Source organism: Panthera leo, chromosome C2 (assembly GCF_018350215.1).
Source record: "Panthera leo isolate Ple1 chromosome C2, P.leo_Ple1_pat1.1, whole genome shotgun sequence".
Taxonomy (NCBI): domain Eukaryota; kingdom Metazoa; phylum Chordata; class Mammalia; order Carnivora; family Felidae; genus Panthera; species Panthera leo.
In genome coordinates this window covers 116,051,540-116,123,628 of record NC_056687.1, presented here as the reverse complement: position 1 = coordinate 116,123,628, position 72,089 = coordinate 116,051,540, and positions in this window count along the sequence as shown.

The following is a 72,089-nucleotide window of genomic DNA, read 5'->3' as shown; positions in this document are numbered from 1 at the left end:
TCATTCTTTTTAACATGCATACAGCACAATAATTGAATTAGTTTATCATCACATACTTATTGAAAAACAAAATTTCAATATTATAAAAACGCCATAAATAAACATTTTTGTCCCTACGTGAGGATTTCTATAGGATAAACTAGCAGGAGCTGGAATGCAAATGCAGTTTTCAAAAGTATAGCTAACATAGTTTTATAATGATTCTCACATTTCTAGCAGGCACAGAAGCTGTCAGTAGAGTTTTAATATATTTTGTTTGGTCACTGAATTTTATGAGAGATATAAAGGGATTTAAGAAAGTGGTTTAAGGAAGATGACAACAGTAATTAAATAAGTACAGAATGAGCTCTCTGGAGATAAGTTGTGAGCAGGGCAGTCTAGCACAGAAGAGAAGGCTGTTTCAGAATGCTGTCCAGTTGTTTTCCACTTCTGCAGAAATTCCTGGTGCGGATTTAGTTTCCAGTAATTGAAATCAGCCAGACATTGTGAGGACTTTGTTGTTATACATTTGCCTATGTTAGGACTAAGTATAAATGAAAATTACAAAACCTCTGATCTTGGAAGTCCAAAAACTGAATAGGCATCTGTATTTCTTAGGAGATCCTTGAGTTTATTATTTTTTTTCCATTTATGTTCCCATCAGTTAATGGGTTAGATGATAGTGCTAATTTTGAACATAAATTGCGTCCTTATAGCGACTTACAGAGACAAATGTAAGACTCAATATTCCTTTCCAGAAACAATGACAGTTTCCTTCTGAACTCTTGTGCCTCTGGTTTATTCCATTCATGGGACGTCTATCACAAATCACTTTGGAATTTATCTGGGTGCTATCTCATCTCCCTTAAAAGATTTTAGGCTTCTTGACGGCAGGGAGAATGTTTATCTTTGTTTCTCTTTGTGTCCTGCTCAACATTTGTCATAGTTTCTTATGCACAAATGATGCTCAGAAAGTATTCCTGTGAATAATAAGTGGATAAAAGACATGTTTGTCACTGGGCACAAGGTCGCTCCAAAAACCTAACGCTGTTATGAGAAATATAATTTAAGGAACTGTCCAAACGATAGGAAATCATAATCATCTTTCCCACATAGGTAGGTAGTGTCACTTTATGAAAATCATTTTTAGTGTAAAAAGGAAAGTGGCATAAAAATCACAAAAAAAGTAAAACAGTCTTCTTTAGAAATACTATTGCTTTTATACCCACAATCTACCCAAGTTATGGGATGTTATGGTAAAAATTCTGTAATTCTGTTATTCTACACTTTTTAATGTAAATTTATGACATTTACCAAAATATGTTTTGAAAAGTGGTTATTTAGAAAAAATTTTCAGCTATTATTCTCTAGAGAAGGAACATGTACTTTTAGGCCAAGTGAAGGCCATGAGCACAGGGAATAATATAGAGTAGGTCTCTTATATCACCTAACATTGCTACCAAAAATAAACTGGGTACCTTAGTATTTGTAGAATACACTGGGAACACAGAGACTGAAATAGCATTCAATGGGCATTTATGACAACACCTTTTTTTCACAACAAAGTTGTCTTTTATCCTACCAATTATCGGGCTAATTCAAGAGTACTTTTCTTTGGGGGCACTTGGGTGGCTCAGTCAGTTAAGTGTCAGACTCTTAGTTTCGGTTCAGGTCATGATCTCACTGTTGGTGAGTTTCAGCCCTACCTAGCGCTCTGTGCTAGTGACATGGAGCCTACTTGGGATTCTCTCTCTCCCTCTTTCTGCCCCACCTCCACTCATGCTGTCTCTGTTTCTCTCAAAAATAAATAAAAATAAGCTCAAAAAAAGAGAGTACTTTTCTTTGAAAGGCTTTTGAGGGTATTGCAGCATTTTTTAAACAATATTATTCAAAGGTCCGAAGGGAAAGTGTTCTGCTCTACTGCCTGCCTCCAATATCGGGTGGATATTATTTTGAAAAACTGTTTTTCACCTCTGTATCTTCCTTTACTGTTTGTTTCCCTTACTTTTATGCTACTACCACATGCACATAGAACCCTTCTAACACTTCCGGTCACCAAATGTGTGTGGGTTTTCCGACAACAACAAGCAAGTCTCAGACACCAGCTGGCTATCCTACAATTAAACTCAGTTCTGACATTATGTACCCAGAAATAGAGTCAGATCCCACAGGGAAGGGCTCAGTCCCCACAAGACTGCCCCCACCTTCAGACATCAGTAGCAAGGCCAGGTCATCACCTATGCTTCTGGACAACCAGCTACAGATCAGAGGTTCCAATGAGCCTTCCTCGGGTTCAATGTATTTGCTAGAGCAGCTCACATAGCACAGGAAAACACTTACTGTGGAGTTGGGGTACTTCATCCTCTTGGTATGGATGTGTTCAACCACGTGGAAGCTCTCCAAACCCCTTACTTTTGGGATTTTATGGAGGTTTCATCACTTAGGCATGATTGATCATTAACTCTATTTCAGCCTTCTCAATAGAAGGGGGAGGGCAGAAAATACCAACCTCCTAATCATGGGTTGGTCTTTTTGGTGACCAGCCCCTATCCAAGAGCCATCCAGAGCTCACCAAGACTTGCAAGACAGAAGAAAAGACACTCCCGTCATCTATAAAATTAGAAAGGCTTCAGGAGCTCTGTGTCAAGAACCAGGGTCAAAGACCAAATATTAGAACAAAAGATCCATCTAATTCTCTTATCACTTAAGAAATTACAAGGCTTCTGGAACTCTGTGGCGGAAACCAGGACAGAGACTAATATGTATATTTTCCATTAGCTCACACCAAGGGAAAGATTTATTAAGAAAAATTGTCTTGTGATGTTGAAAAATATAATAATGCAATGTAAAAGCATTCCAAATAATAAAGACTTCTTTCCCTTCAATAGTAGGCAGTTTTATCATGATCTGCTTGTTTGACATAAACTAGTCATAGTCTAGGTCAATCTTTGATTTCACTCTTCATGCTCTTTGGTAAACTAGACAGTGATGGTTCTTTGTTTATTTAATAGTGAAAATTCGTGTCTCTACCTCAGGAAGGAGGGGAGGGCCTAGGTATTGATTATCACATACATCTATGTAATCAGCTGTAGGGAGAAGGTTAAGGGGAACTGTGCCTTGAGCCCCAGTCGTGGCACATCTGTAAACCTTCTCTACAAGTGAATGATACAGGGATGGTGGGACTTCCAGGAGTCTTATTGGTCTCTCTACCTTATGACTTTTATAAAATTATGGACCTAGGAGAGGCTGGGGCTTGAGGTTTACCAGATTAGTGCTCACTGAGTTTACCAGATTATTCATACAAATAACAAAGGGAATGGATTAATTATCAGGCATTAAATTTTGACAGAAACCATATTTTTCTGTTTCTCCCTATATGCATATGTTAATATGTTTCTTTCGGTGTATCCTTACAGAGACAGGGTATACTAGCAAAACAGAGATGAAATTCTCTCTAAACCACAGTTTTAGTGGTACAATTTCTAATGAAACACCAACTGACACTAGGTAAGGGCAGAACCATTTTTGCAAATGGTGATTGAGTCTTCAACACAACATATTTAATGAACTAGATTTCTTAGAGAGGTAAGCCAGATACCATGCTTTAAACTGGTTAAGAGTAAAGTAATTCCCCAACAAGTATAGTCTTTCTTTTGCTTAGTCTTGATAAGCACAACAACACACCATCCTACATACAAACAGGAGAGTTTTGAGATTTTGAAATTAGCAATAAAGAATATAAATAACATAAAACTGAGTTTTTGATTCATCTGGTTTTCAGTCAGGAGAAAGGAGACATAAGGCATTCCATATTGAGGTAGAAGTGTTTTCCAGTGGGTTTTCTTCTTTAATATAAGCTATTTTGACCTATATTTTTGGATGTGGGAGAAGTGGAGTATATAACAACTGCAGTCTTTGTAATCTTCTTTTCTTTCTAATGGAAAGGCCCAGTCTGCATCCAATAAAAGCTTTCTTTCTAGCCAGAATTTGGTCAGATTTTGGTGAACAGGATTTTCCCAAAGTGGGACTAGTAGCACTCAAATTACAGTAATTTATTAGAATTTGATCCTATAAGACACATAAAATGATTTTCCAGAGCGACATTTATTTCCATCATCTCTTTCTTTGCCAACTATGAATCATTTAAGTTTTCAAAGCATAAATAGTATTCTCTCAAGAAATAATTGGATGACCACATAGATGGGCCCTGTATTTTTGGAACCATTATGACATGGTTCTGGAAGAAATCAATTTTCTGGAGCCTTTTTCTGGGTAACTGTACTGGTGCTCACTGAAAGAACAAAGCATCTTATTTACATAATACAGAAATGCATTCACTCTGTAAATGGAACTAGTAGAAATGTAGATGGTAAAATTATCTTCTACTTTTCAGTGACATTTAACATTGTAAACTTTCTTTTTCTTCAAATAAAAACTTTTAACTCTGAATTAGGGGAATTGCAAGCTGTTTAAACTACTTATTTTTCCAAATCCAAGGATAAATAAATAAGTAACATACATCAGATTTAAGATTTCGTGGAACTTTCAGTGATCTCATTAAAAAGTCCAGGTTCTGTTTGTTTTCTTGTTTGTTCGTTTGCTTGTTGATGGGCATTTGACTTGTTCTCACTTTCTTGGCTATTATAAATAATGTTGCTATGAGATTTGGATTGTGGGTAATGGTTGTATAACTCTGTACATTAAAAGTCACTGGATTTTAGACTTAAAATGGGTGAATTTAATAATAATACCTCAATAAAGCTGAGTTTGTTTAAGGATAGTTTTAAATATAGCTAGATTATATGGCTCTAGCTGATTATTTGTAAGATGGCAAGAAGGCTTTCTTGCACCAGTACATCTTTTTTTTTTTTTTTTTTTTTTTTTTTTTACAGAGGGAGAGAAACAGAGAGACAGAGAATGAGCAGGGCAGAGAGGCAGAGGAAGAGAGAGACAGAATCTGAAAAAGTCTCCATGCTCAGCAGGTAGCCTGACATGGGCTTGATCCCACAACCTTGGGATCATGACTTGAACCAAAAACGAGAGTTGGACACTCAACCAACTGAGCCACCCAGGCTCTCCACCCCAGTTATATCTTGCTCTCAAGATCTGACATTTCACCATTAGAAACTTACTTTTTGGGTTATGAACTTGACTATCCTTAAATGCTATTGTTGGGGATAACTCATGAAAGTTACTCAGTTTGTTGTGGGAAACATGAAATCAATGATTTGTGAATTAATTAAAAATATCCAAATGGTTATGGTTCAAGGGCTAACTTTGGAGGATGTCAATCAGAACAGAACATGAAAGGGATGTAATAAAGTTCCAGAGAAGGAGTGTCTCTGGAAGAGAAGATGTAGATTGGGTACTCCAGAGGAGGTCTTGGGGAAGCAGAAAGATCCTAGAAACCCTGAGGAAGACACACTAAGCTTGTGAAGACATAAAAAATGGTGGTGAGAGGTTGCTCTTCTTCCAGAACTTCTCCCTGCTATAAAATTTAACTTAAAAGTTTTTCTTGGGTATTACAATCAGAGTGCTTACTTATTGAGTATTTACAAAAGAATAATGGAGTCTCACAGCAAAACAGTGAGCTCTGCTGGTCTGCTGGTGATGGTCAGATTCACAGAGCCTAAAAGATGCAAACCGATTAGAGAATATTGTGGAAAAAAGTTAGTTCTTGTATAATCTTAAACAAAAGGGTACAGAAAGTCTCAATGGAAAAGGATACCTTTGTACATTTTTAAGTTTTATGCTGCATGTTTGAATTCCTAAGGGATTCTGTTGATTAGAAATAGGACAAATATTTCAGTAGTGTAATTCTATTGACTGTTTGTTGAATTATATCCCAAACAATAGTGTTTCTGATGACATCTGCCAAGGATGCAGATTGTGGGTTTTTTTTCAAGGCCAAAATTTCTGGGCAGGCCAATTTTTCCCTGGTGAAGTTGCCCTCTCATGGCCACGTGTCTTGTAATAGAGTATTTTCCCATAGCACAAAGAAAGTCATCTCTAAATGCTTAGCTACAAGCCAAACCACTGGATAACTCTTTCTAGTTTTCTAAACTTACCATATCTGGGTTTTGATTAACAATTCTAAAATAAACACGAGAGATTGTAGCAAAGAATTACTTTTATACAAGTCTTTCTGTTATTATTTTGTTGGAATAAATGAGGATGGGGCCAGTACATGAGTTATTCATGCAATGCAGGGAAGAAATGTCACTTTACTTCCTAGACCCCTGCCGAGTTCTACAGATTTCACCAAAATATTTTGTAGATTTATATTTTTTTAACTTAAAAATATGGAAGACCTGAATGAAATGGATAGGTCTCCTTCAAGAGTCAAAAAAAAATTCAATTTCATTGCTCAGCATGTGACATTTTTTTCTCTGTGTTTCAAATTATGTTGTGAAAGTAGATCTCCATGTCTTTTTAATACAAAACTTAGTTCTGTACATTGAAAAAAATCATACAATAGAAGAGATCAGGCTTATATGATTATGCTTTCATATTTAAAATATAAATTTTTCTAAGGTTCTATTTGTGACACATCTTACATTTATTTTATAAGGAAGGCAACATTTAAGATAATATTTATCCCTTGACTAAGAAGAATAAGAAATATATGCAAATACAGAGAAATTATACTGTAGCCTTTCGGCCTCATGAACCTAAATACCTTTTTGCAAAGAATTCTTTCAAGACAATTCTAAAGGCGTGTGACTTACTGAAATATTTATCCAAGGCCTGATAAAAACCCTATTGGAAAACAGCAGCACATCAGCAAGAAAGCCTCCCAAAACATTTTCTTTACAGATTTCTGGTGATGCATTGATTACTGCACTGTATGTATGAACTAAGTGAAGAAGTTCTTGCGTTTGATGATAGATAATATCTGGTAAATATGTCTAAGCCAATTTGTGGGGTCTGGAACACTTAACTAATCAGTTGTTGTGTTTATACACATTTGGAATGTGCTTTCAAGTTCACGTTACCATAATCTACTAATAGAAAGGCTGTTACAAAAAAAAATACAATTCCTGTAGTTATAATTTTTAAATGGAAGTGACTTTCAATAGTTGCTATAGGCTAAGGGAGTTCCGGTGGCAGTTCAAGAAAGTGAAAGGCAAATGCAGTAGGTTTTATATGAATAGTAGCACCAGTAGCTAACATTATTGAGCCTTTGCTATGTGGTAGGACTGTTGTAAATATTTCTTATATGTTTTCGCAGTCAATACTAACAAGGACTTCTAGATAGATACAACTTTGTCAGAGTACCTTTTTTTTTTTTTTTTTTTTTTAGATGGGGCAGTTAAGCAAGAATGTTACTTGAGAAAACACAGTGTGACAAACATTGGTATCGTTTGCCCAAAACATATTTATGCCACCAGGACTGCTAATGCAGTGATGTTCCCAGACGCATATAATGGATCATTATTGGTGTAAACCCAGGGAGAGGAAACTTTCTATAAAGGACCAGACAGTAAATATTTTAGACTTTGTGGGCCAGGAGATTTATTTTGCAAGTCCTCAACTTTGTTGTTGTAGTGTGAAAACACCTATAGATAAAAAAGGATGTGTGTTGCTGCTTTTTATTTGCAAAAACAGACGGAAGGTAGCATTTGGCCCATGGGAATGGGATGTGGTTTGCTGACTCCTGGTCTAAACCAATCACGACCATCTTGTTTTCAGTTTTTCAGCTTCTGGTGGTATGATTTTGTGACAAAGTTCAAATAAATGAAACCTAAGTAGATATCTGCTGGGAGGGTATTGGAACCTATACAACTGGCAATGCCTTTCTCCTTTTCTTCTTTTCCTGCCTTTAATGTTTTGCTGGAGCAAAAGCTGCCATTTTGTGAAAATGAGGCAACGATTTTATATGTTAAAAATGGAGAAACAGAAGGACAGAGATCTAGAATTTCCTCAGGGCAAAGTAGAGCAGTTGGACCATTGCCTGCAGCTGCCTGTCTCTGGATTTACTGTTATCTGAGAAAAAGAAACTATTATTTGTCTAAAACACTTTGGGTTTTTTGGTTTATTTTTAAATTTTTGAAAATTTATTTTCATTTTTATTTATTTTTATTATTTTACTTTAATCCCAGGATAGTTAACATACAGTGTAATACTGGTTTCAGGTGTACAATATAGTGATTCAACACTGCCACAAAATAGCCAGTGCTCATGACAACAAGTGCCTTCCTAATCCCCATCATCTGTTTACCAATTCCCCCTACCTACCTCCCCTTTAGTAACCATCTGTTTGTTCTCTGTAGTTAACCATCTGTTTCTTAGTTTCTCTCTCTCTTTCTTTCTTTGCTCGTTTGTTGTTTCTTAAATGCCACATATGAGTGAAATCACATGGTATCTGTCTTTCTCTGACTGACTTATTTCACTTAACAAAATACTCTCTAGCTCCATCGATGTCATTGCAAATGGCAAGATTTCATTCTTTTTTTGTGGCTGGATAATATTCCATTGTATATATATGCCTCCTCTTTTTTATCCATTAATCTATTGATGGACACTTGGGCTACTTCCATAGTTTGACTATAATAAATAATGTTGCTAGGAACATAGGGTGCATGTAATCTTTTGAATTAGTGTTTTTGTATCTTTTGGGTAAATATCCAGTAGTGCAATTACTGAATCATAAGGTAGTTCTATTTTGAACTTTTTTAGAAACCTACATACTGTTTTCTATGCTGGCTGCACCAGTGTGTGTTCCCACCAGCAGTACAAAAGGGTTCCTTTTTCTCCACATCCTCACCAACAGTTGTTCCTTGTTTTTTTTTTTTTTTTTTTCACTTCAGCTAATGTGTGACAAGTGTGAGGTGATATCTCATTGTAGTGTTTATTTGCATATCCCTAATGATGAGTGATGATGAGCATCCTTTCATGTATTTGTTTGTTGGCCATCTGGATGTCTTCTTTAGAGAAGTGTCTGTTCATGTCTTCTGCCCATCTTTAAACTGAACTATTTGTTTTTTGGGTGTTGAACACTTTGGTTTTGTTGTTGTTCATTGCATAAAGGAATTCTGATGTATTTCTCTAGAGATTTAAATATAAATGCATAATCCTAGAGGGTTAAATTATTCAAATGTAACTTTCAAAGTACAATGACATTTTTGTGTTTTAAAATATGGTCATTTATCATCTGAACACATATGAACCTACGATATCTAATTTTAGAAACCATAAATTTATCCTTTAGTACAAATAACTTTTTATAGACCTCAACATTTCTGAAAGTCATTTAGGTATCCTTTCTCATCCTTTGTCTCACTGGTGGTTCTTAAACTTTGGGGAGTATGCAAAATACTGAGAACATCTTGACCATTTAGATCTCTGAGTCCCATTGCAAAAGTTTCTGATACAGCAGGACTGCACATTAGTCTCCATTTTAAATAATTGCTCCAGATGAGTATGAAACAAGTGGCTTTCAGGAATACTGCTCTAGAGTCTAGACTGATTGCATGAAGTAACCAGGGTCAAGATGGTGATAATTTTTATAAATAAGTATATTGACCAAAATTACGATTCTGAGACCCCTCTCTCATTTCCCACCAACATTCAAACATCTAATTTACACTAACAGCTTTTAAATGGAATTTCTGTTTTGTTGACAGGTAATTGTATCCAGACAGATGCTTGATTGGTTTTTGCTTTTGGCTGAATAATGTGAGGAATAGCCAGTAGATTTAGTCCGGAGTCATGATGGTTAAATTGCAAGCACATGGATGTGTTTTTCTGACTTTGGTCAGGGAGGCTGCCTGGATGGTACCCATAGTAGGTGTGCAACAAATAGGTTGAACAGATTACAGCTTTTTATAGTAGAGTTGGCTGAGATCTAGGTTTCACCAATATGTGGTTCTAAATTTTTATGGTCATGAGCAGTAAATCATTCATCATGAGCAGTGTCTTCCAAGGTCCAGGAATATACTATGGTGCTTCAGACCATACACACTGGTTCAAATGTTGGTCTAGGTTCAAATGTTGGCTCTACCTCTGAATGATCTGAGTAAACAATTTAACTCTGTACCTCAGTTTTCTCATCTGTAAAATAAAAATGCTTCTCATTTCCCCAATTCATAGGGTTGCTGTGAGGTTTAAATGAATTAATAGATGTAAAGCCGTTAGAATAATGCATAATATATCCTTGGTAATGTTAGAGAATATTACATTTATATAAACACCGATATTGCGTGCAGGCAGCTTGTAAGCCAAACTGGTAAATGCCATGTTTGTCAAAAGTCTGAGTTTGAATGCCTTAGATGGGAAGTGTATTATCCAGGTAGCCAAAGTCCCCACCAGTGTCTTTTAGTTGTCTCTGTATCTTACACATGTATGTTAACTGCCTGGCCACTGCACATTGAGGATTGTGACCTTGCTCACAACCCATTGTTATAATGTAAGGGAGTTAATGAGAACCAAGAGTAAGTGAAAATATCCAAGATTCAGAAGACAAGTAGCCCAGAAATGTGGTATTGTAATGGCAAATTTTAGTGGCAAGTCTTTAGTAGAGTGTTGCTACATAGATTAATTAGCTAAGTCCTATCTGAATTTAAGAAGAGAAAGCATAGAGCACCAGTGATAACTCTGGTTCAATTTTCTGGAGTCAATTATAATACATTTCAGCTTCAGTATAAATTTTCAACACCTCTCCCTGCACATAGTTATTAGTTCAGTTAAGCTGTGCAATTTGCTGTTTTTGCAACTGGCATCTTTCCTCAAGAGCATTCTTCCTACAGAGCCCCATGCTGCCTTCCCCAAAGACCCTATCATAGGAACACTTCCTCGTCCCCTAAAATCTGCAGCCTGGATCTGTAGATTTTAGATGTTCATTACTGCTTCCCACTATGAGACCACACAGTAAAGTGGAAAGGACATGGGTTTTCAAGACAAAGAGAACAAAGTTAGAATTAACTCTAATGTTTGTTGGATAACCTGTGAGTCAGTTTCCTTACCTATAATGGACATGATATCACCCCCTTTCAGAGTTATAGTAATCATTGGAGACAATCTGTGGGGCTAGAAAAAGGCTCTTCTCCCCAGTGACTCTAGTGTTGCTGCTGCTTCTCTGTCACAAGTTAAGTTGATGATCAGGGTACTTACTGCAAAGGCACAGCTCAGCCATTGGTTTCACGAAATGAGATGCAGGGGCCCTTTAAAATTAATTAGTCCAATGCTTGCTTTATTTCTACGCCACAGTGTCAGTTCAAGGTAGGAGACTAACAGACTGTATAACAATCTTTAGTCCTCAAAAAACACAATTCAAAGAACCGCATTAAACAAATGCCTTTAAAGAGGCTTTCTGATTGGTTCTCCTGTGATCTCCCTCCAAGCAGATATTCTGGCAGGGCAGGAAGTCTGGCCTGAACCACAAATGGCTTTTAACACATTCCTGTTTTATTCCCTCTTTTTCTGTATCAGGTAACCCCCAAATGAAGCTATTAGTAGGCAATGGGGAAGTGAGAAGATTAAGTTCCCGCTGCTGCTGGTTTGGCCCTTAACTGCTTGCTGACTCATGGGTAAGTGCTATACTTCACATCTTGTCTCAGCTGTATGTAGATATCGTAAATAACGATGACTGACATGTGTTAAGTGTGCAATAGTTGTCATCAACAATTACGTCATTCTTAATACCATCATGAGTGCTAACATTATACATTTCTTTCTTCCTTATATCTACCACAGTGTTTTGAGTGTAGCGGGGTCTTACCATATTTGTTAATTAACTAAGCAAAAAAAATTCGTTTTTAAAATAAACTGTACCCCCAATGTGGGGCTCAAACTTATGACCCTGAGATCAAGAGTTGCATGCTCTACCGACTGAGCCAGCCAGGCTCTCCTAAGTGAAAATCTTATAAGGAGTTGGGAATAAAAAAAGACACTGGACATATGGAGGGATACAACTGGGGAGAAGAAAGGGCCAGCAAAGGAACCAAGTGGTTGGAAAGGCAAATTTCAATGACTTACAGTTTTGAAGTAGAAAAGTATCTTGATCTTATGCGTCTGGACCCAAAGAGGCTGAGGACAAAGGTGTTTCATGTTCTGCCATGGTCGTTAGGGTCACCATCCGTGCCACTGTTATTCAGTTTATTTAACCACTGACAAGAAGTATTTATTGAACGTCTGTCATATGTCAGGCCCAGTGCTAGGTTCTGGATATATACCATGAGCAAAAATAGATAAGATACATACCTTATTGGGGCCTACAATTTCCTAGGGGAGTTAGATATTAATTAAATAATCATAACAATGTATTCGTTTAGTGCTAGAAAGAATTGCATATTAGACTACATAAGTGGAAAATAAGAAGACCTGTCATTATGTAAGATCAGAAATGGCTTTCCTGTAGAAAGGATAATTGGAATGAGATGTAAAGAATGAGTAGGTGTTAACGGGAAAGGCTGGAGTAAGGTAGAGAAGGGCGCATTTGGTTGAGGAAACATTATCTGCCAGGACTTTCAGAGGAAGCACACCACAATTGAGAAATGGGAAGTAACCTGGCCTGCTAAGAGGAAGTGAGATGGGGCAGGCATCGAGGATTCTTCGGGGCCTTGTAGACCTGGATTTTATTCTGAGATCAATGGGAAACCATTAAGGTATTTTAAGCATGTGCTGACATGATAAGCTTACTATTCAAAAATTTACTCTGGCTGCAACAAAAGACAGATTGGAAGAGGTCAAGAATGCATGGACTAAGGTCAGCTAGGTTATTTGTTGCAGTTCAGGTAAGAAATGAAGACACCTTGGTGGAGAAACAAATGGATGCACTTAGGGGATCTCAAGATATAAAATTGAGAGGAACTGATGATGGATAGGATATGGTTTGGAGACAGGGAAGTGTCACAGATGACTTGTGCGACTGAATAGATGGTGATATTCTACACTGGGGAAGGCAACACTGGACAAGAATCAAGTTTGGAAAAGATCATGAGTGAATCTGATGCAGTTGGTTTTACTGAAAAAGCTAAATGTGACGGCTGCCAAAATTCATTTTCTATCACACATAGATTTTTTTTTTCTAGAGATGATTTAAGAATCAATTTTCTAATGCACTCAAAAAGTCAGTCCCTAATCTATTGTGTGCTATCCTTTAGTAACCTCTACACCTCATGCAAGAATAACACATACTTAAAAAGTGGAGAAGCATAGGTATGAATATACCCTGTATCCAATTATGGACACCAAGTATATTCGTTAAGAAATTTTTTAAGTTTATTTATTTATTTTGAGAGAGAGAGAGAGAGAGCACAAGTGAGAAAGAGAGAATCCCAAGCAGGCGCCACACTGTCATCATAGAGTTCAATGAAGGGCTTGAACTCACAAACTGTCAGCTCATGACCTGAGCCAAAATCAAGAGTTGGATGCTTTACCAACTGAGCCACCCAGCCACCCCATGCACCTAGGATATTCTTGACCATTAAAAAAAATTCCAAAAAAAGAAAATTAACCCTATTATCTCAGCATATTTTTATTTTTTCATGTTTGTAAGTTCATGTCCTTATTGAAAATCATATTTTTCTATAGTTCAGTCAAAGTGTACACTCCACTTTAAGAAACAGTATGGAATAATAGAAAAGAATGTACTTAGGCAAGATGTGGACCTCGATGAAAATTCCTAACCATTCCTTTCTAGTTGCATGATCGCAACCGCAAAAGCAGTCTCTGAACTTAAGCTCCCTTATTTGGAAAATGAGGTGGGGGAAAGAGTAATCATCCTCTCCATTTATTATCAGGGTAATGATGAAATAAACTAGCATTTTATATCAAATATTTAGTGCCTGGCACATAGTAAGTGCTTACTAAATGCTAGACAGTTTTTTCCTTTTCCTTTGTAGCCTGCCTTTTCCACTTAGCATTCTGTTATACATGTTTAAACAGCAGCATCATGTTTATAGTTATGTTTTTGTTTGTTTCCAAAACACTTCATTGAGTTTGTGTTGCTTAATTTTCTTTAACCACTTTCCTGCTGTTGGATACTACTTTTTCTGTTCTTTTCAATTTTAGATAATGTTGCATTAGTTCATATATTTTGAACTATTTTTTAGGATTAAACATTCAATATTATGGTTACATTACGTTGAAGTTATGATGATTTGTTTGTTATTTGGGTGCAAGTTTCTTGTATTGATTTATGGAGCTACAGGTGTATGAAAGTATCCTGTTTGCACTAGCATAACATGCTTCAGCAAGCTGTGTGTTGGTTGAGAACAGTAATATCCCATGAAGAAAAGCAAGAGTTCTGGAGTCAGTTTGTGTGGGTGGAAAATTTCAATTCCTCCATTCTGTGTATGATTTGGGCAGTTACTTAATCTCCACAAGTGTGCATTTTCTTAACTCTAAAAACTGGGGATAATAATAATACCTTCTTTTAGGGTTTCTGTGATTTGAAAAATCACATTACATACAGTGTCTAAAAATAATAAATATTGTAAATGTTAGCATCAAATTGCTACTTACTGTAATAGCTAGTGTGTAGGTTAAGTTGCTGTAGCAAATAGACTGTCTTAGTATGATAGAAATACATGACTTAATGTGATAGAATTTTGTTTCCTTTTTATATAGAAAAATGCCTAGATTGGTGGCATTGCTTTATGGAATATTCTGGGGCCCCAGATTTCTTCTATATTATTAGTCTGCTGTCCCATGAGGTGTTACTCTCATCTCCATAGTCAGAGCTGGCCAGCACTACACACAAGTACCACGAAAAAGGAATAGGAAAGTGGAATAAGAGTGAAGATTATCAGTTTATTTTTTAACAATGGGACTCAGAAATTGGATACAATACTTATGTTCACATCCCAGAATTTACCTTCTTTACTAAACCTAATATGCCACCAATTATAAGATGACCCATTGTATATGCTTGGGTTAATTAAAGAAAGATTCAATGATTTTTTTATTGCTTATATTTTTACTTTTGAACCACGTACAGAACTTTTAGATCTGTTTACTCATTGTTTAAAAAATATCATAGATCGTTTTCATGCACTTACAAGCAGAAAACTAAAAGTGCAATACATTGATTAAAGTATCCTTAATACTACCAAATCACTTTTGGTCAGAACTGTTGATGTTCAATTTAGTTTGCACATATTGTTCTTTGTGCCCTCACCATCATTTATGATATGACATTTGTGAAGAGTGCCCCATTATTGTCTTTGGGATTATACTTCAAACCACTGACATCCATTCTTCAATATGGACATATTCTTATTTGATGAAACTCATAAATTAATTTTTCCTCAATGGAATACTTGAATTGAATAAGATTTTTTTTCTATTGAGGCCTTTAAACATACTTTTAAGAGTTTTATTTTTCTGGTATTTACCAGTAGCTGAAGTTGAACTTCTAGCTTTCCAGTTACTTTCCAGTTTTCCAAAATTTAAAACCAGTCCAGTCTAGAGTAAAATTTAGATTTAAAATTTATATCAGGCTTTATTCTCTTCCACTTCCTTAATAGCTCTTGGCTTGGGGGAAGTGTGCTGGTGAGGGAGACCTAACCCATCCTTCTATTCTGCTTCCCTTCCTGGGCTCCTTTTCTCCCCACCTTGTGTGCAGTGTTTGGAAGGTGGGATAAAGAAAGAGAAGCAAAAAGCTCTTTACTTAACTATTCTCTCTTGATTTGGATGCCCTCTGGATGGTTGTGGATGAGTTCACTTGGATATCATTCAGGAGGTCCTCCTACTGCCCAGTATCTGAACTTGAATGATTCCTCTGGTGTGACCACTTCCTTCACGGAAGGAAGCCCCCTTCAGCTTATTATCAAGGCAATGTACTGATAGCCTTTAGCTGCTGAGCTGTCCTCTTCTAGAAGGAGACATCTCCAGAAAGAATGGCAAGGTGGTCCAAACCTAGCTGTCTCCTTTGGTCCACTTGACCTACTGGCAACTCACACAGCCTTGCTATGTCAGACAGTGGGAGTACAAACTATTCTGCTATGTCTCTCCAATTCTTTTTTCTCTTTACTTCAGTAAGTACTGAGGATGGCCATGCTAGTTTACCTTATAAACAAAAATTCAAATGGGAAATGAGATGTCCGATTCTTCAGAGAGTCTTAAGATGTCCTTTTAGAATTCATCTCACCTGATTCTAGGTGAGAGGAGAAAAGGTGCCATCATTGTAATGATCCTCTTTGATTCCTCTCATTTTATTACTATCATTATTTTTTTAAATTAATTTATTTATTTGGTGGGGAGTGGGCAGAGAGAGGAGAGAGAGAATCCCAATCCACATTGTCAGTGCAGAGCCCAATGCCAGACTTGAACTCATGAGCCATGAGATTAAGACCTGAGCTGATGTCAAGAGTTGGATACTTAACCAACTGAGCCATCCAGGCACCTCTATTATCATCATTATTTTAATTTTTGCTATGATGTGGTAATGGTAGGAGTAGCCAAGAAATTCTGTCTTTTCTTGGTAAGTTCTGTGGGGATGTACTTAGTGATACTCTTTACTTTGTGAGACCACTTAGCTTCCATTGTTCTCTTAGCATGGGAATGTTAGTGGCAATTCCTTGAAAACAAGAAATATTTCCATCTAATAGCATGTTAACATAGATATTGGATTCCTTCTGGGGTTAGAGAATGTGCATAGAGAAGTTTGTGTGATTCTTTTTATTAAAATAACCAAATTGGTTACTGAAATGCAGAAATAACTGTTCTAGTTCATATTCAACTTAATCTGTAGAAGTGATTTGTTGCTATGAGAGCATCATCTGTATATGTTTCAAATATATAACAACTAATCATTAGCCTTTCAAGTCAGGTTTATTAACATATAATTGATATACAGCAAAATTCTCTCTTTTTAGGTATCTCAATGATTTTTAAAACACATACACATACAGATATATCTATATCTTCTAATCTATTACTTATCTTTTCCTTTTATAAGAACATCTTTCAGGGGTGCCTGGGTGGCTCAGTCAGTTAAGCGTCTGACTCGATTTTGGCTTAGGTCATGATCTCATGGTTCATGAGTTTGCGCCCCGTGTCGGGCTCTGTACTGACAGCTCAGAGCCTGGAGCCTGCTTTGGATTCTGTGTCCACCTCTGTCCCCGCCCCACCCCTGAATTTTCTAGTGGGAGTCAAGGAGTCCTGCAACAAAAAAGAACATAAGATACAGCAAGGTGAAATTTTGTGGGTACATGATGTACATGCAACAGTCTAAAACTTGGCTTATGGTTTCCTTCTTTAGATATATATTACTTAATATTATACTATAAAAGTTCTCTTTCTATGTTCATAAAAGCACAACACCAATAGCAACAACAAACTTTGTATTGGTACTTTCATCAGTAGTTTGACAAAGGAAATAAAACAAGTGAGTACATTTTTCAATTTTTGAACACTCTGTTACCTTTTAACAAAAATGAAGTTTAGCTATTAATTTTAGATTTTTAACCTTATTTCTTTAAACATTGAACAAAGGCCATGAGGATTTAATTGCATCATGAGAGATGTAAGTGGAACACAAAAGAGGCTGAGAGAAAGAGGATATATCTATTATGGATCACTTGCTTTATACCAACATTGTGCTAAATGCCTTTTATATCTTACTTTATATATCAGGGAAGGTTGCCATTAAAATAATACTAAAATGCTAATTAGTTCATTCTCTTATTTAAAAATAATTTATCGAGCATCAAGTTTGTGTACAAAACATATACCAGAAGATAAAGAAGAGGTAAACAGATTTGTAAATATACATGCTTTTTTTTTTTTTTTTTGGTTATAGAAGTAATTAATTAATTACCTCACATCTTATTAGAGAATGATTAGGTTATGTTCCAGGTTACTTCTAATTCTATAAATCCATGTCTTATTCCACTGACAATAGAGGAATCAATAAATAATCACAATACAGTGCTTTCAAATGTGTGGTTTTCAAGTACACCCTTATAAAAGGAACACTTTGGAACACTTTGTCCTCAAGAATGCTATTAGCGAGGCCTTTTGTCCAACACTCATTAGGCATTTGATGACTTATTTTTTCATGTCTAAAATTTGTTAGCTATGTTAGATAGGACTGTAGGATTTAACAAACTGCAATTCCTGCTCTCAAGGAGTCCAGTATCTACAGAAATGAAGAAGGCAAATACTATTTATAATACAGTTTGATAACTCTTAAATTAGAGCCTCATAAACAAGAAGAAAAAGACTCTAACTCCACCTGAGGAGTCAAGGAAGGTCTTGCTTCAAAAACGAGGAGAATAAGCTGAATTGAGGAATTTGCTAGATGAATGGGTGGGGACACAGCCAAGACAGAACAAACAACACATGCAAATACAAGGAAATGCTAGTTTGTTCCAGGAACTCTAAGTGAGCCAGCATGGCTAGGGACATAGGTTGAATGTGAGGGATTAGCTGCAAGAGGAAGATGGGAGACAGACAATGAAAGGCTTGGTCTTTACTAGTCTTGAAGATCAGAACTTCTAAACTTCAGTGTGCACACGTTTCTCTTTGGAGATCTTATTAAAATGCAGATTCTGATTCAGTGGTTCTGGGGTGAGGCTTGAAATTTAGTTTTTCTGATAGGCTCCCATCCATCCTGCAGCCCCATATCTTAATTTGTGCATCAAGGAGATGGGTCCATGGTAAAGATTCTGAAATAGGGTAGAGGCTCTGTTAGATTAGTACTTTAGAAAGACAGCTCTGGACATAGGATGGAATGGAAATAGACTGGAAGGTTGTTTCCATCCTGGAAGATGTCTTATTTCAGTGGAATCTTATTAATTAGTATCTGTATGAACAAATTTAGGAACAATATAGAGGACAGCTGAAAATAAGTTTTACCAAAGACAAGCTATTTCAGAAGAGTTTTCTGATCACTGATATATCATGATTTACACAATTAGAAGATGATTTCTAATATTTTTGCCATGTTAAATGGCACAGTTAACGTAGAGAGACAAAGTTAGTCTTTTTCTTACCCGACTCTTTCTTCTTTCCTCTCACCTTTGTTTTTTGTTTGTTTGTTTAGTTTGAGACACAGGGAGAGAGAAATAGAAGGGAGGGGCAGAGAGGGAGAGAATCCCAAACACAGGCTCTGTGCTGTGAGCATAGACCCCGACGCGGGGCTCAAACTCACAAACTGTGAAATCATGATCTGAGCCAAAATCAAGAGTCAAATGCTTAACCAACTGAGCCATCCAGGTGTCCCTCACTTTTCTTTTTAATTGTTGGCCAAGCAACTTCAGAATAGTACTATGATGAATATTTATTTTAAAAAGTGAACCAGTTCCTGGTCAAAAGCACACAGTCTGAAGGGGAGAGTTTATTTCTATAAGGCCATAATAATAAGACCTATGATATTAGAAATACTACAATAATGGCAACCCCATTGAAATGATCACATTTTAGAAACAAGCATCCCCAAGAACAGCTGATCGACTCTGAAACATACAGTGATTACAAGTATAAGCGCATTACTTAGGAAATGGTCAAACTTAAAACTCCTTTGTAAAATATATATTGCTAGGAGTTTTACAGTTTTGGTTGTCCGTTCATATGTAGTTATCTCAGTGGGAGTCACCCCTAGGGAGAGGAAGAGAAACTTCTCAAGACACCATCTATGTTAGGGGTTCTGAACAGCTGGCTGAATGTTAGAGTCATGTGGAGAACTTAATTTTTTTTTTTTACATTTATTTATTTTTGAGAGACAGAGAGACAGAGTGTGAGCAGGGGAGGGGCAGAGAGAAAGGGAGACACAGAATCCAAAGCAGGCTCCAGGCTATGAGCAAGCTGTCAGCACAGAGCCTGACGCAGGGTGTGAACCCATGAACCATGAGATCATACCTGAGCCAAAGTCGGACGCTCAACCAACTGGGCCACTCAGGTGTTCTTTTTTTTTTTTTTTTAATTTTTGTTACATGTATTTATTTTTGAGAGACAGAGGCAGAGTGTGAGCCATGTGAGGAGAGAGGGATGTGGGGAACTTTAAAAAAAATACCAATGCTCAAACCTCCATCCTCAGAGATTCTGAGTTAATTGGTTTGGGATGGAGTCACAGCACTGATATTTTAAAATGTTTCTTAGTGAAGCATAATGTATGCATCTAGAGGAGTGCACATACGTACGCAGCTTGGTACAATTTCATGAATGGAAAACACCTGTGATTTGACACTCAGATCACAAATAGAATGTTACAAGTCCTTAAGCCAGGGCTGAGAACCAGTGATCTTACTGATGACCACAAGAATCTGCAGGATTCCAAAGAAAGAAGGCATCCTTTCAGGATGGGGTGGAAAGACAAAGGGACAAGTTTTGTTCATTCCATGGAGATTGTGACATCTAAGATTGAACTTCAAAGATGGCAGAATTTGGAGATGTGGACTGTGGGAAAGTTTATAAATAGATAATGTGAATGAAGGAAGATTGGCAAGGAATAAATGTGATGTTTGGGATAAGTAGTGGTTCAGTTTGGTTGCACAGGAGAATATGTGAGGTGAAGTAAAGGAAAAATAATGTGGAAAGTTGACTATTTGTAAATAGAGACCAAGTTAATATGGCGAAGAACATCACACGTGATAATTACATTTAACTGCATTGTAGCATATTTATGATTTTAGGTATTTGTATTTATAGTCTGTATTAAACAATACAAGAAAACATAAAATTAACACAAATATATACATATATATACACATATATAACACAAAATATACATATAATATTACACATTCCACTTGAAAACATTTTACATGGTTTTAAAGTTTTCATTCATTTACTCATTCTGAAGAATTTTCATCAAGGAATTTTCAAAAAAAAAATAAAAAGCTAATTTTAACTGTCTTTTTTTGAAAAAGCTTCTCTAATCCTTATACTATATGCAATATTTTTAGATCTTCTACTACCATAAGAAGGAAGTGAAATCATTATTGTAAGCAAGGATAAGCTTTTATTTCAGGTGTATATGCACTCTGAATATAAAATTCATCCTAATATAAATAATTAGTCCTGTCATTTAAAAATGATAATTATCTCATTTACATGTCTACGACTTTTAAAATGCATCATACTACTTCAATAAATTACATTCTGGATCATATCAGTATCTCTTCAAGAAAATGAAGTTAAATCTTTGTAGTAACCGGCAGCTTAATTTTCATTAGGCCAGCTATTTGATAATTAGTCATGCACCATAAATCAAATCCCCAAGTCTTCTTCTGGTTTCTTAATTGAAAATTATTGTTTCTTGGCTCTCTAGTTGAAAGTGCAGCAAGTGTGAGCTTGATCGATGTGGAATTCGGCACAAACAGTTTGAGACAGTCAGAACATGATAGATCATTGCCCCGGAGGGGCTTGTAATGGTAGGTAGTCAGAAATCCCCAAATTAAAGATTTACTTTTAAAATTGCAAGTGTGAAGATAGCTCTGCTCTACCAAATCCATCTTGACATTTTGGCCATCTTTCAATTCTCTCTTTTCCTTTTCTTTCTTTAAAAAAAAATGTCGGAAACTACCCATTTGCACCAGTACTATGGAGATAACATAACAGGATTGGAAAATCCGACTTTTTGTTTGGGATGAAAACATGAAAATATTCCTCATTAATGTCATGAACAAATATTGAATTTGTTGGTATTTTAAAGTCATTTGAAAACGTTGACTAAAAACACTCTACTCATCTGACAGCTAATCTGAGAGAACAGATGGCTACCTAACTATTGCCCCCAGTCACAAAATCATTTCAAATATGATGCTGTTGAGGCTAAATAAAAGACTTTGCAAGTAATAAGGAAAATATTGCTTCATTGAATGGCTCCAGCTTGTTGCCATTTTTCTTCTGACAATCTAGGAGGATTTGCAGGGAACTTTGGTCATGTTTGCAGTTCTTTAGTTAAGAACAGCCACAGGGTTTTCCAAGCATTCATTTCTTGTTTCCTAGTGGCCTGGCAGCCAGCACCTGATGAGGCCCACAGCAGGGAGCACTGTGAAATGCACCATAAATTTCAATGTGTGAAGTCAAAAGAGCTAAAAAAAAATCTGGGCACAAGAACCAGAGTTGGAGTTTGAAAATTACCTGGGCAAAGGCACCCTGAAATAAATATAGCATGTTACCAGTTCCATGGATAAAGTGAAGTGGGTGGTTAAACATGGGTGCCTTGCCAGTAGTTCATAAAAAGTCATGTTGATATTACTTAATCCAGAATAATAACACTATTGTTACATGTTTTAGTTACATAAAACCTTCTAGATGGTACATGGAAAAAAGTTTGTGTTGGTTTTATGAAAGGAATTTAAATAAAGCTTTTTGATAAATTATAGTTTGGACTAAAGTAAGAATTACCTCAAAACAGGGGCGATACGATACCTAGACATGAATTACATCTTAGAATTTAAGGAATCTTACCACTAAGAAAATCCAAAAATAATTACATACATATAATTTACTGTCTTTAAGACTCCGAATAAGTTGTTAAAGCTAAGTTCTTTAATATTCTTTCCTATTCTAACTTTGTCATTTTGTGGAAAATTGGTATATGAGACTAAATTCCTCATTCTTAATGCATTGTGTTTTGACCTGGGGAAATTGCTAAAATCCATAACCATATTTGTGAGGGGTCTAAATGTGTGTATATATGTTAGGGTATGTGTAGATAGGTTCACAAGTTAGCTGTGTGAAAGGCTGATTCTATCAGTGGATGTGTTTTGTTTGATCCACATAATGTTTACAGTGTTTTTAAAAAATCTTCTTTCTTTTGTTTTGTACATACAAATCTCCTGCATTCGTGAAGCTTACACTTCAGTGGAGCAAAAGGGAGACCAACCAAAGGGGTCAAAGCACTGAAACCAAAACATAGAAGGAAAGATGTAGGCTTGTTGAGATAGCATGCATTCCCCACTATTACCTACACCACCACCTGTATCTTGCTAATCTTCCAGTAGTAAGTATTGACCGTGAAGCCTAACACCTAGAAAGAATCGGGACCAACCTCATGTTGATGCAGCTTTGTTTAGGCTGTGGATTGGAAAACACCTTCAAAACTGAAGTCTGAGGAAATGACGAGCCACAATCTCAGGATCCCAAAGTGTATATTGTTACAATTAAAAAAAAATCTTGATAATTTGCCAACATTTCAAAATCCAGAAATGTCACATAAGAATCTGATTTCTGACTCCTAAAAAAACCCAGAAAATAAAGAAATGCATTTTTCTGCAAAAATAAAGTCCCCTACAACTGAATAGAAGTTTCTTTCTCCAATATATTACAGTGTCCCCAGCCCTAGTTTTCTTGTCCATTTGGAGGCTGGGTGTCAGTTACCATTTATCAGAGTTGCCCTGTTACATGCTTTGTTCTATATATTCCTTTCGCTCATTTATATTATATATTGTGGTGGCCATGTCCAGGCCATGTGAAATGAAACCTCCAGTAGTAGACTTGCTGATAATAGAAAATATGTTAGGTAAAAATGTAAGTTAAATGCATTGAAGTTTTTTCCCTGTGGTAATAAAATAAGTGCCTGAATGCTGACATGTTTCTCTCCTACGCTTGAGAGTTCTAGGGTTTTCTGTCTGGTTCCTCACTCCGTGAGTGCTGCTAAGCCTGTTTAAATTTGGACAAAACTTTGAGGGTCCAGGAAATCTACTGAATTATATCCTTGATCTGATGATTATCTTTTGCACTCTTTGTTTGCTGGATCAGGAGTGAACTGAAATTAAAACAACTTCAATGGAGCTTGAGTCATGGTTCATGCCAATCTTTGAACCTAGACTAGCCATTGTAGACTAATCCAATTTACCTACTTGGCTAGTGTGCTAGATACTATCCAGACTACTTCTGTTCCTGCATTAGAGAAGCTGATAGCTTTCTCCAGATGTCCATGCTTCTTTCTAAAGGAACCTTTCCAACCCTAGTAGTCTGAGAAGAGGCAGTTCTAATGTACCAATTAATTCCTTCTTGGGCATTGACCACAAAAACTCTGTTGAGCAGGCCAATCAAATTTATCCTCCCAGGAAATGGAATTCAGTCATGAAGTCTGAACCTTTTGGTTATGAGGAATCAAACCAAATGATCCCATAGATCCAAGGCTGATAGTGCCATTTTGGAGAAAGTATTAATGTGGCTATGAGAAAACAGAAGTAGAGTTACAGAGAAAGAAATAAGTCACAAGGTGGCTCAGTGAAACAGCTTTTCAGCAGCTGTGTTCTAGGAGATTTCCTGTGGTCAACTTTCATTTGACCTGCAACTGAATGTTTTTTGACTAGGGAGATATACTGAGGTTTTCCTAGATTAATTTCTCTAAAGGTAATTATTATCAGAAGGTACGTTTTTCTAATTCTCTTCTTATACATTTCTAAACTGTCTTTTGGAAATGTTGAACTGATTTATGCACTTACAAGAGAGTATAGGACAGCAACTATTTTCCTATCCTGAAACCTGCTTCTGGGGAAGCAGACATGGAGTTGTTATCACTACTGGTTACAGCACTGCACATTGAACTTTCCCAGTGGAAACACTTCAAGGTCTTCACAGATAGTAAAGATTTCTTTAGTTCAACATTTTTCTGGAGATAAAAGTTATATGGCTACTCCTGTGAATTATGGACTCCCTTGAATAATTGCTAAAAAATGATATATGCACATTCAGTTAAACACAGCACACTAAAAACATATATTAAATACCATCCTCTCCTCAACTGCAAGGACAGGCACATAAGGCAAAGAGTGAGGGAGAAGAAATAACAGTGAAGATGTCAGCAGATTTTTAAAGATGGAAAGCAGGTGGACAGGTAATCATGGACCCAGAAGAATGCAGAGTAGAAACCCCAATGCTATGGAGCGAGATAATGAGAAGTAGAGAAATCTGCTTGCCGTGTAGAACTTTGGGAGGCTCAGACTTCAGAGGTTCCAGATACACAAAGAAGGGACTGATACTTGGGATGCACTGATGTTGTTTCCCACAACAATTAAAAAAAAAAAAAAAAGGCAGTTTCTCTAATCATTAAGCTCTTCCTCCTCAGGCAGGGCTCCCAATCACCTTCTTGGTAGCTCAATGTTAAATATGGGTGAAAAGATAAGTGTGTCCAGGCATTTGAGGAGAGACGTAATTAATGTATTAGTATTTATTTTCAACATATTTTTACTGAATATATATGAATGCAAAGAAAAAATAACAACTTTAAAAAGAATGTATTTAAAATATCTCATTATAGGCATCTAGCAGGGAAAAGCTTCTCTGGAAAAAAATGACTTCTACAATTGTTTTTAACCTTTACTTATTTATTTTTTTTTTTTACAATAATTCCTCCAAAGGTTTTATTTTTTTATTTTTTTATTTTTTAATATATGAAATTTACTGTCAAATTGGTTTCCATACAACACCCAGCGCTCATCCCAAAAGGTGCCCTCCTCAATACCCATCACCCACCCTGTCCTCCTTCCCACCTGCCCTCCCTCCCACCCCCCATCAACCCTCAGTTTGTTCTCAGTTTTTTAACAGTCTCTAATGCTTTGGCTCTCTCCCACTCTAACCTCTAACCTTTACTTATTTTTGAGAGAGAGAGAGAGCAAGGTGGGGGACGAACAGAGAGAGAGGGAATCACAGAATCCAAAGCAGGCTCTGGGCTCTGAGCTGTTAGCACAGAGCCTGATGCAGGGCTTGAACTTAAAAACTGTGAGATCATGACCTGAGCCAAAGTCAAACACTTAATCAACTGAGCCACCCAGACACCCTGAAAAAAATGACTTCTTACGCAGAGGTCAAATGAATAAATAAGTAGTGAACTATGAAGAAATAGAGACAATTCAGAAAACAGGAGAAAGCAAAAGCTAATTGATAACATCAGCAAGACAAAGAAGCTATTGCTTCCATGAAACAAGAACAGGAAGTTATTATTTTTTTTAAGGATCAGGGAATGAAAAAGAGATCGGGGGAATTAAAAACAAAACTAGAAATGTAATTTAAAAGGCTGAAAGATAAAATGGAGTTAATGCTTGAGAAAGTAGTATAAAAAGACAAAAAATGAACATTGGGAAGTCAAAGAAAATTTGTAAGATTTTCCAGGAAGTCCAATATCAAGATGAACAGGAGATCTAAAAAGAAAGAACAGGCAAAATAGAGATATAATACAAGAAAATCCACAGAAGGACATGACATGGGTCAGCTGATTGGAAAGGTTTACCAAGTACTTAGCACATGAAATTTGATAAAAATATTTTCAACTTATAAATCTATATTCAGCAAACCCTCTGTTCATGTAAACATAAAGCCATTTCCAAACATATAAGTTTTCAGTGAATTATCTTCCATATGCTTATTCTCAATAACATACTGTTATTCCACTATAGCAGATTAAGTTAACCAAGAAAGAGAGAGAGAGAGGCAAACGAAAACATCTCGTCATCTCAAGATAACAGTAAAGGGCCTAACATCAACCCCAATTAGGTTTGTAAGAGACCAGAAGACCCAAAAAGGATTTATGGTGGAAAATCATTTTGGTTTGAGTTGATTTATTTTGACAATGTGAAAGAATAGTATTGAGACAAGTACTATAATTCTGTTGAAAATTTTAGGAGGAATTAACTACACACAAATAATACAATAAGCAAAATAATATTCTAACTTTTAAAAAGGCAAATATTGACTCTATGAAACACAATGAGTAATGCAAGAAAAGAAAAATAATGATAGCACATTGGACTATCATTTGACTCAGCAGGGAACAATATTTATATAACCAAAACATATAAACCTTAAAAAGTCTGTGATCACAAAAGAAGGGATATGGGAAGTAAAGAGTAAGATGGTACTTACCATAATAGGAAGTCAATACATAATGTATAAAATTGTTAGATTATGAAATATAACTGTAATGCATTTATTTAGGAATCCAGAGGCAAATAGATTTGTAAAGAAAGTGTTACTCTTGATGAAAAGAGTCTAGTAGGTTAGGGGATTTGAGGCAGAAGACTTTTTGTTGTCGTTTTAAGACTTTCAATACTGAATGCATTGATTTGATGAAAATGAAAACATTTTAAAAATCGGTAAAAATTCAAACAGAACAAAATTTTTCTTCCACCATAATGCAAATATTCTCAAGCATATAAATATGTATACATCTCCGTCTCTCTCTCTTTTTTTTTAATATGAGTGGTTCTCATTTAGTTCTCTTCTGTGAACTAAATATATACATACATATATATGTATATATAATATTTAAAATTTGTTCTCTATCTATTTATAGCTATATATTTTATTTCTTTTTAGTGGCTGCCCAGTATTCTATTTTATGAATGTAGCCCAATTTATTTGACATTGGAAGCCCTCCTTTTAAAATGTACATGTCCTTATGTGGTCAGTATATATATATATATATATATATATATATATATAGTGCATAACTTAATTTTTTATGACATGAAATTTCAGTACCCAAAGGTATAAACTCTTTTGAATATTAAATGAGATGATAAATATAAAAATACTTAGCATATTAATTTTAATTACAAGTATTGATTAAAAATAAGTTTTAAGTGATACATCTTCTTTTATCCTTTCTGTAAACTTTGTTTCTACAAGATGGGTTTGGTAAGAAAATGTCATTTGATCAAATGTTCAGTAGGTATCTGTAGAGTGTTTAATAAATGTGCAGAACTCTGAGGGTGACAGGAAGGAATCATTATTCCTGCATATGCATTTACCTCCTAGCATAGTTAAATTGATGAAGAGGAACTTCTTATTTGAAAATTTTAGTATTAGTATTTTCAACATTTTTACTGGATATATATAAATACAAAGAAAAGATTAACAAATTTAAAAAATTTGTATTTAAAATATCTCAGTGTAGACATCTAGTAGGAAAAAAATTGACTTCTTATGCAGAGAGCAAGAAGAAAGACTTAATACGACTCTTTATTACTTTTTGTGTCTTCCCTTTACAATTATTTTATTCTGGCTAATTGAATCTGCAAGTGCAATCAAAGAGTTTTAAGGAACATAATTATCTTGGTTATTAGTGACTGGCACATGTAACATTCTGACCGTAAGCAGATTCTATAGTAATCTTTAAATTAGAGAAAGTCTAAAGCAATTCAGATGGGCTGATGCAGATATGAAGATTTAGAAGGTCTTAAAACTTAGATGATTATAAACTCTAGAACAGAAGATACAAACAGAACATGATACTTGACTCTATAAATTGAAGTATAGTTTGAATGAAGTGAGAGGACTTCTCACGTATACAAGAAAACCTAACCAAGTGTCAGTAACGAGACTCAATCCATTTCAACAGACTTGATGGAGTATTTATTATGCGAACAGAACACAAAGTTATGGTCTTTGCGTTTGCAGATGTGATATAATAATATCTTATTTTAAAAGTATGCATAAAGTGAAATGGGAAAATAAATGTGGGTTCACACTTAAGAAGTCTTGAGAGCATAAATATAATTTATTAAAATTGCCTAAAGTTAAAAAAATGTAGCTTCCCAAGGACTAAAATTATTTATTAGGGAATAGAGAAAACTAAGTATTTTTTTGAAATGATTTTGTCTCTCTATATTTATTTCTCTATATCCAAACCTATATCTAGTCATCTATTTCCTTATCCATATTTATGTTCCATTTTTATGCCACTTTACATGGTATATGTCCTTTTTATTCCAAAAATTTTTTTGTTTAGTTGAGCACTCTTGACACACAATGTTACATTAATTCGGGGCACACAATATAGTGATTAATACATGTTCTTTATATACAATAATCCATGAAGTTGATGCTACTTTTGTTTTCACTTTACCAGATAAACTGAAGGTTGGTAGAGAAAATAACAAGGCCACACTTACTGAGTAATGGAGTTGGGACAGTCTGTCACTTTTCAAACATGCTCTATAACAGTATTGTCCAATAGAACTTTACGCAGTTCTTGAAAATATTTGCCATATGTGACCACTGAGCACTTGCAATGTGGCTAGTGTGGCTAAGGAAGTGAATCTTTTTTAAGTTTATTTATTTATTCAGAGAGAGAGAGAGAGAGAGAGAGAGAGCATGGGTGAAGGACCAGAGAGAGAGGGACAGAGAGTCCCAAGCAGGGTCTGCACTGTCAGTATGGAGCCTGACACATGCCTCAATCCCACAAACAGTGAGATCGTTACCTGAGCTGAAGTCAAGAGTTCGAGACTTAGGTTTAAATAACTAGCTCCAGAACCTGGAGACGTAGACAGTGGAGATGCAGGAGGCAAAAGAGGAGAACAAATGGTGCAAAGTTTTGAGTCAATGCAGAAGGTAGTGCTTAAACCTGCAAGAAAGAATTGGACCCAGTGAGGAGAAAGAATACCTTTTCCATTGTTAGAGGAGGAAAAAAGAAAAGACGGAGGCACGTGGAGAAGGTTGGTGGATGCTTGAAAGAATGAGGACATTGTCAGAATTATAAAGCATGAGGCAAAGGGAAGAGTGAGGAATGGCCAGCAGAAGGACATTTCGGGAGGGGAGATAGTGGTTGCTTGTTTTTCTTATATATACATAAGCACATTATGAAAGAATGCACAAAAATTACACGGATAAAGAATACATAAAATTATCTCACTGGAGAGAGTGAGAGACTGGATGGATGGAGAGAGAGAGATAGGAAGAATTTTCACTTGTTCATACTGTTATTCTCTATTTTGCATTTTGAGCCCATATAAATGTGTTATTCATTCAAAAGATTAAAGAAATAAAACTTTAAATACTGGACAAGACTCAGAAATGAATTTACCAGATAATAACAAATAGGAAGGACAGCTAGGAAGTGTTGAGGACTCTGCAGAAATTTCAACTTTATAAAAACAATAACCAAGTGTTTTGTTTTTGTCTTCTTTATTTTTTAAATTTATTTATTTATTTATTTTGAGAGAGAGACAGAGAGAGAGAGAGAGAGCGCGCGCGCGCGCGCGCGCGCGCGCAAGGGGGGGAGGGGCAAAGAGAGAGGGAAACAGAAAATCCCAAGCAGGATTTGTGTTGTCAGCACAGAGCCTGATTCAGGGCTCAAACTCACGAACCGTGAGATCATGACCAGAGCTGAAATCAAGAGTCAGTGACTTAACCGACTGAGCCACCTAGGCACCCCTGTTTTTGTCTTCTTTAGAAAACATTTTCCAGTGCATATTTTTATGGAAAATACAGATTTCATAAGAACAACAACAAAAGTTTTACCTGACAAGATATTTCGACAAAATGATTGATTTTATTCAATAGATCTATAGATTTATTTTAAATCTGTTGCATAGTTTAAAATAAATCTATAGATTTATAGCTGTATGATCCTTGAGGGGCATTGATAGGGATGGGACAGAATAATGATTATAGGTGGGTCCTGTAACATTAAGCTGTAAATAGGTTATGGTTCTATAGAAACTAGTTTTAAATAGTTTGAACCTAACAACTGAGCCCTACTGAAAGCTAAATACATCATAGGGGTATTTCATCATATGCTTTATATAAGCAGACATTGCCCAAACCCCAAGGTTTTGGATAATGATGCTGTACTACTAGAAAATTTTATGTCATTAAAAAAAAAATCATTCAGATGAAATCTCAAAAGCAGCCTTTCTTTCATTTCCTGTTACCGTTTACTTGCTGAAGAATTTTCTTTTTCTGTTTCTTGAACTATCTTTGCTTCAGGCATGTCTTCCGCCACTAAGGACTCACTCTATGCAAAATAGCCCAAGTGGGCTCCCTAATGCTTGAAGTAGGACCTGGGAATCACTTTGCTTCCATAGCAAGACAGCAAAACTGGAAAGGGGAAAATGAATTCTCTTAAGTTTGGACACTTTTTTGCCCCTGTTTTCAACAGAATGAGGCCTGAGGTCATCACTTTGCCTTCTCTCAGATACTTAATTCATCAACGACCCTGTCTTCTTCCTTCCACCTTTCTGTGGAACTAAAATACACTATCAGGCCATTCACTATGAGTGCCAAATGTGAGGTTATATAAAAAAGGAAATATCTTAAATGCAAGAAGAATGTGGAACATCAAATGCCTTTGTGATCTCGATTCTATATTTATGTGTGTGATCTAGGGGTAAATATGTATATGATATCAAAGAGCCTATTACATATTAAAAATTTTTGTTAATATTAGATTTTATAGTGATCATTCTTCAAGCTCCTTCCCTACAAAACCTCTGTACTGAGCAATAAACATTGCTTATTAATGAAACCCATTGCTTAGCCTGTCACGATGCAGTGATACTCTTCTGTAAATACTTTACGCATGGATTTTCCTCAGCGTCAGTAGAAAAATGCATAAGGAAACATGCAGCCGCAACTATGTCAGATTTTAATAAACAGAGTGCTTGGTTGTTCTGGGAGGTCTACCCATTCCTGGGGGGAATCTTCCCTAGACTCAGTGAGAGATTCTCTTCATTTTTGTGCACAACTTCTGGAAGAAATGACACGACACCCCTCTGCCCTTAGACCACAATAAACATATCATGTTGAAACAGTAATTCCAAATAACCTACTGTTGTGAAGGTGAGGGCATTTTGTCATTTAATATTCAACCTCAAACATACCAGGGTATGAAGTAGAAATGACTGGTATTTTCAGGACATGCATTCTACAGTAACCCAGTGGCAGAAGGGGATTCCTCTCCTCTCCAGGCTGTTGGCAGAGGGCACTTAAAATGAGATTTAGAATGAAAATGAAACCTAACACCAGTGTCTCGTCGAACACCAGTGTCTCTATGTAATCTAATGTACTTAAACTCTTCCTGCAAAACCCTGCTGCTTTTCTGTTGTTTGATATTCTGACCATTTTTGAACCCTCGAACTCTGACTGAGAGGAGGGACTTGGAAAGGTTACCATCCGATCGGTGTTGGAAGGCAAAGAGAATAAGTTTCCCCCTGATAGCACTTCTTTCTGCTGAACAGTTGGTGGGAGATTAAAATGATCTATCTAGGTGAAGAGGACTGGGACAAGGTCCGGCGACATCACTTTTTGGGAATGGTTTGCCTGCCTGTCAAAAAATGGACACGGTTTACTTTCCTCCCTTCTTTTCTGCCACACAGTAATAATATTTCACTGCTTATTTATTCATTTTTATGATTTACTCCAAGCCTTGAAGGAGACTGAATTTCTGCTATGCTACCGTCCGGCCAGGATCGTGGTTAGATGCTGACATTCTGAGTTCCAGCCATATTAATTGCTGGATAAAGGCTATAATCCTTCTCTCTTTGAAGCCCAAGGCTGATTTTTAGGCAACACTTCAAAAGCAGAGCACAACTGAAGAGGCATATTTTCTACCAGCACTGAATTACCATGATTGACTCAGCTTGCATTAGTCTACATGTGCCTTACATATTTGGCTACCCGACCAATTTGATTTTGATATCAGAAAGAAAAAGAAAATACCGTTTGTTATCTAAAGAGTCATCTATAACTCCTTGTGAGATATTTCAATGGTTGTTTAAACCATCTTGGAAATAGAAAGGCCTAAATTATTCTTTTCTTACACTGGAAAACATCATGCTTGAAAGTTCTCACCTCTCTCACTTCCGTGTTTTGCTGCAACATCATATAAAGCCATCAGTCTGAGTCCACTATGATCAATGACAAAGCCTATGTAAATAAGGCACTTTGTACATTCTCAAATTATTATAACCCATGGAAGTCTTTTCAAAATAATTTGTAACATCAGCCATTTAAAAGTCAGCCCAATATATGTAAAACAATTCTAACAAGATTTTAAAATGAGGACGTATAGAGTATAAATGTTCCATAAAATACTAACACAAAAACAGCTATCAAAACAACAACATCAACAACAGCAACAAACAAAAATAAAAAAGGCTCAAGTAAAATGGAAATCTGTAGCCAATATGGAACTTTTCACTGGTGTCTCTTTCACTTACAGCTTGTTTATCTCTGGATCTGTGCTATAGGGACTTTCTCATATAGGATTTGCCAAGTATACTTAGTGTGCTATGTTTGAGAAAGATTAACAGTATCTCAGATCAAAGGAGGACCCTGCTGCATGGTCTTATGAGATTGTCATTCACTCCCATTATGGCTCATTTGCACAAGATTTTCATGTAATATGAGCCATTGTTTTGATGGCAGTGATTTGACATAAAGACAGGGCCGAACTGCATCTCAGCGTCCTCCTCAGTCAGGCTGGGGGGGATCTTGGTCCCAAAGAACTTGCCAATCATAAAAGGCAACTGTTAGTTATGGATCAGCCCTCCCCCGCCATGGTCCCCTGCCCCTACCTCCTTGTTTTTAAGGTGGAAAACTTCTTGAATGTTCATGGCTACCATAAAAATCAGACAATGCTTACTTGTGCTAGATTAGATACAGTTTACCCAGACAAAGTTTCAGATACTCTATTCAAAAGAGCAACTTATGAGCCATTTTAATGAACTGCTTTTCCTTCGTGTGCTTTCTGCCATGCTTATTTTGATTTTAAAATAACTGGAAGTGGTGAAAAGTTATGTCTGAGCTACACTGAAAACTTTTCTTTAAGCTATATTTATGTCTTTCTAGTGATTTAGTTTCTTGGCTATGCATAGAATATATATTTACATATTTACATATACTAGTCACTAACATTCTCTTTCTTTCTGCAAGTTAGATTTAAAAGAAAAAGAGGGGGAGAGGGATTATTGCTGCTTCAGTGATGCCCGACAATATAAGTGAAGAAGAAATACTCCATCAAAATCCATATGATTTCCAATGTAATTTTATTTAACTGGAGAGAATATCCTCTTATTACTTTTATCTAGAATATATCACAATGTAAAACATACATTTAGATATATTAAATATGCAAATATGGCAAGAAAAATTTTCAAGTGGTTTCTTCTAAGTATGAAATTAAATGTGAAGAATTAAGAATAAAAACATTAGTATTTAATCTCGTTTTAGTGCCTGGCTTGAGTTTTCTAAGTAAATGCATTTTAAATCTGGAATTGTAATGTTTATATAGCATTTACTATTTCTGGGAAGGTGCTGGTTATTTTATGCAGCGTTTATCCAGATTTTTAGATTTTTAGAATTTATTTTATAAGTTATAGCAATGTCTCATCTAAATTTTGTGTATAGAATAATACTGACTATAACTTGTTTTTACTCCATTTTAAAATTGTTCACAGCAACCATAATGTCACAGAACAAAAGAGGAGAGGCAAACTCATGATTTCATACTATTGTAGAAAATGTTTAAAAAAATAGAGAAATCACTATTATCTACACATTTTTAAAGGTTTTGTAAAGATTTTTATTTTAAAATCATTTTTCCCTGCTCAATTAATGAAAGAAATGATATATTTGCCATATAATCCTCATAAACTTTTATACTTTAAAACTGTATTAAAAGCTGACCAGAAAGAAGGTAAGCATGCTCAGTGAAATATTTTTAAAATGTCTATTTACCTTAAAAATAATTAACAAAAATAGCCATACAAACGAAAAACAAGTTAAGTGGTCAGAATATTTTCTTCAAGTCTTTCATATGAAAAATTTTAAACCTAAAAAAGTTGAAAACACAATACCATAAACATATGCATGCCCCCTACCCAGAATCAGCAATTAACATGTTTGCCACATTTACTTCCTTTTTTTTTTCTCTCCTGAACCATTTGAAAATGACACCCCTGTTTTCCAGCATGCATCTCCTAAGCACAAGGCTATCCTTTTCCCATAATTATCATACCAGAAAATTAAAGTATTCTATAAAATTTAGTAATCGGAGTGTTTAAAACGAATTAAAGATTAGTTAGAACTTAGGGACAATTAAAAATACATATACCCTTAAAGGCAAATACAACAACTTTAATAATCTATTACATAATCACTTTTTCCGTTACTTTAAATTTAAATTCGCGCATTACATGTAAATACTTCCATTGGAATGTATAAGCAGGTTTTGAAAAGCAAATACTAAACTATCAGCTGAATGTGTTTTGTTTTATGAACACTTTCAAAATACATGAACAACAGCGCCCTCTACATTTGGATAGCCTATGATGAAAAAGATTTTCCTCGTTGAAAACAAGAGCACTTTAACAATAATCACTTGTGGTTTGGGGAACAAATGATGTGATTGTAACACATTACAAAATTACATAGTAATCTCTCATATGAGTTTACAGTGTTTTTAAACCATTGATTTAGTATGGGAAATCAAAATCCGGAAACTCAGTATTGCACCATTCAGCAAACAAACTGACAGAAATAATAGTCAAGAGGAAAGAGAAGGCTCTCTAGGAAAATATATAAACCTGTTTCAAAAATAAACTTAATCATATTATTTAATAGATTTTCTGAAATAAGTTGCGAGTAGTTAACATATGTCACTTTTCTTTCTTGCTTATATAAACAGGATTTGGGGATGTTTTCAAATTCCAAAATGCATTGAAAGCCTTTTAAAAATGCTTTATAGTTTTCAGTAGCCAACTAATGAAGAAAATAGAGACTTTGAATGTAACGTTTAATATATTTTCATGAAGTGAAGTACAATTAATTTGTGTTTCAGTAAGTTCTTTTGCAAATTATTTTTCAGATGAAATAATAATGAAGTTTTTGAAATTATAAAGGCATGTAAAAAATAATCAGTCGTAATGTAGACCCTCATGCCTGTAATTAACAGAACTATCCCCAAAACAATTAGAATATCATCTCTAAATAATTAAGAAGAGAAAAAATATATAAATATGATATACATTTAAAAAATGACAACAGATTTTTACAGCATAGAATAAAATTTTTGATATATATTTGCAGTTCGTTTTTAACTACAAATACTTTATTCTATGACATCTAAATTTTATTTTTTCTCTCAATAGTCAATAAAAATGTGCTTACTAGCAAATCAATCCAATGTATTGGCATTTGAAAGATTTAGTTTTCTGTTTAGTTTTGTTTTTTCAGGGCAATTTTTTTCACATAAGAAAATGTTTATACTAAAAATAATATTTTGCTTAAATATATTCTTTTATACACAGATTTGACACTGCTTCACTATTAAGTCTTGAGGACACCTTAAATACTTTAGCCTAAAGTAAAATTCTTTTAAAAATTATTTGTGAGCTGTGGGTTGGCAAAGAGTGCTTAAAGATAGCTAAGACCTGGAAACATGTTTTGTTATTCATCATCAATTTAATGCCAGAGTTTCAATGTCTAAGTCACTTTATTTAAATGGAAAATAACACAGAAATTAGAAATCAATACTTAAGGAACAAGTATTTTATGTTTTAGAACGAGAAACACAGCTCAAATATCTAAAATAAACTCCTGTAGCCTGCGTTGTACATTTTAAGTTACAGCAAACCTGAATAATAATATTACTTGAAAGAAAAAAAGAGAATGCCATTTGAAATGATTCCTTTCGTCTTTTCCTTTGCTTACGGTGCCATGAAAAATCCTAGCACATGCGCTAAATTTATAAAGACAAAATGCCAGTGACTCAGGGGATCATCTTGTTCATTTTAAGAGCAAATTAAAACAGTGAAAGAATGGTGCAAATAATTGTTTCATATGTTCTTTGCTTGTGACTGCTGTAATCATCGGGCCTGATTTACAAATGTAGACTTGAAGGTTTCTCAGCTTCCTGCAGGGTAGAAGACTGTTACTTTGGCACTCACCCTCTCGCCCTTGTAATCACCACTCAAAACTGCCCTGGTACTTCCAATTCCCAGTCTCTTGATTGAACACCTCATTCTGTGCTAACAAGGTGTCCAAGGTATTTGAACAGGGGCTCCAGTCGGAAAATTGTTAATGGTTCTGCTCATTAAGAGTTGCTGTACTAGTTTTGGTAATTTGGTAACTGTCTAAATTGCAAGTTGATTTTTTTCCCCTTCAGCTTAAGGAAGGAGGCTACATTTAAGACAGTAACAGTAATGAAACTTCTGTTTCAGAACTGACAAGGAAAGTTGAGTGCTGTTGGTATTATCATGCAATGGTTTTCACAGAATTAATAAAATTATCTTGAATGTCTAGGCTTATTCTCTGGTTGTGTTCAAGATACGGTTAAAGTAGGACCAAATAAAGAAGAAAAATTTTCACAGGATAGGTCTATGAAATAGCTAAGATTCCTGAAAGTTTAAAGGATAAAGATAGATCAACAAAAATGATTTCTTCAAAAATGTGAGAGAAAAGAGAGTTATGACAGTGTTTCTAAACACTTTATGTCAAAGTGAAATTGATTATTTTTGAAACTTCTGTTTCTATAAATAGACAACTAGGTCTTTAAGAACACATATGACCCATTTTATTTTTAAAAAATTATCGATCATGTTGATTTACTTTATTTACTATTAGAATGACTTTTCAGGATCATTAATTACAAAGCCTATTTTTATTCAAAGATAGACAATTTTGATAGATACATTTTTCTACTGAACAATTCTTTAAAAAATATTTCAGATGTGATCTGAATGCTCAAAATTGTCTTTTACAAGTATACATAAAAATCCCAAGAACATTTTTCATGAGTTAAATGCATTTGCCTCCATGGCAATTGTTCTGACAATACCAAGTTATTTTAGTTATACAACCTATTTCTTTATATTTCTACACTTTATAAAAGATATATTTCCCAAGAGGAATTAAGAAAAAAAATCAATATAGGTGTGTGTGTGTGTGTGTGTGTGTGTGTGTGTGTGTTTAAAACCTTTGGTTTAGTTTGAAACCTGTGATTTACTTTATCAACTCAGATTTAAAAGGGAGAATATTTCTAAAAACCATTTTTCTTATACAGTCTCTATTTGTTTCTTAATCATGAAAGGCCTTACTAAGTTTGGCAGCAATATCTCCAGGGATTTATTTTAAATTATTTTTAGTGATTTGGACAGTTGCCATTTTATCATAGAGATGAAAAGGTGGGAGATGAGATTCAGCTGAGGATGGAAGTTTCTCCCCTATACCGAGCAAAGGGCTATTTTAAAGTGATTTATGTGGCAGTTTTCTTCTGTGTCACCATTATGTCCCTGCTGCCTGACTGTGACAACTTGGTGCTTGCTAACATTTTGGTAATAATTTATTGGGATGAGATTTTTTTGCCTGGAGTTCAGCCTGCAGTCCTTTTAACACTCTGCTTAAAGGACTAAGTTCTCTACAGGCTTATTTATTTTTCACTTTGGAACTGTGCACTCACACAAAAACCTGCCTACATAAATCTGCAACTTTTCTTTTTGAATTGGAAGTTGAATACAGACCATGACTTGTGCATATAAAAAAATGCAGAAATAATGCCCCCCTACTGTGTAAGTATTTTTGTTTTTCATGAATCAAGCCCAAAGTTATTTAAATTAATTCTAGTCTCATCATGGTAATAGAATATCATTTTTTGCCTCTTAAAAATACTAATGCATGGAAGTAATTTTACTGGTTATTTGACCAAGTTCCTCATACATTTTTAAATTCTATAACACAAAGAAAAAAAAACCAATGGCTACAGTTTCATGTTAACAGGCTTTAATCAATCAACATGAAAATACAATTTTTGATGTTCACAAACCATCATACTTTTCATTATATCTTTGAAAATCTAGAAGACAAAGAATTCACATTTTTCCCCCATGTGTTTACATTGAAAGCTATGCAATTGATTAATCAATCAGGGAATCTCTGAAATCTTGCTCTTTGATGATGGGTGTTATGATTTAGAAATTCTATCACACATCTAAGCTGGACACATTTGCTTTAAAATAGAGGCTCTGACTTCTTTATATTTGGCTATATGCACAAGCAGATTAAAAATATGGTTTATTGTGCTAGACCTAGCTTTGGTTGTAAGTAAAAAATAAATTAGTGCTGTGTTTTTTTTAAATATCGAAATCTTCAACACCTCATCTGAGTGATCTTTCCAGTTGTTTGTCATGGAAAGAGACTTCAATTTGCCCATGGATGGATTAAGAGGAGTTTTGTTAATATTAGTGGCAAATAGATGGAAGTTGGAATTTTTTTTTTTTAATCTAGGAGGTAATTCAATAGATTCCTGCTTAGAAAATACCACTGACTTTCACAGTCATGTGTATGTAATTCAGATATGATAAAGCCATAAACTGAAAAGAAAAATATTAACTAATGGAGATTTGAAGCTTCTAAAATTACTTTCTTGGGTTTTCTATTGGTTCTGTGATTTTCTTTACAAAATTAAGTACTGCCAATTCAAAAAAGATAAAATTGTTTTATAATGCTTTGGCTAAATGATATCAACATGTGTAGTCAGTTTAGGTAATTGGTTTCTATACCTGGTCCCGGAAATCACTCAAAATTTATTTTTATTTCTAGCATGGATAAAATTGCCATGGAATACAGTAAGAAAACTATTATTTAGTTTCTTCTTTATGTAGTTCTTTAAAAAATATTTTGCCTAGGTATTTTAGCATTAGTTGTGACTTCGAATTATACTGAATTTGTTTTAATCATTTCAATTTATTTTAGCCATTATAAAACAGGCTGACCCCATGAAAGTAAGGTCACATAATTTTTTTTTTTTGGATTATGAGAGCCTAACTTTGCATTTGGTTCAGTGCTTAACATATTATTTGTTGTTTTGGTTTTTTAAATTTTTTTTTTAACGTTTATTTATTTTTGAGACAGAGAGAGACAGAGCATAAATGGGGGAGGGTCAGAGAGAGGGAGACACAGAATCTGAAACAGGCTCCAGACTCTGAGCTGTCAGCACAGAGCCCGACGCGGGGCTCGAACTCACGGTCCGTGAGATCATGACCTGAGCCGAAGTCGGCTGCCTAACCGACTGAGCCACCCAGGCGCCCCAACATATTATTTGTTTTTAATAATTGCCTAAGTGCATGCTCATAGTTCATGTTCTACTTTGTATAAGAAGGTAATGAACTTATGACTTTAAAGGCTGGAATCTCACAGTAAAAGAACAATGAGCATTTAAATACTTGTTATTAGCTTTGTTTAAGTCATTGCAAATAATAATACAATTATTGCTCATATATCTTAGGTCTTAAATCATCAGTACAGTAAGAAATCTAATGATATAGCTCAAAAATCTAATCTGTAGAGAGGACAAAAACTTGACTTCAGTGTTATACTGTTAAGAATTGTCAAGGGAAAAAAAAAAAGATAAAAAAAACAAAACAAACAAACAAAAAGAATTGTCAAGGGACTAAAATATGATAACTTTTTAGGACTGTAAACATTTTGTGTAGAGTGAATTTATTATAGTGTTTGAGAAAACTGGCTTCATGGTGATGTTCGGGGGAAGTCACATTTGTGTTTTCTCATCTGTCACAGGTATTCAAATGTAAAAATCAAGGTCAGTATTGGAGGCCATGTTAAAGGTCACTTTGCAAAATGGGCAAGATTAGACACAGAGTTAAGGTAAATGTCCTTATAATTTTCCTTTATAGTCCTTGAATTTTAGAATCAGAGTGACTTCTTAAATGAGTTAATCTAAGGCCTTCATTTTAAAAATGAGGAAGTTGAAGGCAAGAGAAGTTCAGGAATGTTCCTAGAGTCCCACAGGCATTTAGTAGTCCTGGGACTAGAATCCCTACTTACCAGGCCAGTGTTCTTTCCATCCCTTGGCCCCAATCACCTCAAAATTAATACCTATTTGAATGGTTGTGTTGAATAGAACAAGAGCAGTTGTGCTGAGCCATGAAAAATGACTTGATCCTACTCATGGTATATTTGTTACTTGTGAAAACATATTTAAGTCATTCTTGTGCACTAACTCCTGGTGCAAAGATGAGAAACAGCATCACAAGATGAAGTTTTGCCAAGATGGCTGGCGAGTTTATGAAGCAGATTATTTGTGTTTTTATTGAAATTATCTTGAATATGGGAATTAGTGAAAGAAAGAAAACATTTTTTATAGACTTGAAGCTGGGTTGGTTTTCATGGTATTTTTATATCATGGGAGATAATACATATTTTAGACGAAAGATCTAAGTGTGTGTGTGTGTGTGTGTGTGTGTGTATGGGTATATGTGTAGTTGGGTGAGGGATATAGTATTCATCTATCACTATGCCATAGTCTAGAAACAGACCCCATAAGCGTTTATTAGGGATGCAGGGAAATAGTCACAGAAAACAAATATCTGAGATTCAGCCAGGCAAAGAGGGCTGTTACATGATTGATGGCACGTGGCAGTATGGTCTCCCAGCTCATGGGTTTGAGCCCGGCATCGGGTTCTCTGCTGACAGCTCGGAGCCTGGAGCCTGCCTCAGATTCTGTGTCTCCCTCTCTCTCTGCCCCTCCCCCACTTGTGCTCTGTCTCTGTCTCTGTCTCTCAAAAAAATAAACATTAAAAAAGTAATAATAAAAAAAAAAAGAATTTGGGAGTCCAGAACCAATTTACATCTTTTCTGTGTCTTGTTAGTTGTGTGACTTGTAAGTCTGAACCCTCTCAGCAGCTTGGTCATAACCAAGAAGGAGAGCGTTAAGATGGTAGGGTATCTTAGACAAAGCGAAGTAAAAGCAATCAATAGTAAAAATAGAGGAGTTAGCCTTGGTAGAATTTTTGAGCAAGTAAGGACACAGCTGAGGCTAAAAAAGAATGCAGTAGTGTCGAAGGAAACTGGATTCCCCACTGGATTTCAGAGGAGATACTCAAATAATTAACCTGCTCCTTTTTGTTTGATTGCCTTTAATTGGACATCAGAAATTATGCCTTGAATCACCATTGGCAAGTTTCCTTCCAGTTTTCAGCAAGCTCCAATTTGGCTAAAATAAAATAGAAAAATTATTTACTATCTTTAAATAATTTCACTATCTCTCTTGGAGAGATATTGAAAGATATATACTATTGAAAAGATAAACTGTATGAAACAGATATACTATTCTCTTGAAGAGAATCCTTCAAGTTCCTATTACTATTATGATTAAAATACATATGCTTGGATTCTAGAATGCTTTTTTCTCCATTAATGTTTATTTATACCACTTTTCCTACCAAGGATGTAATTATGGCTCATCCATTTAAAATTGCATGTTACATTAAAGCCTCTTCATTCTAAAAATGTCATTGTGTTTGACTTTTTTCAGTCAGATTTTGTCTCATCCAAGAACCACTCCAGTGTAGAACAATAGTTTAAAATTTTTGGTATTTGGACTATCTTGAGGATTACACACAGAATTAAGATTCCTTTATGGACTTCAAAACATTTCATTCTTATGTAGAAATGAAAATATTTTAGCTTAATTTTTCCTATTGCTTTGGTCATGAAAAGGACAACTTTCCACTTATCTTTGGACAGACTCTGCTCACGCTTCCCTGAGATAGTCCCAAATTCTTAGTAATATAGTAGGCATTAATGGTTAAGAAAGACCCACATTTGAGTTCTCATTCTAGCACTACCTAGCTGGGTGATTCTGGAAAAATTATTTAACCTTTCTGAGTCTGAAGTTGTTATTCTTCCCAGCCCAAAATGACTTTTCCTTTTCATTCAGAAATTCTTACTACTGGAGGCCTGAATTACTTTCTATTGCTATTGTAACAAATTACCACGAACAACACAAAAGTATTATTTTATAGTTCCGGAGGTTAGAAGTTGGAAATTGGGTCTCATTGGGCTAATACCATGGCGTCAGTACGGCTGCATTCCTTCCCGAGGTTCTAGGCAGGAGGTATCTGTTTGCTTGCCTTTTCCAGCTTCTGGAGGCCACCCTATTCCTGCTTGTGGCCCCCATCCATCTTGAATGTTTTCACTTGTATCACTCTGACCTCTGCTTCAGTGGCCACTACTCATTCTCTGACTATGACCCTCCCACTTTTCTTGTTCACTTCTAAGGATATTTGTGATTATATTTGGTCCCACCCAGATAATCTAGGATAATCTTCCGACTTCCTCAATGTAATCACATCTGAAATCCATTTTGCAATGTAGGGTGACATAACAACAAATACAGGGATTTGGATGGGTGTGATCGTCTTTGGGGAGGGACATGCATTATTCTGCCCATCACAAGGCCAAAAGGGATACTTCATAGATTCCCACCTCTTGACCGCACCCTGCTCCCCTACCACCAGGGAAGAATATCACTTTAATACAATTCCCCACATGGATGAGGAAAGTAACTGTTTGCTTTCTGAGTTTATTTGTATAATGAATTATCTCTCTAAAAATGCCAATGTGGAAGGGCTCTATTAGTATGCTTGAACACTAATTAACAGGGACACTTGTTCTTATCTCATTTGACTTTCATAGGTTTTGTCCATCAATAACTACACTGTGGATCTGATGATTCTTTCTCACTGCAGCATCTTACTTTTATTACCTATGGATGGCTTCATGCTAACCAAAAGGTTAGATGGTACAATAATTTATGCTAATCTCAATTTGCTTTCGTGCTGTAGACAGTACAAATAAAGCTGCAGCAATTGATTACACATCACTGACAGCAGAAGGAACATACAGTTTCATCAATGAAAAAACTGAGTCATGTAATGGCTCAATAGTTATGTGTAGCCTCATGAGAATGACAATCAAAACCAGGTCGTAATGATATGAATATTTATTGGATACCTCATCCTGCTTGGTAATTTTAATAGTCTGTAAAAAAAAATAAGTTTAGAAGGAAACATTTCTGTTTTTCTTGAATACTCCTTTATAAAATACAATGCATTCCTATTGGGGTTTTAAGTATTTTTACATTGATTTTCCTGTTTTTAAGTTTTATTATTCCATAGTCATTTGATTTAATCCTAAAAACGAGTGAATGTAATTAAATATCTATATTCAGAAATACATTTCGGTGTCTGATTTAGATCCTTTGTCTTAATTGGAGACTGTTTTGGTAAATTAGGCTGAGGAATAGTTAAAAAATATATCAATGTGTAAAAATGACGTCTTAACAACAGCTAGAATAAACATCTGTAAAATTTGCTTATCAGAATAGTCATATAAGGGATGGTGAACAATTACTGAAAGAATAGAAATAGAATGCATAACTTCCAAACTGTTAGAGAGAAAGAAAAAGGAGAATAAGGAAAAGTCTATCAAGTCAAGAAAAGGCTATAAAGGAAAGGGGAAAAAATCAGAGAAAAAAAAAACAAGACTAAATATTCAGCAAATATTGAATGAGCATCTGCTATAGATAAGGACTTTTTGTCTCTGAAAATGTTAATACAAACAAATTGATAAGCACAATAAGTATAAATAGGTGAAACTCTTCTATTAAATGCCAAAGACTTCCAGGTTGGGTACACTGTTTTTATATTTTAAACAGTAGATATGTATAAGTGAGACAGCTAAATCAAAACATACAGTATGACTTACAACAAAGGAATGGGAAAAGATATGTAATACAAATGTGTTTCACCTAACGACATAAACTTACTATATGTAAAGCCAAAGGTATAAAATTATAAGATGAAGTCAACAAATATAATAGTGGATGTTTTTTTCAAAACATATATCCAAAATTAATCTATCACAACTAAATCTAATAAGGATTTAAAAAATCCTAATGTATAAGAGTAGATTTTAAAAATCAAAGCTTACCTTAAAAATTAGCATAAGGCACATCATTTTGGTTTCTAGATGTTATTGACTAGATTGTCAGGCCATCTGGTTAATCTATTGCATTACAAAGGAAAATCTTAATAAAATCTTCTAATTCTGGTATCAAAATCCTTGTGGATCTGGCTAATAAGCCTTAATAGACCTGCTTTCTGCCTTGCTTTTTTTGTCCCTTGCTTTTCCAATGAAAAGTTTTTAAAGAGTATTACATCTCAGTCCTCAAGGAAAGGAGGACAGGGGTAAGAAAATATCTACTTACTAAAGCTTCCTCTAAAAGTGAAGGAAACCACACTACTGTGCCTAATTCTGTAGGAGACAGATATTGCATATTTTAACACTCAGATTGTCAAAATGAATGGGGAGATAACCTAAAAGTCCTGAATTTCACAACACTGCATCACAAAATGTGGGCATTCTAAATTTATTTTGGTAAGTAATCTTAATAGGGGAAATCTTGTTAATAATAAATAAAATGAGATGCAATATGAAAAAATTATGATATTCAACATGGTATTTGGTTGTTTAAATTGGGCTACATTATTTTGTTCCGAAGCTTGGTAAGATAATGTGGTACTATGTCATTTGGATTTCTTTTTAGTGAAACACCGATAGAATATTTAAGCACTACGAATGCTTACAACACCCCATTATATCATGTCTTCTTGTCTTAGAGATGTTCTTTTTTAAAGTATGATAACTAGTGAATACAATCAGCTTATATCACCATGAAATTAAACAGCAGCCTAATGGTCAGTGTATATCAAAGTGTAGGATCCTCCTTTCAGATGGGAATAACAAAATTGAACAGATCAATCAGAAGAGATAAAACTATGAAGTTAACTATTAGTTTTTTGGAGGTGGGGTTTGTGTGTGTGTGTGTGTATCTGTTTGTATTGTATATTGTATTGTACACTATATTGAATTATATTGTATTACTTACTATCTTGTATTGTATTGTATTACTTACTATCTGGCTTTTTTGGCTGCTATATTTTAACCTTCTGCAAACTGTTAGTGATAACGTGTCAAGAATATGACACAGTCTCCAAAGCAATGTTAACCCTCAACATAATTATTTTTGTTTCAAAAGGATTGGTCTTCACTACATACCCATAAACACCCCTACACGTTACTAGTCTCAGGAGTTTTTAACACTTTGGGTGATATTTGATTATTCTAGACTAGGACAGGTCAAACTGGCCACAAATGAGAAGAGTGTCTTTAGATAATTCCAGAATTCTGACCTAAGGACTAAGAATAAAAACCAGAATTACAATCCCTTTTTCTTGTCTAGGAATTTGGTATTATATTTAATATTCTTTTTTTTTTTTAAGTTTTTACTTAGTTATTTTGAGAGAGAGAGTGAACAAGAGTGTGTGTGAGCAGGGGACGGGCAGAGGGAGAGAGAGAATCTAAAGCAGGTTCCACCTAACTATGAGATCATGACCTGAGCCAAATGGAGTCAGAGACTTAAATGACTGAGCCACCCCGGTGCCCCTCTATGTAATATTCTTTATTCTTGTTTGTCATTCCCATTCTTTATTACTGTGTTGTGGGGGGCCGGGCCCCGGTGCCAGGCTGAGACCGGGTCGAGCAATGTTCCCCGTTGACTCAAGCCAACCCGGTGGTCCCCCCTCCCATTCATGTGGGAGGCCGGGCCCCGGCGCCAGGCTGAAACCGGGTCGAGCAACGTTCCCTGTTGACTCAAGCCAACCCGGTGGTTCCCCCTCCCATTCCCCCACTCTCAAGGGCATATGAAAGCCTTGTCAAGGCTGAGAAAGTTAATTCCTGAAGCCTGTGGTCTGCAGGTGTTGGCAGTAACGCTACCTCCCTTTTTCTACCCCGAGTCAGATAGAAACAAACATGGTAATTGTGTTTTGCTAGCAATCTTATCAACAAGGTCTTGTGACCTGTCTAGAAAATGCATAAGAAACACAAAACTAAATGTTTTGGTGGGCAGCGATTATGTGAAACCTGTTTATTCTTAGAATGACCTAACCCATAAGAGTCTGGTTATAAAAGATTGTGTACAGCAACAATAAAGCCGTCACTTGGACCATCAGCCCAGGGGACCCTCCTGTTCCCAAACTTTCTCTTCTCTCTTTTTTTCTTGCATTCCCCTACCCTCAGGACCCTGACCTCGGTGTTTGTCGCGCCAGCCGCGACACTGTGTTTTTAAAAACACAATTAAAAACACTTTGATTACAAGTTTAATTTTTTTTTTCTGACTTGCCTTTAGTCTTTAACTTTATTCTATTACACAGATTACACAGCTGACATAATGTGAAAGTTACTGTTAATCCAAGTTAGGTTGAGGGAGAGCGGGATGAAATAAACCATACTAATATTTTCACAATGAATTATTGTTTGGCCCTCTTATTGTGGCTGAATAAACTTGTTCAAATAAGTTTGGACATTTCTTTCTTTTTTATTTTTTTTTAATCTTTATTTTTTTTTTTTTGAGGGACAGAGAGAGACAGAGTGAGAGTAGGGGAGGAATAGAGAGAGAGGGAGACACAGAATCCAAAGCAGGCTCCAGGCTCCGAGCTGTCAGCACAGAGCCCGATGTGAGGCTCGAACCCACAAACTGTGAGATCATGACCTGAGCTGAAGTGGGACCCTTAACCGACTGAGCCACCCATGTGCCCCAATAAGTTTGCACATTTCAAATTTAGCTGGCTGGACCAACAGGTTCCTACCAGGTCAATATGAAAACTTTTGGTTATCATTTCAATTTCAGTTGAAAATGTCATATAACTTAATCATTTAAAAAAAAAAGTCAACTTTTCTATCTGCAGCTTGTTAAACTAAAAATATAAAGTCTTCATTAAAAATAATTTCCTGGTTCAGGGCCCCTGGGTGGCTCAGTCAGTTAAGCATACCACTTCAGCTCAGGTCATGATTTCAGGGTTCATGGGTTTGAGCCCTGCATCAGTCTCTGTGCTGACAGCTCAGAACCTGGAGTCTGATTTGGATTCTGTGTCTCCCTCTCTCTCTGCCCTTTTCCCACTTGCACTCCATTTCTCTCTCTCTCAAAAATAAACATTAAAAAACATTAAAAGAATACTTTCCTTGTTCAAAAATATAATTTAATTAGAATATCCCATATGATGTTTGTTTTTATGCTGTTTCTTAATATTATCATTATTTTTTTTTACTATGAAATGGATAGTCTGTAAAATTGTTTTTTTTTCTGTTAGTCCCTTTGTTTTTGGAGTAGGTTTCTGTAATTTTATATACATTGTAGACTGGAAATAGAATTGTATTTTTCATTTTATGTAATATAAGTAAAACTTTTAAAATTATAATTTTATATTTATATTATATTCATATTTATTTATATTATATTTATATTATATTATATTATATTTATATATTATATTATATTATATTATATTATATTATATTATATTATATTATATTATATTTATATTATAAATATAATAATCGTGCAGTATAACTTTTTTCAAAACTTTCACAATCCTGGGTGTGGCTGGGAAGAAAATAACACCATGATAGACAATGACACAACTGAATTGACATTTAGGTCAACACTTGGGCTGCACTAAATAGAATTTTAGTTCCTAGAACCAAGGAGGTAATAACCCTACTCTACTCTGCATGCTCATATTAGTGCATTTGTTTCTGGTTCCCACCAAAAGTGTTGTAGAATCAATCTGGTGGTGAGACTACAGAATGGAAAAGATTCTAGGGATCAGGGCACATGAAGAACCATTGGAGGAAAAGGAAAATGAAAGACTCTGGGATTATTTGATAATAATCTTTAATAATTCATTGAATTAAAAAAAAAAGACGTTTTACATTTTTCTGTGTACTCCAGAAGAACAAGTTTAGGACAAAATATAAGATTACCTGGGGTGTAAAATTAGAAGCAATAAGAAATAATTTAAGCTCTATAAAGTTGGAATGAGGTTGTGCCTTCTCTTCATGGAAGCCCAAATAATTTGTGAGAGGTATTTATAAAGCATCTTCATAAAGTTGAAAAGTTGAATTTGATTACATCTGAGGTTTCTCTCATACTGTAAACTTTACTTTTCTATATATTTTTTTAACGTTTATTTATTTTTGGGACAGAGAGAGACAGAGCATGAATGGGGGAGGGGCCGAGAGAGAGGGAGACACAGAATCGGAAGCAGGCTCCAGGCTCTGAGCCGTCAGCCCAGAGCCTGACGCGGGGCTCGAACTCACGGACCGCGAGATGGTGACCTGAGCTGAAGTCGGACGCTTAACCGACTGAGCCACCCAGGCGCCCCGACTTTTCTATATTTAAAGAGTGGAAGAAATTTTCTATCAAATTCATCCTGGGCATGTAGAGCATTTGTCTTCTGCTGAGTGTACTTTAATAATGGTAACAATAATAATAATGAGAAATATATAGTATTCTTGATACCACTTTATAGATGAATAAACAGAGATAAAGTGAAGCTCAGAAACTACCGCAGCTACAAAGCTAGTGAGTTTCGGAACTATGATCTTAACCCATAATAGATCTGATTTCTATGCCTGAGTTTTTAATGCATACATTCTATTGTTTGTATATGAAAAATAAGAGTTAAATCACCATTGCGACCTCAATCTGTAGAGAATCATCTTATTTAAAGAAGAATCAAATGACAGAACTATCTTGAGGTTTCTTATATTAAAATTATGGAGGACATAATACTAATGATGATGATACTGAAATCTACAATATACTTTCTCCTGAAACTGTTACTGCTAAACTAATTTGTTGGGACTTAATGAAGTCCTAGGTTCTGTGCTAAATGCTTTTGAGCATTATTTCATTTAATGCTCAATCCTCCTTCCAGGGAAGGTGCAACTATCTCTGTTTTGTAGCTGAAGAAGCTGAGGTCCAAAGTCATACTCCAATCAATGAAAGATGCTGTATTACCTAGAACAACTATCGTGTATTCATTTAGCTTAGTCATTCTTTCTATAGAGAATCATTATTTCCTATCTAGAGGTTTCTCCAAATGAAAATGTGACATGTCTTCAAGCCAGGATCCTAGATTACTCTTTTAAGCTGATTTTAACAGTTATTTATTTAAAAGAAGAAGAGAAGCAGAAGGAGAATTTCTATTGTCTATGGAGAATAGTCTATCAGTTGATTACTGGATTAGCCAACAATCAACCAGCAATCAATGTACCAGACACTGTGAAAAATACAATGATCCTGCAGTTAAGGAGCTTACACCTAGCTAAGGAGTCAGAATTTAGAGATGGAAACAGTTAACAATAAAAGAAAGCCAAATGATTGGTATAAACAGTAAAAGATTTTGCAGTGAGAGAAAACGAAAACAGAAATAAAAACATCCTGTAAACCATGTGTGCTAGGGAAAGCATCATGGAGTTTACCCTGTGTGTGGATGAGGACAGAGGACCAGAAAGAACATCTGACATAGAGAAAAGGAATAGAATGAACACTGACACATGGTTTGTAATATAGGATATGTTGGACTCCAATGACTGGACTATGGTGGGTTTTAGTTTACCTGATTATTTATGATTTTACATTATTCCTTTTAAAAAATTAAGAGAATGCATGAATATCAACAGTAATCAATTCTATTTGGAAAGCACGACTTGTTCAAGGGTGATTGTCTATAAGTTGGCTTCCTGCAAAACCTACATAAAATTTGGCTATGTCTCTATGGTTAAGTCACTCAGTCTTGGTCCTGTCATTTACAAATGTGGTCCAAATTCTTTTACATTTTTCCCAACAGAGGATAGGGACCCAATGACTGTTTTTACCAGTAGAATACAACAGATGTGACATCATGTGACTTCCAAGTTTAGGTCATTAAAAGCCATGCAGTTTTGTCCTCATCCCATGGAACACTGACTCTTGAAGTCCCAAGCTACCATGTAAAATGCCTGTCTAGCCTGAGGCTTCCATCTTCTCCTCATGAAGTGGCTATATCTGGGTCCACTGGTCAACATAATCCCCTTAGCCCTGCCTTCCAGCTGTCCTTGCCAAGAGACCAGATATGTAAGTGAAACCATGTCAGAGTCTCCAGATCAGTCCATCTGCCAGCTGAGTACAACTCAAGCTCTGTCATTGCCACATTAAACAGAAGAGTCACATAGCTGAAACTTGCCTGAATTTCTAACCCACAGCATCATGAGGTATAATAAAACCATTCTTAAGATATTAAATTTTGGGGTTGTCTGTTATGCAGTAGTAAATAGCTAAGACACCCGGTCACCTGTAAGCTTGAATCCCAGTCCTCGATCACTGAGCCCTATCGTCATGCCAGGAGTGTAGCTTTTGCTTTCCTAGTTAGGAATCCTGCTATGACAAATACCTTCACTATCTAATACTGCGTTAGAATGCAGGAGGCGCTGGGGGAACTGCACCTGTCCTATCGCTCCTGCCTGTGTTTTTTTCTGGTGAATATTCCCCTCGTAGACCGGAGTTTGTGCCACTCAACCCCGAGCCCTAGTTCGCACAACACAGGGTTCTTTCAATGTTCCATGAGGTGCTGTGGGGCTACATAGGTAATCTAAAAGTAAGTTGGGTACCAAAACACTAGAGAAAAATTATTCAAAGGCAGGACGCAGATCACACTCTACTATGGTGAATTTTCTGGGACAAACCTGATTCTAAATGTTCTATCTCCACCACCCAAATTATTGCAGCATCGTAGGATTTCTTATATTTTGGGTGTCTGAATTATTTATTCGAGACTATCTTTTTCAATAGGAGAGGCACAGAATCTTTTGTCAGACTATATGTCCCAATTTTGTGTTCAGAAATAGGCCAATGTTCTTTTAACTCAAAGTTACATTACAACACATTTGGTGCCTCTCATCAGAGTATAGAGGCTGAAGGCCTGCTGGACACACAAAAAAAGGGAAAGTAGAAGAAAAACACCTTCTCCACAAAGGCTATATTTAGTTCATATATACAGATATTATGAAAAAAGTAATAATTTAGCCTGGTTTTTTTAATAGTTGAACAGGTCATTATAAGTCAATCTGGGAGGTGTGCCTTTCCCAGCAGCATTTTCTTGTGGATTTTTAAAGATGTATTTTTAGTATCCTGAGAGAAAAAAAATTCATCTCCACCAGAAGTTATTGCAATTCTTTAAGCCATTTTTTTGTTTGTCTTTGTCCCTGGTGACTTACTAGACTTTTAAAATTTGCTATTATGCAACGTGCACCTTCATATTCTGGCAGACTAAAGGTGGAAAGGAAAGGCGACCCAACTCCATGGTCCCCTAATGGCACTGGGTTCTGTCATTCCGCCAGGGGTGTTTATGGGGCTAACACTGCTTTGACGTGTAACTGTCTATCTTACAGAGAGCTAAACTTGAGGAAGGGAACGCTTTGCTAGGGAGGGCCAAGTGAGGCATCATGTACTAGTGTGTTGAATGGCAACCAAGAGCTAAAAGAAATTTAGATCAGTAGAAACGGTATCTGCCAACTACTGAGCCACCCAGGCACCCCTTGCTTACATTTTTTATTACTTCTATAAATTGGGTTATCTTGTTGAACAGTAGTAGTCTTTAAAATGAGAGGTTTTCTGTATGTTTCCCTATTAAAAAAAAAAAAAAAAGGATGCCATAATGGTTAAGGGATGGGGCTGCCCTTAGGTAGAAATTAGAAAAATTTTAATTTCACTTATAAAGAAACTTTTTTAAGAAAGTATCTCTAAAAGGGAATGGCCACTTTGAGAAATAGGAAATGGAATGGGAAGAATGTAGATAATAAAAATGGGTGACTTTGTCAAAGAGTGATTCAAGTAATTGGGAACACGTAAAAGAGAAAAGGGAGAGTCAATTAAATGAATAGGCTATTTAGTTGCCCACCTCCCTGATTAAAGGCACATCGAAGAGTTGGAATAAAAATTTCTGTTGATTAGTTACAGCCAGTTTGACTGTTTCTCTGTGTTTTCTGATTCTGATGGAGAAAAAAAGAAAAGATCTAGAAACAGAGAGGGTGGTAAAAGAGGCAGTTGGAGGCTTGCTTTAATATTAGCAAGGCAGTGTCTTTTTCTGGGCCTCACTGCTTAATTAAAGCTAAGTGCCAGCATTGAAAAAGTTCAACTGTCAGTGATTCTAAATTAAAGCATAATGTTGGAGAAAGTACTCTAAGGACTTTGGTATCTCAAGCTGCAGGTGGCTTGCTAAAGTCTGGACTGGAAAAAGCAACAAAGTATTTCAACTCCTGAGAACTCGGTGTTAAAAGCAAAGGCATACCAGGAATGAAAGGAGTCCAACGTTTAGTTAGAAAGTGATTCACTAACAGTTTAGTGAGGTGAAACTCTCTATATAAGTATTTGTGTTTTATTTAGCTTGACTCTGTGGCTTGCCTCACATACATTCATAATATGCATGGTGTAGCAGAGACCATGTGGGATCACAATTGAATGACCTATGTAGTTTGAATTATGCTCCTTACCAGTTGTGTGATTTACGAAATGAAGACGATTAGCGATTTTAAGAAATATGTTCTTTATAACCAGCAAAAAATGATAGATTTATATATCATTTTATTATAATGCTGTTGAGTTAAAACATTAGAAAGGGAAGTATTTGCTTGGGTGAAGACTTTGTCTTATTGCCTCACCTATTCATGCCTGCAAAGGGAAGGGCAGGGAAGGCAATTAACATTTTTTGAGTATTTACTGTATGCCAGGAATGAGGCTAGCACTTGATTTCTCAATTTCCGAAGAGTCTGTGAGATGGTTAAGCTTGTCCCCATTTTATAGATGAAGAAACTGAGCTACAGGGAGGTACTTTGTCCAAGTTTTCATGGATATAGTTTATACAGTTTGATTGGGAGTTAAACATAGATCTGTATGTCTTTAAAGACCATGCTTTTTCTATTCTATCAGGTTCCCAGTGAAAATAGGTGATTTAAGAGGGTTCAGTGATGTGTCTTGGAATTGTAGACATGGGGCTTTGGAGGAAAAGAACCTGCTATTTGATCACTAAACGACACATCTAGCAGATGACAAGTAATAACGGTACTGAGGGATGGTTCTTCAATTCCTCCAGCATTTTTTTTTTTTTTGTAATTTTTATTTCAGGACTAACAGTCTTACTCCTCTTGTTCTCTTGCATTTCCTAGATATTTAATAGTCCTTGAACATCGGTTTAAATTTGACTTGCCTTTGCTGACTCTTCCAGCAAGATTTTCATTTTCACTATTATTTCTGATAAATTTTAAATGCATTAAAAAGGCACCCAGTAAAAGCATGTCGTATGTCTGTCGTGCTCATCATTTCATTTAAACCTCATGCCAACCCATGAAGTGATGTACCATTGCCATTAAATTTTGAAATCAAAGCTTGAGAGATTGCCCACATTCATGCAGTTAGGAAGCAGTGGACCTTGTGTTTCTGATGACAAAGCCCTTGCTCCTGGGCACTGCGCTGTTCCATTGGATGCTTATAGGCCAGTAGTATCTTGTAGAATGACTGCTGACACAGTGTTCGGGAAATGTGGAAAGCATGTTAGCTACAGGAACGTTTCTAGAACTCTTGAAAATATTCACCTAATGATGACCCTCAAGTGGTCCCATAATGTAAATTCACACATGCGCAGATTGTAATATTTAAGGAAAGAACAGGTGAGCCAAGTGACTTCTAGAGTCCATTTTGTGAAATAATTTTCAGGACTGATTGAACGTAGCTTAAATAGTGCCATTCCCATGTGAGGTATATGTTCTTGAAACCATCCCCAAATCTGAACCTAACTTCTGTTTCAGTGAACTAAAGAACACCCTATATGAACAGCTGCAGCATCTGATTTATGGGTAAGAGAATACTATTTCTGTTGACTCGCTCAGAATGATGCCATGTGTATGAGGGGGGAATTTCTGAATTCAAAATTCTGCACTATCTCTGAATTTTCTTACGGAAGTTTGGCTTTGGATATCCAGTCATACTCTAGGAAGAAACTCAGATGGATTTGTTGTTGTTACTTGTAACAGAACATCTGGTATATATTGGCAGAAGGTGTTAGTGATGAATTTCAGTAAAACCAAAGCCAAAATCTTGATGGGGGTATGAGTTCATCTTGTTTATATCATTCTCCCCATGTCAAATCCAAAGCACGAATATTGCTTCCTATCTATAGTAGCATCTGAAAACATAATAGCCACAGTCATGGGGTTTTAGAAATTACGACTAAAGATTATGCAAAGTATCAAGATGGAAATAGCAGATTAGTAATCCAGCAATAATAACATATTATATTGTTAAATAACTCTCTAAATTTTTAGGAAAAGCAACTGCAGAAAAAGATACCTTTTCTCTTTTTGTATTCAGTATAGTTCCATATAGTTGGAAAGAGACATATCCTAATTCCATTTCTCAAAGCACAGGTATATTCCCTCATGAACCAATCTTTCCTCAGCAGGCTGATTTAGATAATAAAATGAAAAAGAGATAACTGAATGGATCCTCCAACCTTCTTCTTCAAGAATCGGAGCTGGGAGCCCCTTGGGGCGGCAGGGCAATTCTGAGGCTGCAGAAGCTCTCTGAACAGCTGTTTGGTAGTAGTCTCAACAGAGCTCGTTAGCACAACTAGTCAGGGCCATGTTAACTGGGTCCCTTTACTGTTGCCGCCACATTCCCTCTTATCACGTCCCTCCATTATCACTCGCCCGCCTCCCCAGCTTGCTCTGTTAGCACTTCTGCTCTCCGGAGAGGAAAGAATTTTCTTTCATTCTTTCTCTCTTTCCCTCTCTCCTCCCTTCCCCCTCTCTCCCCCTCTCTTACCCACCTCCCTCCCTCTCCTTCCCACCTCCTTCTGACCAATTCTTTCTCATATTTCTTGCTTTTCTCCTTTATCTGATGCTACCTCTTTCTCTCTCCCCCTCCTCTTATGGCTGCTTCTCCCAAAACCAAATGTGTGGGTTCTTTCTTTCCCTCCACCAAGCACTACTCTTCACTAGTTTTCATACCTTTGATGGAAGGAACTGCCTGAGTATCTTAAATCATCAGATTAGAGGTGTATTCTCTTCCTTTGCAAGGGAGGCAGTAAACAGAATTGGTTAAGAACACACGCTTTGTAATTGGACTAGAACTTGACTTAAATGTCAGCCCTGACATGCTGCGGAACGCAGCACACAAGAATAAATCACCCTTAGCTCCTATGTCCATATCCATTAAATGGGGGTAATAGTATCTTCCTCATGTTAAGTATAAGGAGTAAAGAAATCATTGTTAAACACTCACTCTGCATGGTGACTGGAACAGAATCAGCAGGCAATAAAGACCAACTCCTGTTATTTATATACCACGTCTGTTGATCAAATAGGACTGATCTCAAGTCTGGCTTTGCTAAATTCTCTGAGTCTTCCCTCAGCCCATCCTGGTGAGCCTGTCCACTTAGGGTACCTCATTTATTAATTCATTCTTCATTCAGGAGCCTACTTAGAAGATATGTTATTTTCCATCCCCAGGTACTTTCTGTTACTCTGTCACGGCCATGAGATTAATCCCTGCCAAATTATTAGTTGGTAAACTTTAAGGCATTATTCCTTCCAGACACTTTAAGGATCAAGAGGTGAGGGAAGAGGAAGGAGAAATGAGCAAGAGATAAGGGAGGGCATAAGGAGCCCCTTTCACCTCAAGAAGGTGTTTTATTTCTCAAGAGTAGAATTCCCGGTAATGGATTGACTGTGTGGGCAGGAGATGTAACTTGGGCCAGCACCTTCTCTACCTGTTCACTGGCAAACTTGTCTCTAGAATCTTGCTTGCTTCTTGGTTGCAAACACCTGTGGATTTTCATTGCAGGTGTGTTGGGTGGGTAGGGTATCGGAAAAATTAATACGATCCTGACACCGTTCTAACTATACTTAATTCTTTGTAAATCCTTTGTAATCTCATTTGATTCTCACATTTCCAGTAGGCATTTTTTATTCCCATTTTACAGAGGAGTAAACTGGCTTTTAGAGAGGGTAAACAGCTTGCTTTAAGTCACTCAGCCAGTTGATGGCAGAGGTCTTTTCGATGCCTGAACTCTGGCTTCCCTTGCTACACCACTCATCCTTCCTGTCAGTTGAGACGTTCTGAAGCATGACAGCTCTTTCTCCCACAATCACATCTATGCTCAGAGATGGAGATTTCTTGAAGTACCTCCTAAATAGTGCCTAGGAACCACTATCTCCTCACTAGAAAGGAGGAAAAGCTCAGGAGGAGCTAGCTACCCCCTGCACTAAATCCTGATTCTTTTTCACCCTCTGGGCAGTGCCGCTCTGTTCTGGCCCCCATTTTGTTTAAATGAGGAAATTGGCGTATATGTTTTATTTTCTTTGCATTTAACCATGTTCTTATTTTATTTTACTTATTTTTTTATTTAAATTCAAGTTAGTTAACATAAAGTGTAGTGTTGGTTTCAGGAGTAGAGCCCAGTGATTCATCACTTACATGTAACACCCAGTGCTGATCCCAACAAGTGCCCTCCTTAATGCCAGTCACCTGTCTAGCCCATCTCCAATCCATTCCCCTCCAGCAACCCTCAGTTTGTTCTCTCTGTGTAAGAGTCTGTTATGTTTGCCTCCCTCTCTCTTTTTAACTCATTGTTCCTTTTCTCCCCCTACATTCATCTGTTTTTTTCTTAAATTCCATATATGAGTGAAATCATATATCTGCCTTTCTCTGACTTAATCATAATACATAATACATTAATTATCATAATACACACTAGTTCCATCCATGTTGTTGCAAATGGCAAGATTTCATTCTTTTGATCATCAAGTAATATTCCATTGTATATATATACCATATCTTCTTTTTTTTAAATGTTTATTTTTGAGAGAGAGACAGAGAGACAGAGCATGAGCAGAGGGAGTGGCAGAGAGAGCGGGAGGCACAGAATCTAAGCAAGCTCCAGGCTCTGAGCTGCCAGCACAGAGCCAGATGAGAGGCTTGAACTCACAAAATATGAGATCATGACCTGAGCCAAAGTTGGATGCTTAACCAACTGAGCCACCCAGGCCCCCCCCATATCTCCTTTATCTATTCATCAGTTGATGGACATTTGGGCTCTTTATTGTTAATAGCACTGCTATCAACATTGGAGTGCATGTGGCCCTTCAAATCAGCATTTTTGTATCCTTTGGATAAATACCTAGTAGTGCAATTGCTGGGTTATAGGGTAGTTTTATTTTCAATTGTTTTTTAGGCTTTTTTTCTTAAATGTTTATTTATTTATGAGACAGAGAGAGACAGAGTGCAAGTGGGGGAGGGAAAGAGAAAGAAGGAGACACAGAATCCGAAGCAGGCTCCAGGCTCTGAGCTGTCAGCACGGAACCTGACCTGGGGCCCAAACCCCCGAAACGTCAGATCATGACATGAGCTGAAGTCGGACGCTTAACTGACTGAGCCACCCAGGTGCCCCTATTTTCAATTTTTTGAGGAAACTCCATACTGTTTTCCAGAGTCGCCAAACCACTTTGCTTTCCCACCAACAGTGCAAAAGAGATCCTCTTTCTCTGCATCCTCGCCAACATCTGTTGTTTCCCGAGTTGTTCATTTTAGCCATTCTGACAGTTGTGAGGTGGTACCTCATTGTGGTTTTGATTTGTGTTTCTTTGATGATCAGTGATGTTGAGCATCTTTTCATGTGTCTGTTAGCCATCTGGATGTTTTCTTCGGAAAAGTGTCAATTTGTCTTCTGTGCATTTCTTCACTGAGTTGTTTTGTGGTGTTGATTTTGTTAAGTTCTTTATAAATTTTGGATCCTAACCCTTTATCTGACATGTCATTTGCAAATATTTTCCCTGGTTCCGTCAGTTGCCTTTTAGTTTTGTTGATTGTTTCCTTTACTGTGCAGAAGCTTTTTATCTTGATGAGGTCCCAATAGTTCATTTTTGCCTTTATTTCCCTTGCCTCCAGAGACATGTCTAGTAAGAAGTTGCTGCGGTGGAGGTCAAAGTGGTTGCCTTCTGTTTTCTTCCGTAGGATTTCAATAGTTTCCCATCTTACATTTAGGTCTTTCATCCATTCGAATTTGTTTTTGTGAATGGTGTAAGAAAGTGGTCCAGTTTCATTCTTCTGCGTGTCGCTATCCAGTTTTCCCAGCACCATTTACTGAAGAGATTGTTTTTCTCATTGGATATTCTTTCCTACTTTGTTGAAGGTTTGTTGGCCATACTAATTTGTATGTGTAACCACATAATTTGTGGATGCATTTCTGGGTTCTCTACTCTGTTGCATTGACTATGTGTCTGTTTCTGTGCCAGCACCATACTGTCTTGATGATTACAGTTTTGTAATACAGCTTGAATTCCAGAATTGTGATGCCTCCAGCTTTGGTTTTCTTTTCTCAATATTACTTTGACTATTTGGGGTCTGGTTCATACAAATTTTAGAATTGTTTTTCTAGCTCTGTGAAGAATGATGGTGTTATTTTGACAGGGATTTCATTGAATGTGTAGATTGCTTTGGGTTGTATCAACATTTTAACGTTATTTGTTCTTCTAATCCATGAGCATGGAATATTTCTCCATTTCTTTGTGTCTTCTTCAGTTTCTTTCATAAGTTTTCTATAGTTTTCATCATACAGATCTTTCACCTCTTGGTTAGGTTTAACTCCTAGGTATTTTATGGTTCTTGGTGCAGTTGTGAATGGAATTGATTTCTTGATTTCTCTTTCTGCTGCTTCATTATTGGTGCATAGAAATGCAACTGATTTCTGTACATTGATTTTATATTGAGACTTTGCTGAATTCATTTATCAGTTCTAGCAGTTTGTTGGTGGAGTCTTTTGGGTTTTCCATGTATCTTGTCATCTGCAAAGAGTGAAATTTTGATTTCTTTCTTGCCAATTTGTATGCCTTTTATTTATTTTTGTTATCTAATTGCTGAGGCTAGGACTTTCAGTACTCTGTTGACCAACCGTGGTGAGAGTGGACATCCTTGTCATGTTCCTGACCTTAGGGGGAAAGCTCTCATGTTTTCCTCAATGAGGATGATATTAACTGTGTGGGTCTTTCATATATAGCCTTTATGATGTTGAGGTATATTTCTTCTATCCCTACTTTCTTGAGGGTTTTTATGAAGAAAGGATGCTGCATATTATCAAATGCTTTTTCTGTATCTATTGAGGGGGTCATATGGTTCTTATCCTTTCTTTTATTAATGTGGTGCATTACGTTGATTGATTTGTGAATATTGAAACATCCCTGCATCCTAGGAATAAATACCACTTGATTATGGTGAGTAATTTTTTTTAATTTATTTATTTAAATTCAAGTTAATTAACATACAATATAATATTACTTTCTGGAGCAGAACCCAGCGACTCATCACTTAGATATAACACCCAGTGCTCATCCCAACAAGTACCCTCCTTAATGCTCGTCATCCATTTAGGCCATCCCCCTATCCACTTCCCCTCCAGCAATTCTCAATTTGGTCTCTGTCTTTAAGAGTCTCTTATGGTTTGCCACCATCTGTGTTTTTATCTTATTTTTCTTTCCTTTCTCCTGTGTTCATCTGTTGTGTTTCTAAATTCCTCCTATCAGTGAAATCATTTGATATTTGTCTTTGACTTATCTCGTTTAGCATAATACACTCTAGTTCTCTCCATGCTGTTGCAAATAGCAGTATTTCATTCTTTTTGATCAAGTAGTATTCCATTGTGTGTGTGTGTGTGTGTGCGTGTGTGTGTGTGTGTGTGTGTATCACATCTTCTTTATCCATTCATCAGTCATGAATAATTCCTTTAATGTACTGTTGACTTCTATTTGCTAGTGTCTTGTTAAGAGATTTTGCATCTAGATTAATCAGAAATGTTGCCTGTAATTGTCCTTTTTAATGGGGTCTTTGTCTGGTTTTGGAATCAAGGTAATGCTGGCTTGAAAGCTTTCCTCCCATTTAAGTTTTTTGGAACAGTTTGAGAAGAATAGGTATTAACTCTTCTTTGTGAGTCTGGTGGAATTCCCCTGGGAAGCCATTTGGGCCAGAGCTCTTGTTTGTTGGGAGATTTTTGATAACTGATTCAAGTTCTTTGCTGTTTATGGGTCTGTTCAAGTTTTCTATTTCTTCCTGTTTGAATTTTGGTAGTGCGTGAGTATCTAGGAGTTGTCCATTTCTCCCAGATTGTCCAGTTTGCTGGCATATAATTTTTTATAGTCTTCTCTTATAATTGTTTGTATTTCTTTGGTTTTGGTTGTGATCTCTCCTCTTTCGTTTGTAATTTTATCTTTTTGGGTCCTGTCTCTTTTCTTCTTGATATGTCTGGCTCTAGCAATTTTGTTTATTCTTTCAAAAACTAGCATTAAGTTTCCTTGATCTGTTCTACTGTTTTTTGTTTGTTTGTTTGTTTGTTTCTATATCATTTATTTCTGCTCTAATTATTATTTCCTTCTTCTGCTGGCTTTAGACTTTATTTGCTGCTCTTTTTCTAGCTCCGTTACGTGTAAGGTTAAGTTGAGTATTTGGGACATTTCTTGCCTATTGAGATAGGCCTAAATTGCAATGTCCTTACCTCTTAAGACTGCCTTTGCTGCACCCCAAAGGATTTGAACTGTAGTGTTTTCATTTTCATTTGCTTCTATGTATTTTCTTTATTTTTTTCTTTAACTTCCTGGTTAACCCATTCATTCTTTAGTTGAATGCTTTTTAACCTCCATGTATAGGAGGGCTTTCCAAATTTTCCCTTGTGGTTGATTTCAAGTTTCATAACATTGTTATCTGAAAATATGCATGGTATGATCTTGATCTTTTTGTAGCTGTTAAGGACTGACTTGTGACCTGGTATGTGATCTATTCTGGAGAATGTTCCATGTGCACTTGAGAAGACTGTGTGTTCTGCTGCTTTAGGATGAAATGATCTGAATATATCTGTTAAGTCTATCTAGTCCAGTGTATTATTCAAAGCCATTGTATCCTTGTAGATTTTCTGCTTAGATGATCTGTCCATTGTTGTAAGTGGGGTATTAAAGTCACTTACTATTTTGATATTATCAATAGGTTTCTTCATTTTTGTTATTAACTGATTTATGTATTTGGGTGTTCCAAGTTGGGGGCATAAATATTTATAATTGTTAGGTCTTCTTGATGGATAGACCCCTTAATTATGATGTAATGCCCTTCTTCATCTCTTGTTACAGTCTTTGCGTTAACATCTAGTTTGTCTGATAAAATGACTACTCTGGCTTTCTTTTGACATCCATTAGCATGATAGATGGTTCTCCATCCACTGATTTTCAATCTGCATGTGTCTTTAGGTCTAAAATTAAGTCTCTTGTAGGCAGCATATAGATGAATCTTATGTCTTTTATCCATTCTGAAACCTTTGTCTTTTGATTGGAGCATTTAGCCCATTTACATTCAGAGTGATTATTGAAAGATATGAATTTAGTGCCATCATGGTACTTGTAGAGTTGGTTTTTCTGGTGATGTTCTCTGGTCCTTTGTTCTCTTTGGTTTTTTTTTCCTCCACTCAGAGAGTCCCCCTTAAAATTTCTTGCAAGGCTGGTTTAGTGGTCACTAGCTCTTTTAGTTTTTGTTTGTCTGGGAAACTCTTTATCTCTCCTATTCTGAATGACAGCCTTGCTGGATAAACGATTCTTGGCTGCATATTTTTCCTATTCAGCACACGGAATATTTCCTGCCACTCTCTTCTGGTCTGCCAAGTGTCAGTGGACAGGTCTGCTGCTAACCTTATGTGTCTACCTTTGTAGGTTAAGGACCTTTTTCTCTAGCTTCTTTGAGAAGTATCTATTTATCTTTGTATTTTACAAATTTCACTATGATGTGTCATGGTGTTGATCTGTTTTTGTTTCTTTGTTTGGTTGGTTGGGTTTTTTTTGAGGGGAGCTCTCTGTGTTTCTTGAACTTGAATGCCTGTTTCCTTTCCCAGATTAGGGAAGTTCTCAGCTATAATTTGTTCAAATAAACCTTCTGTCCCTTTTCCCACTCTTTTTCTGGGATTCCCATGATATGGATATTGTTTTATTTTATGGAATCACTAAGTTCACTAAGTCTCCCCAAGTGACCTAATAATTCCCTCTCCCTCCTCTTTTCAGCTTCATTATTTCCCATAATTTTATCTTCTAGGTTGCCTATGCTCTCTTCTGCTTCTTCAGTCCTCACTGTGACTGTACCCAGTTGGTGTTGCATCTTGCTTATAGCATTTAGTTCAGCCTGACTAATTTTTAGGTCTTTGATCTCTGCAGCAAGGGTTTCTCTGGTGACTTCTATGCTTTTTTCAAGCTCAGCTAGTAGTTTTATGACTGTTGTTCTAAATTATTGTTCATATATATTACTTATATCTGTTTTGAACAAGTTTCTGGCTGTGATTTCTTCTTGACATTTCTTTGGGGGAGAATTCCTCCATCTTGTGATTTTGGTTAAATTTCTGTCTTTTGAGTGTTTTAAAAGCTTGTTATGTTTCCTGCACCTGAGGGTACTGCTATATTAAAAAAGGGTCTGGCATTTCAGGAAAGTATTTCTGGTGTTTGCCATGTGCACTTTGTTACTACATTTTAGCTTCTCTTTCCTACTGGTCAGTCTTCCCCAAAGCTCCTCCTTGCTTGCAATGGGGACTGCTTGGACCTTTAAGTAGATGTGCTTTGATTTGTTTGTTGAAGTAAGCCTGGAAAAAAAGGTGGGGGAGCCTTGTCCAAAAAAAAAGAGAAAAAGGAAAGGGAACAAAAAAAAATCAACCAGAGAATCAAAAAAACTATAAGGGGGATTCCAAAGAAAAAGAAAAAGAAAATAAAAGAAGAAAAGAAAAAAGAAAAAAAAAAGAAGAGTCAAAAAGGCTGATCCAAAAAAAAGAGAAAAGTAAATGAAGGAAGAAGAAGAAGAGGAAGAAGAAGAAGAAAGAAAGAAAGAAACTATGCATCTGATTCCAAAAGAAAAAAAAAAAGAAGAAAAAAATAAATAGGAAAAAAATTAAGCCTGGTCCTCTTTCCACCCGAACTGCAGGTATTACTTTAAAGTACTCGATTTTCAGTACACTTGGTGCATGCAAGGGTGCTACCTGTGCTGGTGTTCTGGAGGAGAGGCCCATTGAGATGTTTTAGAGTCAGTCTTGCTTCAGTAAATAAGCAGTTGTCAGACACAGGGCGGGGGTGGGGGGGGGTGGGGGGGGAGAATGTGGTGTAGCAGGTCACGCATCCACTGGAGGCCACTCTGTTGCTCTCTGAAGTCTCACCGTGTTGCTTTTGGGGCTAAAATGGCACCACCTCAATCTCTCCTCCCCAGACAGGGGATCTCACACTAGTCACACGCTAGTCAGCCCTCACAGAATAACAAGGGCTGTCAGCTTGCCCTGCACCACAGCTCCCCTGCATTTTTAATTTGGCACACAGCTGGGATTCAAAACCTGAACTCTTAAAGGACCCTGCATTGCACAGATCCACTCCTTCTTCCAGAATGGAGCCTGTCCAATCTGTGTGAAATGCTTTGTCCCTGAAAAACAGTCCCATGCCTGTACAGCGCACAGAATCTATGGTGTAATGCTGCTAACAGCAGCAAAGGTTATATTCCCTCTGGGTGCGTCTCTGTCCCCTGCTGATGAAAGGCCTTTGGCTCCTGCCTGCAGGGTCTTTTGTTTTTGGGCAGGCGATATGCCATTTTCCCAAATTACTCCAGCCAGGGGAACGTCCTCTCTCAGTGCACCCCGGAGATCCTCAGACCACACTAAGCACTCCAGGGCCAGCTCCTTCTTCCCCAGGGACATGCACCACAACTCTGATCCAGGAAAAGTCATGCACTTCCACAACCTGAGAGTTTGAGCTCCTAACTCTGTTTGAAAACAAAGCAAAACAAAACAAAAACAAAAAACAAAAAACTGAGACACTCAGTACTTCTTGCCCCCCAGTCTTTGGTCCAGAGAGGACTTCCTTTTGTGTGAACTCAACGCTGCACTTTCTCAACCCCTCTCTCTTTCTTTACCTTTTGTCTCTCCACAGAAAGAGTTCCCTCCCTTCCATAGCACTGCCATCTTTCTCTCCCTTAATTCACTCAATTCACTTCTACACACCTGACACCTGCCATGTGTCCCTTGCACTGTGGAGAGCCTTCATCTTAACTCCTAAGTCCTAACTGTGCTTTTAGTACAATTTTTCTAGAATCTGCCTGATTTTTTTTTAAGGTATAAATCCTAGGCCAAGTTTATATTGGAGTTTTATTAAACTAGAAGCAAAATGAACACCATTTATGTTCCCGTAGAATAGTATATACTTGTTTAACATTTAAACTTTTTAAAAAATGTTGATTTATTTTTGGAAGAGAGAGAGCACAAGTGGGGAGGGGCAGAGAGAGAGGGGAGAGAGGACCTGAAGCAGGCTTCACGCTGACAGCAGAGGTTGCAATGTGGGCTCGAACTTGAGAACTGTGAGATCATGACCTGAGCTGAGCTGGAGGCTCAACTGACTGAGCCACATAGATGCCCAACGGGTTGAACATTTAATGAGTGGCGAATTATGACCTGTAACTTTAAAACATTATGCCTTTCTGCTTGACCACATGAATGCCTACTATTTTAATTTATGAAATGAGTTCAATCTAATTATATTCAAGGCATAAAACTCTACAATATTTTGTGTAATCGTGAACTGATGAAATTACAAGGGTCATAAAACACTGATTTTTTTATTTGCACTACTTAAGTGAAAAGAGAAAGCACCAGGTTCATGCCTCACCAGAAAAGAATGGAGATTCTAGGTCAGAAGTTGCAGACTAATGGACCGCAAGCTGGATCCCACTAACAGATATATACCATTTAGCTCTCCGAGTGTTTTGGTTTGATTTTGATTTTTACTTGAATTAATTGCCAATGTTCACAAATCAATAGTTTTCACATACAAATAGAGATTTCTCGTATCACTTGAAAGACTTGACCTTCATGTAATACTGGGTGTGGACGTAGAAAGTTCCAGCTTCTGTGAGGCACAGGCTCTCCAGTTTACCACAGTCCTCCGGCTGACTTATGTTATTTGCTTTACTCTTGCAGGCATTTGAGGTTGTGATCCTGGGTTTAAGGAATAGTTTTCAGATGACATTTTAAGCAAATTAATTATTTTTTTGGCAAGTTAATTTTTGATCTGTGTCTAATTCACCTGCTTTCTCTCCCACCACCTCCACCTTATCCTCAGGATGGACGCTTAAAAAGTCAGACTAGTGGTTTATACTGACTTCCAGCCACAAGCACCAACCAATAGTGCAATCCACACTGTCTCCTGCTGGACCAACTTCCGCCTTTTTACCTCAAAATTCTGGGGAGATTAGAGGAGGGACTTCAGCAGCCAAGATGAGGGAAAGCACCCCAGTACAGAAGGGCTTCAACTTTTAAACAGATAAGACTACTGTTTTGGTGCCTGCCCATTGAGGATCAGCCCTGTTTGTATTTGAGGCACAGCAGACCCTTTAACACACCCTCCAATAGTCTGAGTCTGTGCTTTTGACATGCATCCTTACAATAACCATTTGTGTAAGTATGTGTGTGCATGTGCGTGCACGCACGTGTGTGTGTGTGTGTGTGTGTGTGTGTAGTTTACTTACTTGATTCAAACTTTACAAAGATATCGCAATACCTTGCTCAATGTGGACAGTCCATAAATGTATTTTACATGGAATAGATTGAATTATTTATTTATTCCACAGGCTTTGTAATGTTTATGGCCATACAATTAGCGAAACCAAGTTTGGTTTCCTTATGCTTGTTTGACTTTTGTACACTTATATTTCATACCAAGAAGAAACTCATTCAGTGCTATTGTATAGAAACATCTCAGACCAACACATAAAGCATCTTAAACAAACTAACATTCAATCTTTAAAATTAAAGTATCAACAGGAGAAAGATTCATGGATTTGCTAATTGTCTTGTCCTACTGTGGACTCATTTTGTTTATAACTATTAACGTAAATGTATTCTATAATTAATACAGAGCCTAGAAAAATTAGTCTATAAGTATAAGGTCATTTTTTGATTGTTAGATATGACAGTGACTTTTATTTCATCCTCTAGTATAATTTTTTAAAATTTGAACTCCAGTATAGTTAACATACAGTGTTACATTTGTTTCAGGTGTGCAGTCCTATACTGTAATTTTAAGCTTTGGAAAAATGTAATACAGATAGAAACAATGGGAAGAAATAATCACTAGAAGAAATATTTCGATTAAAGTGGTGGATTAGGAAGAATGTAAAAATTTTCCAGCTGAATACAAATTCTCGGTGTATAATTATAGAAAGGTCTTAAAATAATAGTGAAAGATTCTTCCAATAAAATCTATTAAATGACGGTGTATTTGAAGATTTGGCTCATATGTTCCCTGTGTAATAGTGCATAATACTTTCTAACTGAAACTTTTCAAGAAACCATACCACTGACTCAAGGAATTTCTTTCTGTTTAGACAGTACTGTGAATAATAATTTATACTTACCAGGGTTTAAGAAACTATTTCTCCTTGAAACAATGGGGTTTCTTCTAACCCTTTTGTAAAAAGATGTCTTTGAAGATATTGGTAAGACACACACAGTCTCTGAATTGATTTTATTAAATGAATCTGCTCTGTTATTTTATACCAAAAAGAAAAAAAAAACCCACAAAAAGTTTACATGCATCCTGGAATTTGCTGACTTAAATGTTAATTTTAAAAGAAAATGCTGGCAATTAGTGTAAAAAGTGTTTTCTTTCAAATCTCAGATTTCATCTCTAGATAACTATATACACAAACTCATTTTGCCATTATGTCAATGAGATTTTTATATTTGATAAGGTAGTCTATAAGATCAAAGTCTAGGTTACATTAAAACTAGAAATTGAAGTTGTTTTAAAACCACTATATAGTGGCAAAAAGGGTTTTTTTAAAGATTTTTTTAATGTTTATTTATTTTTGAGAGAGAGAGAGAGAGAGACAGAGTGTGAGTGGGGGAGGAGCAGAGAGAGAGAGAGAGAGAGACACAGCATCCAAAGTAGGCTCCAGACTCTGAGCTGTCAACACAGAGCCTGATGTGGGGCTGGAATCCAGGAACCACGAGATCATGACCTGAGCCAAAGTTGGACATTTAACCAACTGAGGCACCCAAGCGCCCTGCAAAAAGTGTTTAAAAAGTGCTCTCTCAGCAGTGGCCTGGTTTGGCTGCCTTTACTCATCATCCTCCCCAGAATGCAGGGCTCAGTCCAGGGTCTTCAGCTGGCAGAGCCAATCTTGGGTTCCTTAGTGAAGAGCTGTCAGTTCCAAGACGATAGTAGTGAAGGTGAAACCAGAGGCTACCCATGGTCAGAAAGGGATTGAGTCTCACAGCAGGACTTACTGGAGTCCAACAGGCAGACTGTCCAAAGGGATGAATGAGTTCAGAATCTGTGGAGTCTGTCATGGGATCAGTTATTTAAAGACCCAAGACTAGCCTGACGACTAAGAAGATTATGGCTTTGGCCAGTCTGAAAAATAGTACTTTGAAGTTTGGACATGAAAAATAGCACCAGAAATAATGAGATTTTGCTCTTCAGGAGAAACAAAAATTTTCTCTTTACTTATTTCTCCATACCCTGCAAGCTGATTGGCTACAAATTCTCATGAGTTTTCAAGACCATACCCAGTTGAGTATGGCCATTTTGCTTTAGTTTATTAAGCCATCTGGGTTAAGCTGATGCTTCTGTTGAGTTCTTTGAAATTTTATTTTATTTATTGATTTTTTTGTAGTTTCAAGTTTTTATTTAAATTCCTGTTAGTTAACATACAGTGTAATATTCGTTTCAGGTGTAGAATTTAGTGATTCATCACATATAACACCCAGTGCTCATCACAACAAGTGCCCTCCATATTAGCCATCACCCATTTAGCTCATCTTTCTGCCCACCTCCCCTCTAGTAACCATCAGTTTGTTCTTTGTAGTTAAGAGTTTATTTCTTGGTTTGTCTCTTCTCTCTTTTTTCCCCCAATTTCATCTGTTAGGTTTCTTAAATTCCACATGAGTGAAATCTTATGCTTTTGTCTTTCTCTGATTGATTTATTTTGCTAGCATAATACTCTCTAGCTCCATCCATGTCATTGCGAGTGGCAAGATTTCATTCTTTTTGACGGCTGAGTAATATTCCATTGTATATATGTACCACAACTTCTTTATCCATTAATAAGTTGGTGGACATTTAGGCTCTTTCTGTAGTTTGGCTATTGTTGATAATGCTGCTATAAATATTGGGGTGCATGTATCCCTTCAAATCAGCACTTTTGTATCCTTTGAGTAAATACCTGGTAGTTCAATTGCTGCATCATAGGATAGTTCTGTTTTTAGGTTTTTGAGGAAACTGCATACAGTTTTCCAGAGTGGCTGCACCAGTTTGCATTCCCACCAACAGTGCAAAAGTGTTCCCCTTTCTTTTCATCCTCACCAGCACCTGTTGTTTCCTGTCTTAATTTTAGCCATTCTGACAGTTGTGAGGTGACGTTTTAAAGGGTCATTGTAATACCATGGTGAGTCTTCAACACATTCCCTTAAGCCTCGTGACACATTGTGTTATTGTTAAAGTGTCTTTGCAACTGAAAAGCCCTTGTCTGTGCCATAGGACTAAACCCTAGAGAGGCAATTTAGGCAACTTGTGGAATTGCCAACAATGCACATCAGCTTATTTCTTCAGAGAGGGTCAAGTTGTTTTGTATGAATGAAAGAGCTTTACCCCAAGGACTCTGAATATAATATTAGTGGAAGCAACATGGGATGCAGTAGACCTGGGAACTTTCCTTTTGAGTCTTCATTTTCCTCCTTTTGAAAATAGGCTTATTGTAAGAATTGATAATAAGCTGGGTACATATGAAAAAATTTTGTATACAATAAAACACTATACAAATATCAAGTGGTATTTTTTTTTAATTTTTTTTTTAATGTTTATTTACTTTTGAGACAGAGAGAGACAGAGCATGAATGAGGGAGGGTCAGAGAGAGAGGGAGACACAGAATCCGAAGCAGGCTCCAGTCTCCGAGCTGTCAGCACAGAGCCCGACGTGGGGCTCGAATTCACGGACTGTGAGATCATGACCCGAGCCGAAGTCGGCTGCTTAACTGACTGAGCCACCCAGGCGCCCCTCAAGTGGTATATTTAAAGATGCTTTGTTTATATGTAAAATCAAGAGTCAATGTGCAGCCAGATTTGGTGGTAAGAATATTTCATGACCTCTAAGAAAATTTATTTTCTGATTGAGCTACCCGGGCACCTCTAAAATTTATTTTCTTTTTACACTTCTATTCTGAACAATAAAATACCTATTGGAAACATAGTTGCTTTCTGAAGATTTCCAACTGTAGAAAGAAACAAGAGAGGTGGGTATATTTACAATATCATGTAATTTATGTCTGATTTTTCTCATATCCGTTTCTATGCCCATCGCTTCTCTATTTCCTCCCCAGAGTTCTTTTCCTCTCTTTTTATTCTTTCTTTTTCTCTTGGCTCTCTGGCTTTTTATTTTTTATTTTTTTCATCATAACTTTGTCAATTACCATGGACTTTAATGATTGCTTATGCAAATATTCCTCAATTTGTATTTTTAGCTCAGAAATTTCTCCTGAAATGTAGAGTAATGTACACCAAGGTATTCACAGATAGCTGAGTTATGGTCTCCCTGCTCCTGAGCCCCTAAATTTGCTCCTAGTTCTATGTTCCTTTGCTTAGTCACACTCCATTGAAACCCATTCTTCATAGGAGTTAGGGTGCTCTTTCTTAAATGGAAATCCGATCATATCACACCTTTATTTTTTAAACCCTTCTAATTGCTTTCCATCACCTTTAGAATTTGTATCTGTTCATCTCTCCAAACTCAACTCCCATTGTGCCTCCCCTCAAAGAGTTGACTTGTGGTTTCCCAAATGGGTTAAGCAGCTTCCTGACTTCACATAACTGCTCAGGCTGCCCTCTCTGGAATGACCTTTCTGCTCTTGTCTGTTTAGCAAGCTTCTGTGTAACATTCAGTCAAAATATCTTCTGTAATATCTGTCACAATATTCTGTAAGAAATCTGCCCGGCCTGTCAGCTCCTCCAAACAGGGTAAACTACGTCTACTATTGCACTTTGTACACTGTATTGAAATTATTTGTTTATGTATCCTTCTCCTTTTTTTTTAAAATTTTTTTTTAACGTTTTATTTATTTTTGAGACAGAGAGAGACAGAGCATGAACAGGGGAGGGGCAGAGAGAGAGGGAGACACAGAATCGGAAGCAGGCTCCAGGCTCCGAGCCATCAGCCCACAGCCCGACGCGGGGCTTGAACTCACGGACCGCGATTTCGTGACCTGAGCTGAAGTCGGCCGCTTAACAGACGGAGCCACCCAGGCGCCCCTGTATCCTTCTCCTTTATAGACTCTAACTTGACTATAAAGTCCATGCCTTATTCATCTTTGTATATAGCTCACAGCACAGTTTCATACACATGATAGATGCTTAATCATGTTTATGGAGAGCAATTCAATGAAGACCACAACATTATTACACAATCGATTTCTGGGTTGGTTTGAGTTTATCTGGGCAGTGGGGGGATGTGGTGCAGAGAAGATATTACTTTTGTCTCTCACCTCTTCACATGTGTTCTTCTGGAATTTATGTGCTCTTTTAGAAGGATTCCTTCCTAGGTGTGTGTGTGGGGGGGGGGTGGTGGTGGAAAGAACACTCTTTTTCAGTCAATATTGTCAATGGATTTTCTATAATCAAGAAGCAATACTTAGAAAAATATTCATTGAATGTTATTTACAGAGAAAAACACCACTTATTCATTCAATACATATTCTCTAAACACCTACGGCCTGTTGGACACTGTTCTGAGCATTGGGAATACAGCAGTGAGCAAGGCAGATCCAAATCTCTACCTTCATAAAAATAAAAAGTAAATAGAAAGAAAGAAATAAAGAAGAAAGAAAGAAAGAAAGAAAGAAAGAAAGAAAGAAAGAAACAGAAAGAAAGTATATTTTATTAACAGAGAGAAAACACCTTGTTTTTCCAGAGATCTTAAATCATGCTTTCTTCCCCTAAAACCGTCTTTCCCCCTCCTTACTTTCTCACTTCAGAAGTTTTTACAGGCTTGAGGCACCTGGGTGGCTCAGTAGGTTGAGCATCCGACTTTGGCTCATGTCATGATCTTGCGGTTCTTGGGTTCGAGCCCCACGTCGGGCTTGCTGCTGTCAGCCTGTCAGCACATCAGCACAAAGCCCGCTTTGGATCTTCTGGCCCCCTCTTTCCGCCCCTCCTCGGCTTGCGCTCCCTCAAAAAAAATAAACATTTAAAAAAAAGAGAAGGTTTTACAGGTTTAAAAGTAAAGGCAAATACAAAAACTAAAATGTTCTTGGAAGGGCTAGCTTAGAAGTCATGACAAATATTGGCAATGGAATTTTCATAAATACTTTGTAGAAAGAGTGAGAAAAGACTGCCATTTTGTAAAGGCCAACTGGAATGCCAAGCAATAAAGATACAGCTACTAACCTTTGTTTTGGTCAAAGCAAGTTTTTTAAAAATATGTTTTGCTACATTATCATATCCTTGTCTTCTCAGTCAGAGTGAGTATGTGGTTTGTGTAAATGTAGCTCTTCAGAGTGATGACGATCTGATACTTATACGGCTCGAGTGTGTGCTTCAGTAATTTTTCACTCGAATGGACAGCATGTAATATTCAGCCAGCCGTCCCAGGACAGTAGTAACTTGTATTCTACATTTTTTGATGAATCTTTCAAAAGATTTTGATGAATATGTGT